Genomic DNA, 52,329 nt, shown 5'->3' on the forward strand with positions numbered 1-52,329 from the left:
TCCTAACTCTCCTGCTCCTGGCCGCAGCCCTTTAGTGCCTCCAGGGACCAGCATTGACTGGCATGAAAAGCAAACCCAGGGGGTAAATAAAGCTATATTTAACAAGTCTCAGCTCCTGATTCAGCATGCTGCACAGCTCAGCACTGCTGGGGCACCTGCTGCTCCCTGTGTCCTGCCACACCAACAGCAGTGCAGGATTCCAGGTACCAGATGTACCAAAACTCCCCACCATCATCTCCCCCGTTCCTCCTACCCAAATCCTCTCTGCTGCTGCTCCCTAAACCCAACACTAAGTGCAAACAAACTCTGGAATGTGAATTTATTTGGCAGTCCAGGGGCAGGAATGTGTTGCACAGGACTGTTGGGGATAACCAGAGAGAAGCCCCTAGGGGCAAACTGCGAGGTGGAACTACACAGTCACTCCATTATTCTGCTCCACTCAGGAAAAACAAAAGTAGTGAAGGCAAAGCTAATGAAAAGAAACTCATGCTCTTAGTATGGGCCTCCTGCTGATTTCCCACTTGCAGATGTAAGACATGACTGACAGACCCACTGTTGCAATAGGTAGCAAAAAGCAGCTGGGGTTGAAGTCTCTGCACGCTGTGAGCACACACATAACTTCTTGAAGCCCTGGTCAGAGCAGCCTGAGCCTCCTGCTCCACCAGGACACGTGGTTCACACAGAGAAATCAGGAGGTACTTTCGTAGCTATAAAGAGATTTATTTGGGGGTGGGACTCTGCACTACTCGAAGCCAGGCTCTAAGCTGGCTCTCGGGATCTAGGGCGCACTCTTCTTTGGACAATAAAGTTCAAGTCGCACTCACTGCCCTATTCTTCAAAAGGAATGATGATGATGATGACAAAAGAACCACTATGACCTAAACGCATTAGTTTCAGCTGAGGCCGTCTTCCATCAGAAACCATAGGATCTGATACACCACAGTCCTCCCTGGGGCTGGTCGGGAGTAGCTCAGTGCTCTGTATAACTGGAACTGCTGGGTTTGGTTTTGTATCAAAAAAGCAGAACAAAAAGAAGAGAGTTGAGCTGCAGCTCTCACCCACTGCAGCAGCGGCGGCTCCGCTCACCCAGAGTCTGCCTCTTCCCTTGGGAAACATGGAATACAAAATGAACCCCCAGCCCAACACATCCCCAGTGCCACGCTGGTTCAGAGGAGACGTTCCTCCTGAGGGCTGGGGGTCACTCCTTGGTGTCCTGCTCCTCTCCCTCCTGGGCACCGTCCTCGCTGGTCTCCTTCTCCTCTTTGCTGCGCTTGTTCTTTTTGTGCTTGTGGCGCCGGTGACTCTCGCCCTCCTCGCTCTCGTGTTGCTTCCTGGGGTGGGAAGAAAGGGGAGAGGGAGGTCGCAGCAGAGCCTGCAGTGGCCAGAGACACCCACGCTGACTGCTGCTGTAATGTAGAACTGGAGATACGAGAGGTGCCCAGGGCATTGCGGTGCCACTGCAGGGGTTACGTGGCTGGAGTGAGGGCAGGTGATGCAAACACTGGAGCTGGGTGCTCTACACCACACAGGGTGGGCAGCACAGACAGGCTGCTGCCAAGATTCAGTCTGGGGTGGTTTTTATAAGGAGCTTCTGTGTCCTTACAGCTCCTGAGGGAGCTCAAACAACTCTGGCACATTTAAAGCTTCAATGTGAAGCACTGAGACTGCTGAGAGAAAGAAGAGTCCTAAATCTGAGGTGTTTGAAACTTCTGCTCCTCTGAACATCTTGGGTAATTCCAACTGGTTTGTGTTGGAAGGGACCTTAAAGCTCATCCAGCTCCAACCCCTGCCACGGGCAGAGACACCTTCCACTAGAGCAGCTTGCTCCAAGCCCCTGTGTCCAACCTGGCCTTGAACACTGCCAGGGATGGGGCAACCACAGCTTCTCTGGGCACCCTGTGCCAGCGCCTCAGCACCCTCACAGGGCAGAACTTCTGCCTAAGAGCTCATCTCAGTCTCCCCTCTGGCAGGTTAAAGCCATTCCCCTTGTCCTGTCCCTATAGGCCCTTGCCCAAAGCCCCTCTCCAGGTTTCCTGCAGCCCCTTTAGGCACTGGAGCTGCTCTAAGGTCTCCCCTTAAGGAGCCTTCTTGTCCCCAGGCTGACCCAGCCCAGCTCTCTCAGCCTGGCTCCAGAGCAGAGCTGCTCCAGCCCCTGCAGCGTCTCCATGGTCTCCTCTGGACTTGCTAAATCCCTGGACTAGAGGCAAGAGAAGGGTCAATGCAGGTAGACAGAGGTTTCCTAATGGGAAGTAGATCCTGTGTCTACCTCTGCTTACTCATAAATGACCTGGCACTTCACTGTCTTCATGCTTTAGAACTCCTCTGTTCTTCACGCAGAGCTACTGCCTGACAACATCCCCACACTGAGATCAGCCTCCAGCTCCCCTCAGGAAGCAGGAAGTGGGAGCTCTGGTTTTGCTCACTCTGGTTCTTGGCACCTCCTGAGAGAAGATTTTCTGCTGCTTGCCTCTCACAGATGCGCTGTTTCTCCTCACAGCCTGCAAACCACATGAGCTCTCCTGAGCTGACCATGGCATGGAGGGGCAGGATGAAAACGCAGCACAGAGTACAGGAAAAGCAGATAAATGTATCACAGGGTAAGTGACCACAGGACAGACGGTGCCGCACGAGTGGGGACACCATCAGGTGTAGACCAGTTCTTGTCACAGCTGGAATACCAGTTCAGCAGCAGACACGTAACTGGCGGAGCCACTGTAGCCCTGCCTGGAAAGCTCCTGCCTGAAGTGATTTTCTGCCTTGTTTAATGAATGGCTTCAGAGCCATTAAAGGGAAGAAAAAAGTACCACAAAAGGCTGGTGCCTCTCCCCAGCACATCCTCAGCCACCAGTGGACAGTGGTTTATGCCTGAGCAATGAAACTGTCCATTAATACTGGAACAAGTGTCAGGGATTTCCTTCAGGCAAACTGCAACAAAACCCTTTCATCTTCCTGCCAGTGCCTTCCCCAGGCTCAGATCTCAAAGCACTTCAAGCAGGGATCCAATACACACTCCAAGTGGCCATAAACAAATATTCATCCATTTGCTGTAGCTACAAACGCTTCCCATCCTATCCCTTTGAACAAGATAGGGAGCATCTGTGTGTGGTCTGAGGAGCCCAGGCAGTCGCCTCACTCCCACCTTAGGCAGTGGCCCAGTCCTGTAAATGGATCTCTCGAGCAGATTCTGACCCCACTTTGTGAGCTCCATCCTGCTCATGCAGTCAGGTATCTAAGCTCGACTTCAGTTCTGAGTGGAGGAAGTGGAGAAATAACCCTTCAAGCTATTGGCTTGTTAGTCTGGTATCAGCTCAGCTTCCACTTGTTTTCTATTCAACTTTGATCATGGGCCTGGCCTTTCTTCCCATCCCTTTGTTTCCAGCCCTTCAGCAATCAATCCTTTCTTGAAATCTTATTCATCTCCTTCAGGGCGAGAGCAGCCTTTTACCTCCAGCCATTATGTAGGAGTTTTTCTGATACCCATTTCAAAACAAGGGTAATTACCTACAGAGCTGACAGAATTTCATCTAGAAGGAAGTAAGCTGAAGCACAAAAAACCAAAGAGCAAGTCAGCTCAAGTCACCACCAGGATGTAAACTGACACAGCAGCAGCATCGCCATAGGCCAGGGGCCAGGCCTGCTACTTTGCTAGAACAACACTCACAGGAAGAGCACCTGGAGCAAATACATTCACTCAAGGAAAGCTGGGATTTTAGGACATCCTGCTCTGCTCCAAGTGATCTTTGTCCAGATCATCACTATTGGAAGCACTGGGCACAGAGCTCTGACAGTGCAGAGCTCAGCCTCCTGCTCCAAGAGGACACTTCAGATTCCAGGCTGAAGCAAGCTCTTCTTTTCTGCACAAGAACACATTGACACCTACAGCTGATGCTTCTGTTACGGTTTTACATTTACTTTGTGTGTACTCTCTTAACAGCAGGCACTAAGCTGCTCTGATGTGATGCTCAGCACAGGTTAACCTCTCCTCTGCCCACCAGTGCTGCAATTTTGCTGGCAGTGACTCAACACCCTGCCAGCTGCCTTAGTGAAGCACCAAGGACCCCTCTCCCTGTACAGACAGCCCTGTCACCCGCCCAAGAGCACTTCCTCCTGCCTGGGCACCACGTCTCAGGAAGCCAGCGAGACGCAGGGTGACAGATCACCCCAGATCCCCAAGCTTCCTGCCCGCAGCCCCGGCGTGCTCCCGTCAGCAGCACAGTCCAACCCTAAGCCAAGTTCTTACCGTCTCGAGGACTTATGCTTGCTGCTCTCGTCCTTGTCGCGGTGCCGGCGCTCCCGGTGCCGGTCCTCCCGCTCCCTGCTGCGGTCTCGGCTCCGGCGGTAGTCGCGCTCAAAGTCGTAGCTGCGCTCCCGGCTGTAGTAGCGGTACCGCTCGTCGTCGCTTGGGGAGAGAGGGGAGAAGTGAGGTGGGGAACAGAGCCCTCGTGCAACTGAGCATCAGGAGCCGTGTCCCCAGCACTGCAGAGCCCACCCTCAGCAACTACCGTCACCGCTCACTCCTGTCACCTCTTACTCCATCGAGAGGCTGAGGTGTTCGTGAGGCTCCTGAATAAACCTGTGATAATGATCATCTGCTGCTGCTGCTGCTTGAATCCAAGCTGCAGTCCCAGCCCTGCCTCTAACCACAGTGAAGTAACGTTCCCCATCTGCCTATTACACAGCTCTTAAGCCCCAACAATAACTATTATCACAGCTTTCCCCCAGCCTCTCAAGGCAAAGGGTTTACAAAATCTCTCCTCTGGATTTGCCAAGAGGGTACCTCAGCAGCACCTGGCCAATCCCTCAGGCATTCTGCCCTCACAATCCTTCTGGAATACGCCCAAGACCTCCAGCTACCTTGCTCCAAACCAACAGCAAGATGCTCTTCTTCCCACCCTGCCTCCCCTGGTGCTGGATTTTACCTCACAACACTGCTGTCCCAGATAACCTGCAGCTCTTTTGTGTCAAAGGGATGATTTTCTTCCCCATGAGTTCAAAAACTTCAATTGTGAGTGCAGCTGACATATCTTTCTGCCTGTATCTGCTCAAAGCACCTCACTTGTTCAATCCATGTACACAGGGGCATGATGTACCCTAAACTCAGGTTTACACTCACTACACCTCACAGTCCCTATTCAGCTTCTGAAAGCCAAAATCTAAAGGGTTAAGTCCCACTACAGGAAGCAACATTCAGACTCTGAGAGAAAGGAAGCAGACTCCCTAACGCTCCTGGAAACAAAGAAATTCCAGCATCATCCAAGAGAGCTCCAAAGGACTCTGGGGAGGATGGCTGCTCACCCTGCCCTGGCAGGCATGAGCTAAGAGGTCAGCGTGCTGGAAACCACCCAGCAATGCTAACAATGTGCTCAGGGGTGCTCATCACAGGGGGAGCCTGTGCAGGAAGTGTGGGGCTCGGAGCAATTCAAACTGCAGCAGGTTTGTCTCCTGTCCTGTTCTGTTCTCCCCCTTCCACACACAAGTTTGTGAGTTAAAACAAACGGGCTTTAGGTGAAGGTTGTCCTATTTGCTCACCCCCGGGGCTGAGAAGCTCCAGGCAGGCAGCACCCCTCTGCTAGGAATGCACATTCTGATCATGTTTTGAATGACTACAGGTATTCCTGAGCCTGAAGCCTGCAAAACACTGACTCTGCCTGTGACAGAACAGGAAAGCGATGGGTTTAGAAAGCATCTTTTCAGGGTACCCTTCACTTTAGCTTCTCCAGATCAACACTGGGAGACTGAAAGCCAGCAGGGTGGCTGTCTCCAACACTGCTTGCAGAAAGGCCTGGGTGAAGATTCAGGTTTCACAGCTCACTCCTGGGGGATGGCACTCCTTGCCCTGAAAGCCTCTCTAGGAGAGTCCAGCAAAGCCCGGGTGCCTTGTCCTTTCATTGACAGGTACACTTAGGAGACAAGAAGCAGCAGCTTCTATGGCCGATGGTTCACACTGAGCTGTGAAACACCCAGTGCACAGAGAAGGGCTATTTCATTTACTGGCCTCACATTACAGGTGCGGAAGCAAGTGTAACTGGTTCTGCTGGATTCAAACAAAAACAGCCACAGGAAATCAGCCAGGGCCACCGGCTCCCAGTTTGTCCTGTGGTTATTGATCCAACATATCGCTTCCCAACTTAAACTGCTACAGCCATAACCCCATCCCTTGACCAAGCACCGTGTGCTCGAGGGCAAGGCCAGAGCTCCCTGCTGGGACCTGTGAGGAGAAGCTGCTGGATTACAGCACTCACTTGTTGTATTCACTCGTGGTCGGGGTGCGGTCTCGGTCTCTCTCCCGTTCCCGTTCCCTTTCCCGTTCTCGCTCCCGCTCCCTCTCGCGCCTTGAGCCTGAGTATTCCCAATGGCTGCTGCTGGAACTGCTTGTGCCCTTGTCCACCGTTGTCACCCAGGGCGTGTGGGATGTGGAGATGGGTGGGTAGCTGATGAAACCTGAATCTGCACCAAGAGAGCAGAATCCTTATTTCAGCATCCTCCCTATCCCTCCCATTCCAGAGACACCCTCTGGAGATACAGCTGAATCCAAGGAGACAACAACCCAGCTCCCTCTTGTCCTCACTCCCCTTTTTACTTCCAGCAGTTTACCCAGGATGTGTGAACACCCATTCCCTGAGGAAGATACAAGCAAGACCTGCAAAACCTCCTCAGCCCCTTACCCTGCACATTCCTGCAAGGGCTGTGCGCTCCCCTAGCTCCTGCCCAACAGAGTCCTGCTACAGAGGACACGCTATAAAGCCTCCATGGAGGAGAGCTTAAATCCAGCCCTCCCAGACATCCTGGCTTGGCAGCAGAGGTGCCTCTCCCACTGCTGAGCCGGCCGATTCCGTCACCCTTGGCTCCTGGCCATCCTTGCAAGGCCTCACTTCTCACCCGGCACCTTCTTGCCTGAGGGGGCACCTGGGGAGGGCTGGGACACCATCTGCTAATGAAGGATGAAGCCCGATGAGCCCACAGCCACCAGCACTGGTGCAAAGGAGACAGCCTGGTGCTGCCTGTGACTCCTCAGCACAGCGAGGAGGTGCTGCTCCAAGCGGTGGTCACTAAGGAAGTGGGAGAGAGCATGGGCATTCCCGACAGCGCTGCAACAGGGGAGGAAATCTGCTGGAATTCTGGCACTGCCTCTTCCATTACAAAAGGTGACAGAAGCCTGCCTGCGCCTGCAGACAAGGAAGAGGATACAGAGGGGGAGGAGGGCATTCAAAGCTCAGAGAGGAGATGCAGAGGTGATGGCTGTGCTTGTGGTGAGGGAAGAGGCAGAGAGCGTGAGCAAGTACCTGTGCAAACAAGCACAAGAGCACATTGCTGAGGCACATGGGGAAGCTCTTCTTGTATCTACAGTGAAGAGTGATCCGAGGCTCAGCACTCAACCACAAAACTGCATTCAGCATTGCTGCAGAGCATGCAGCTTTCCAAACACTTCATGCTGTGGTCACACTCAGGGTGTGCTTCTGGTGAGGGGGATAGTCTGGGGCACAAGTCCTAAGGTTAAAGCATCCATGATGTCCACCAGCTTAAGACAAGCCTGAACTACCGAACACCAGAGAACAGAGGTATTTTCAGTGCTCACCTGCAGAGTTGTAGCCAAACGGAGGTGGCTGCCTGTTGTTGTAGCTGGCTGGCTGGCTTTGGAGAGAGAAAAAGATGTGAGTAACTAACACCAGTGACCCACTGCAGGTGTGTCTGTGCTGCAAGTGTACCCCATGTTTTCCTGAAGGTCTGTGGGACACCCTCAGGGGAAACCCACGGTGTCATTCTGCACTGCAACCATTAAAAATACAGAGGTGCAGCTGCTTTGCCACAGCTTCTAACTCAGTTGCTTGATGGGCTTTACCCATCCCTTGTCAATCAGGCAGCCCTTCAGCAAATAACAGTGCTTACAAGGTACCTGAGGAATCTTCAGGGAGAACATCTACCACCCACTCTGCACTAGACCTAAGCTCACACCTAGATTTTATTGCTTCCTTTCCATGTCACGAGCATGACAAATGAAGGTGAACGCACAGAGAATTCGCTACGGACTCTGCTCTCACCTCTGCCCCAATCCAAGACTCGACTGAGAATCCCCAGGCCTGATTTTAGACCTGCCCACCTCCCTTTCTCCCTGTGGAGGAGCTGTGCCCATGGCTCAGCCCAGGTGTGGTCTTACCCATCCAAGGTTGGAATGAGGAGAGCTGGTGGTGGTGCCAGAGGAGGTGGGAACAACCCTAGACAGAGAAGCAGAAGTCATCACAGAGACCTCACAGCTTGCCGTGAGGAACAAGAGACCTCATTGCCAGTTACAGTTAAAAGCAGTTTAAAGCACCCTTTTACTCTAAACAAAGCTTTTTGAAGTGAAATAGTTTTCCTTCAGGGTTGTATCTCCTACCAACATTAAAACCCTACAGCTATGTTGGCTCTGTGGGGGTATGGAGAGAAAAGTAAAAGAAGAATTACCCTCTGTTTTGGCTTACTCATCTTAAGCACAAGATTCATGAAAGAGTAAAGATTAACCCTGACAGCCCTGGGCAAGACAGAGACTTCTGGTTCTTGGGATGGAGACACTGCAACTACAGCAGAAGTTTTATTGCTCCATTGGCTAAAATGGGTAGCTTTGTCTCTCACAAGGCAAGTAACAGAGTTCACCTGGGTTGGGCTGGTTTTGAAGAAAGCCAATTTTCTGAACACACATACACACACACACACACGCACTCACAGACCCTGAGAAGACACAGCCCCAGTGATGTAGAGGTGTCTGCAAGGGCTGGCACTTTAAAAACAGGCCCAATGTCACACACATGAAGAGCTGTTCATCACAAGGCAGTATCTTCAAGAAAGCACAATTAAGCATAAGCTTATGAAGGCCACTTCCAGAAGTGGCTTAAGCCTTGGAAGCCCAAGTCCTCAACCTTGGGCAGTCTGGAATTGAGAAGCATTTGCTGACTGCTCCTAAACTTCTAAAACTTGTACCTGTCACTATAAGCAACCATCACTTCTATAGGCAGTTACCAATGCCAGCAAGAACAGACCAACCAACCACCCACTGGCCTGGCTTTGCATAAGAATTCCTCTGTTTATTATTAAACAAGAAAAGAAGAGGAAATTGTACTGCTACAAAGGACAGGAGCCATTTACTGAGGGCAGTCACTGAAGCCAGAAGCTCCAGGTTCTTTTTCAAGTCAATGGAGCCTGAGCTAGCACTGTCAATGAAACCATGTCAACGAAATTCATCACCTCTTACTGTGAACACTAAAATGGGTCAGGAGAACCCCTTCCTACAAGGGTCTCACTGCAAAAAGAAGTGACCTCTAGCCCAGTTACAGCTGGAAACAAGGTGGGGGACATGTCTCACTCTTAGATGCTTCAGTTTTTCCCCTCCTTTTCCCAAGATCTTCTGATAAAATGCAATGCCTGAAGCATTTCTAACCCATCTGCTCACCAAGCATAAGCACTTCAAAGTGCTACTGTTAGAACACCTAATTCTAATGGAGGTGGATCATCCTCATAACCATAATTAGCAGGTATCCTCCCTCAACTCCCTTTCCAAGCCCTCACCTCAAGTGGAAGTTCCCTGCCACAGCCTGGTCATTCTGTCCACCTCACCCCTCCCAAACAACTTTACTCTAAATGCACTTGACTAGCAACATCTAGACCAGTTTGCATCCAGTTTCACTACAATACAGTTCCTCTAAATCCAATCTTACTATGAGCAGGTTCCTTCTAGTACAGCAATGAAAACCAGCTCTGCAATGTCACTGTACACTGAGAGGAGTCTGGAAAGTGATGATTTAACAAACAGGAATTTTCTGAGGGACAGCACAGCCCGTGTAGGTTTTCCATATTTCCATTTGGGAAGCCCAGGGCAGAACATGAATACAAAAGCATGGACACAAAAGCTGTGAATCAAGCCCAACGTGTCTGACACACAGTGAGGACGAGCACAGCAGGTCCAAAGTGCTTTGGGTGCAGACCTTTTGCAAATACATGAATCAAGTAAAGAAGGGAGACTGAGATGAGCTCTTAGGCAGAAGTTCTTCTGTGTGAGGGTGCTGAGGCGCTGGCACAGGGTGCCCAGAGAAGCTGTGGCTGACCCATCCCTGGCAGTGTTCAAGGCCAGGTTGGACACAGGGGCTTGGAGCAAGCTGCTCTAGTGGAAGGTGTCCCTGCCTGTGGCAGGAGGCTGGAACTGGGTGAGCTTTAAGGTCCCTTCGAGCCCAAACCATTCTCTGGTTCTATGATAAGCACACAGTACACCAAGGCAGTGCCCTGATAACATATCCAACAGTCACCATCAGCCTTGGATTTTCAGATCTATGGCATCTGCTCAGAACCATCACTCTGAAGGTGTGCTACACAAACAGCTAAATTTGTTTTCCCGGGAGTAGGCAAAACTTCCAGTTGAAAGAAATTACAGCCAGAGGAAACTCAGTTTGACAGCAGCTCCGAATTAGTGGGAACCTTTACTTATGCACAAGACTGGCTGTTACATTTCTCTATTAGTATTCACCATCTCTGCTGCACAGCAGGGAGCAAAGGCTCTGATGGAAATAACATTTATTCTGCTCAGTCTCACGCTCCAAATTCCTCCACAAAAGCACCAATCTGTCACTCAAACTTTTGCTGTGCAAATGTCATAACAAGAACTAAACCATTTCAGATCTCAGTAAGTGGCTTCAGTGCCATCTGAAGTTCTCCATTTCACTTTCTAGATTGGTCTTCAGAGACACACTGAGCAAGTGTTAAGAAGTCCTACAGATCATTATTTAGTTACAGAATACAAGATAAGCTGCTCAAGTTCAATTCTGCACTGGAGTTTATTAGCCTTAAACTAACTGTGCTCTAAAATGAGTCTTGGTGTCATCCCAGCTCGTGTTTCTTAATCTAATGCTCAGAGCCATCTGGGTGCTCAACATCACTGCTGTTATCAAGAGCAAATCAGCACCTACCTGGAATAGGCCCCGGTGGTGGAAGACCTATGGAAACAAAGAAGCAAAACCAATGAGAACCGCAGGTAAAGCATGTCATCACTCTCCCTCAAACTAAACTTAAAAGCACTCTTTGGAATAAAATTCACATATCTGAGCAAACAGACCAGCAGAAAAAAGGGTGCTATTAAGCAGTAATTGGCCATTAGCTGCCACTTTTTAAGTATTTAAAGGCAAATGTTAAGATAGGTTGACAGAGACACTGAACAAAGACTGGACAGGTCTAAGGACCTGTTACTTGACTGCTCAACTGTCCTATAGCATTTAACAATTAACCCTTTGCTTTGCTCCAAGCCTGGGATGCAGCCTCAGACTGCCGTATGAACATGTACCTGGAGGATGCAGGGGAGGTGGAACAGAAGTAACTGGTGGAGGAGGGTGGAGGAAGTGTGGTGGAGGTGGCCCAGCCAGTGGAGGAGGTGGTGGGCCTGCTGGTGGTGCAAACGGCTGCTGCTGAGGCGGCTGTTGGGGCTGTGATGGCTGCTGGGGCTGCTGGGGGGGTTGTGGCTTACTCCCGTGGTCTCCAAGCACCTGAGAAGGCAAAGGAATGAGCAGAGAGCGTTTAATCTTGCTCCTAGCTAGGACCTTGCTGTGCTGGCATAAAGAGAGTGTACCACCAAAACCAGCAGCACTGTGATAACCTGGGAAGACCAGGCTGTGCTATACCCAGCAGATAACATCTTTGGGGAGGAAGAAAGGTTGATCAAGGCAATCAACATGCTTAGTAAGGGATCTTCTCCTACACAGAACAGCAGAGACTAGAGTCTAGGTCAACACACAACTGTGCAAAAGACAGCTGACAGGTATGAATGCCTTTTGTTCAGAGGAACTGCCACTGATACAGGCTTCGGATTGAGAGCTGCCTTATTTGAGGGTTTTATCCCTCCTGAGGGCAGCAAGAACAGAATGGTTTGGGTGAAGCCAAATTCTGCTCTACACTGGAAGCCAGCCAAAGACTGGATTCACATCTGTCTGACAAAAGGTCACAGATGGAATGATCAATACACAGAGATACCAGAATGACCTGGAACGGGTATCCCTGCTTGCAAGTGGGAAGAACAACAACCTTTTCCCAGCAAATTCTCTCTTAAGCAAACTCTTTTTGGAGCCATTGCTGGCAAAATTCAGAGAACTGACTATGAAACAGACACAAATCCACTGTAAAAACAAAACCAGGAATCGTGTCTAGACAGGGGAGAAGTTCCACATGTGGAGCTTTTGGTGAGTTAGGAGTGGTAGGAGGAAGGTGGTTAAGAGAAGTGGCAGGAGGAAGGTGGTTAAGAGGAGTAGCAGGAGGAAGGTGGTTAAGAGAAGAGTTCTCAATACATGGTCCTCAAATGATATACATAGCATCTTCCTACCTAGAAGCCAACCAGAACATTCTGGTCATACACTGGACATGCAAGATCAGAACTGAGTCCAGTTTTAAACCCCAGGTTTTTATTTCTTACAAAGGACAATATCCAGTAACACAGGCCCACCCTAAGTCTGAAGCATGGGCTGCATCTAGTGATGCTTAGCCCATCAGTCTTAGTTACTTCAAAGTCAAAAGAAACACAAGCCCCAAGCAGAAGTTGTCCATTGCAGAACTAAAGATTCCAACCCAACAGTGAAAGGGAGTAATCTATATAAGAGCCTCCCAGCTATGGACCCCAAGAAATAATTTGGGAGAGCTGATGGGAAAAGGAATTACCATGGGATGGGAAAAGGAATTACTCTGGCATTACCATTCAGACAGGCAGGTGACTCTTAAAGAACAATCCCTAGCTCCTAGTAAGATAAAGCTTTTAACATGAAGTTAATTCAATCTGCATGCATATGCCATGATATGGTTCATATACTACCTCCTACTTTGCAGATGGCAACAGCAACAAAGGAGGTCAGGCACACACAGACATTTGTTCAGTGTTGACTAGAAGTGCAATAAAGCCAAGACATTTACCTGGATTGGGTTTTCCTCAGAGGCATGTTTATCACGGCGCCTTCCTTCTACTCTCCTGATTGTGCCAGCCTGGCCACCGATCACATCAATCGTCCCACCCAGCTTCCTGGTACAAAGCAGATGCATCTTTTTAGGCTCAAGGGCATTAGAAGGAGCAATTTTCCCTACTACTGGACAGATTCATCTTCTACTTTCTTTTCCACCAGGGAAAAATGTGCAAAAGGAGCATTCAAATTTCACAAGTCCTTGTTCACTCTTAGGGGAAGAACATTTTTGTAGGAGCTCTTTGTAAGGTCATCACAAGTTTCTGAGAGAGAGGAGCACCTGCACCTTAAGTTTAAATATCCTTCATCCTATATTTATTTGATTTGTCCAAGTACAACCTTAAGGCATTTTCCTGTAGTCAGGATAGAAAAATATCAGCACTTTTCCAAGTTAGCAGAATTTTTTGTATCACTAAGAAATTCAGCCAAAGTGGATATAAGAATTCTGGCTGGTTGGAGAGAGGGAATTTTCTCACTGAAATCTACTCACTTTGAGGGAAAAAAACCTGAATCAAACAACTCATTGCTAATCCCATGGTTCTGATTCTGCTGTGGTTTACAAAGATAATTGACCTGATCCTGACCAAAAGGTCTGCCACAGGAGCAGAATCTTGTGTGTCAGTACTTTTAAAACCAGACTGCAAGTTAAAATGACAGAAACATTGTACAGTTGCAACAGCAACAGCTTGCTCTGCAGTGGTCTTTTCCAAAACTTCATGATATATACGTAACAGCTATAAAGAAATGTGACTGATTTTATGGCACTGTGAAGCGGGAAGAAATACCAAAGTGCTTAGATGCAGAAACTAAGTACAGATTTAAAGCTTATACTTGAAACATAGAGTTGTTTTCCTTCTCAGTCAAACTGGGATGTTGGAATACAAAATCATTTCCGCCAGACAGGTGTGCAAAAGATGTAATGTGAATAAAGCAACAGATGTAATGAAAATAAAGCAATAGCAACACCCAGACCTACTAAAGCTTTGCCTCTTCTGGTTTCACACAGCTTTGTTTTAACAAAGCTTTTGATAAAACCCTACCAACCTCACCAGGTCAAAGAGGCTTCCCAGAAGAGGCTGCCAGTCAAGTGACCCAAATTGTTTTGCTTTGTCCAGCCTTGTGGCTCCTCTCTCTCATTGGAGAACATAACTAATCAGCATGCACCAAGCAGCATAGCACACAGGTTAGAAACCAATAGCTCCTCTCAACAGCTGCCAAACACGTAATCCACTTCCACTTAAGGAGGCAAAGATTAACACTGTGGGAGTAAGAATAAGCCAAGTAAGCACAAGCAGCAGCAACGTGAGCCCTCAAAGCTGAGGGACTTCCCTTGGCTTTTTGACTCCCAGAGATGTCCCTTCAGATGGGAAACAGGTTTCCCTCCCTGTGCAGCAGTACACTGAGGATATCATCAAGAAGAAGTAAATGGATAGGTAGGAGCTGTACAACCGTCAGGAGAGCACTGCTCAAGACCATAGTTAATGAGTGACCGCTGTAGATTCCTGTAGAGTTTAAAAGCTTGTTTCAGGCTTGAAGAAATTCAGATATGGCCCAGGTAGATCCCAGCTACCCCTATGAAGAGCATAGTGCACCCAGGCTTTAGGTCTGCACCATCTCTTACCTATTAGGAGGAGGCCCAGCCTTCATGCGTCCTCCCACCAGAGCCAAGAAGTCTGTTTTGAATTCTGTTTTGATGATGTTGTTTTCCACTTCTTTTTCAGCATTTCCTGTTCTTCCTTGCTGAACCTGTGGAAGGCAATAGGTAACACAGGTTTAATGCCCCTACTTTCAACTAAATGTAGCATCAGAGATTAATCTACAGCAAAAGAAAAGGGCTCCCCCAGGGAATAATTACAGGGCTCTTGTGAACAAGCAGCCCATTCTGCAGTCAAGGTCGCAGATATTGCTGTAAACTGGCTGACCACTCCAGCCTCAGCCTGCTGTCCACTGTCTCCCATTGTAAGTCCAAAAGTTTAATAAGCTCACAGCCCTTTCCATTTAGTCCTTAATTCAAAACTGGAAACAGTAATATTCACTGTATGGAACAGCAAGTATGAACTCCTTGGCTGAAGTTCTGATTAACAGCTGCTGGACACCTGATGGACTCCTGCAAAGGTTGATGGCCAAAGCAGTCCCCAAACACAAAAGGCTGCCACACACCCACAACAAGTAAAACAGCCATGGATGCCCAGCATCCCTCTCTACGCTTCCCACATCCACATCTGTCTTCCAACCAAACACCCCTATAGCAGGGTAGCCCTAAAGTCAACTGGAAATTCACTCAAGTCTTGCTCTTGCAGTGGTTCAAACCTGCCAAGCAGATGGAACTGTTTGCTCCATAGAGAAAAGATTTTTAGCAGAGAGATTTCAACTTTAAAGATATATTTTTGTATTTCTCATCAATGAAAAGGAACACAGAACAGTTGAGGTATTTTCTGTTCTTACACTCTCATCTCTGTGATTACAATAAAAAGCCCCAGTTTTATTGTAGCCATATGCAGGAGTAACATGTCACCTACCGTGATCTTGTTTTCAGTGCTGATGGGAGGAGCAGGATCCAGTCCAAGCTGAAGCCGCCGCTGCTTTTCACAATATGCTTTCCATGTTTCTTCATTGAATCCATAATTAAAGTAATCAGAAAGATCAGCACCTGGCAAAGGGAGCAGAGGTTAACACAGAGATTCCAGTAGAGCTACATTGTCAAATTGTCCTTCAGCTGCTTAAATTAAGCATTAAGAAAACAGAAATCTTCCAGAGAGAAGAGCTTACTCTCTGCTTCATCCTGTTAGAAAGCCTCTGTGTGCCACAGTGGAGATGGCTGCATCTGTCAGTGGGAGGGGGAACACAGCCTGAACAGTGGCAGGACCATCTGGGAGACACAACACAGCACCTCTTCATGCTAGTAACAGTGACGATGCTTGCAACAACTTATCCACCAACTGGATTTTTTAAGATTGGTTTCTTGCAATTGTTCAAATAATTGAGTGCTGGGGAAAGCACAGAAATGATGGTTCCAGCCATCACCACCAAAATGGGATGGTGCCACAGAACCTTTTCTTGGTAGAGCTAAGTCAACAAGTTCTGCTCCTGACTGTCACTGCCTGTGCTATTTTGAGAAGAGATTCTGGGACCCACCCATGTCGTGCTATTTTGAGAAGAGATTCTAGGACTCACCCATGCCATGACACAGGGCTGAAATGGAAGTTTTTTATGGATACCTCTCAAACTACAGAATTATAGAGCAGTCAGGATCCTGCCTCTAGCATCCCAGCACTGTTATCTTACTCCTTCTAAGATTGTTGTCTTTCCTTGACAGTTCTCTGTGAAATGTTCCAATTCAGCAGGAGCACTTCTGAGTAAGAGAGGTGGCCACAAACTGCTTGCCAGGAAAACACTGATGCAGAGGAAAAAATATAGCTGCAGTTTCCCCTGTAAGGCACATCTTACAACAAGAAGCATTACAACGCATCTCCTAACCCTGCTCAGATGTCCCTCAAACATCCCCCTCACAGAGGTATTCCCAGACAGACCAATCCTAAACCAAGGAGCTGTTAGGTAACGGCTAAGCAAAACGCTTTGCCCATGCTGAGCCTGGATCCGTACAGTGAGGTTTAAGTTTATATTCTAGGCAGGCTACTCTTCCTGTTGTACCACCCAAACATGCAAATTGCACGAACACAGACTCAGCAATGTGACGTTTACATATCTATTTTATCAGCCTATATTTCAACCCTGTATCAGTTCTTCCACACTTCTTCCTCTCCTCACTTTAAAGAGATACCAACTTACTGAACAATTAACTATGAAGGATATAAACCTGAAAGGCTGTTGAGTAACAAGCTACTTACCATCAAAAGTAAACTTACAAGCCATACACCTCTGCAGACATCTTCCCTCTATTTGGACTTACATTGTTTTAAGGCTAGCTGCCTTCAGTTTGGTCCAGGGATGTCAGCATGACCATAATGATTTCCTTCCTTCATCTCTGAAGTTCCCATCATTATTTTCCCTCTAACTTAGTTTCTTCCTAGCCCCCTCTTTCTCACTTCACTCTCCATGGGAAATCCCCTGCAGAAGAAAGGCTACATTTCCTATTATGTCTGTAGTAGCCAATAATCACCAGAGTGCTTCACTGCTGGTCTGATACCATGATATGTCAATGCAGTTATTAGCACTGTTTCACACTCCGATGCCCTTCATTTCAGGTAGTCAACAGATACCAAAACCACACCACAGCCTTACAAAAGCACTACTTAGTTAGCATAGCAATATTTCTGAATGACAAATAAAGAACAGGGGTTGGTTTGAAGAATTATTTCTGCAAAGGGGCAAGTGGAATTTTAGTTTCAGTTAACATTTTAGCATAGCACATTTTCGGAGTAGCACAGGAAAAATCTGGATCTCTTCGGTTCCTTCATTTACTTTTGTACCAAATTCAAATGACAACCAGAAGTTTACTTGTAACACCCTACAGCTGTCATGCAAGAGTCACTTCTGAGGAGGTATCTCCCTAACACTAATCAGGAAGACAAAAGAGACCCTGTACATATTAAAACCCACTGTGCAAAGCACTATTTGTCTGGACACAGTCTAAATAATACTGTCCAGAAGAAGTAAGTGGGAACTGCTCACTCACTCCTACGCACCTGGGGGCAGAATCTGGGAAGAATTAGGCAATGCCACTTTTCCAAAAGAAAAGTCCTAGCCTTTCATGTCAGAGCAGCACTTCCCTTCCTTTTATTCAACTGTTTGCAGCAGCAGAATTCAACACAGACAGACAGCTTTCCTATCATGACAGGTGCTCACTGAGCTTGGCCATAGTGAGACAGAATAACCAAGGTACTGCACATGAAAAGGAGACCACACATCATCAACAGTCAAATCCTGATCCTACTCAATTGACTTTTAGGCCCAACAAATGTTATCCTATCGCTATCAGTGCAATGTTTGCTGGAAGTAGGGAATTAATAAAACAGAACATTACAAAAAATAGTTCTTCCCTTTAGGGAAGTTAAATTAATAGAGCAAATAAAACCAATTTTCAGTAGAAGCATGGCTGGCTCAGTCAGTAAATGTCACTGATAGCCTCGACAGGCACCAGAGGCTAAGCAATGGTCATTGCTACAATTTCTTTATTTCCCGGCAGCAATAAATGGACAACAATTACATGTGAAATTCAACAGAGACCACTAAAACTGTAGAAAATATTTACCAACAGAAACTGTGAAGCCCCACCTGGTTTCCTCCATGGTTTGTCTTCAAATGAATCTAAATCCACTTCGATAACAGGCAATCCATTTATGTTCCCTGCAGCATCTAAGTCAATACCTTTGGGCTGCAACTTGGCTTTGGAAAGAGAGAGAAACTGTTACTATTTTTAATGCAATGCCTTTAATCCACTCATTTGTTGAGCAAATTATTCCAGTCAAAAATAAAGCACTACTGTGAATTCATTGCTGGCTTCATAGCACGGAGGTAACCACAAGCAACTCTTTAATAACAATTACTTCAGTCACTTTAGAAATAAAGAGCCAGGGTGTACAGCACTTGCAGCTGAGCAGCAGGGAAATAATTCAACCCAAATTGGTCCTACAGACAAATGCAGTGAATTATTAGAGCATCAAATGCACCAAATTTATCCCAAATGAAAATAAATTATTTTTCTCTTCCCAAGATTTTCTCCTAACAACAGACTTTTTCAGGATCAGTCTGAAATGGATCCTGTACTAACTGGAGTCAGTAGAAATGTCTTAGGTACACAGTCTTCAAGGAGAATTAGTTCTTATTTTCTCAATCAGAAGGTAAGTCATTTGCACGAAGAAATTAATGGAAGGCAGTATGTGAAGCCCATGGAAGGCCAGTCTGACATATGAGAAAGGATGGAATCCAAGTCTTGATATACAGTATAAACTTGAACAAATGGTGGGGAAGATTTCATTTGCAGGATTACATAGAGCTGATACTGAAGGCCAGAGTCTGTTTCTTTTAGTATCTTGCACTGCAAGTACCTCCATATACTGACCACAGAGTTAAAGCTCTCCAGGCCATTTAGAATGTTTGGCTCCAGTGCAACAATATAGTTCAGAAGCATTCTGTCTTTCTACTATAAAAGTAATAATCAATGTATTTTTTTTTCTAGTTTAAATAGAATTCCAATCAGCCTGTTCAGTGATTAAATCACTGTAATTAAAGTAATTAAATCATTCCAGTGCTCCCTGCACCCTCAGACTGTCCCAGAAGTGCTTATCTCTAGGAAAAGCACTTACTATTGCTAATTTAAATAAGATGCACTAATTCTATACCCTTCCAAACAGAGACCAAGACTTGCAGCTGCTCCAGCTGTCAGTGCCAGATAAGTGAAATATTGGAAGAGGTGAAGGATAAAAACAAGAGCAATACCTGAAGCAGATGCTCCATAGCCTCTACCCGTTTTTAAGTTTAGATTCATAGGAGTTCCCCTATACGGAAAAGAATCACTACATTGGTATTTGAATTGCTTGTTTTCATACAAAGTATATTCGAGCCCTAACAACCTTCAGAAGACACTTAGTTCACTTGGGTTTATCATGCATTTAGTACTAGGTCTCAACACGTTAAAAGTGAAATTTATTTTCCACTTAAGTTTCTCTAAGCCTACAGAAACCAGCAAATATATTTACTGACGGACCAGAAAACACAAGAGGATTGTCTTGAACGTGAAAGGGAAAGATTATTTCTAAGAGTTGCAGTTTCCATTCTGTCCAGGAATGTAGTTAGTGTTTAAGTGAACAGCACGGAAATCACAGCTGCACACAGATCACAGAATGAGGAGAGAAAGACAGAGGCAGCAGATTTCAAAAGGGATGTCTGCAAAATCTAGTGAACTGTTAAGAGATGGAGCACTGCTATTGACAGCAACCTATCAGGCTGAAACCACTGCTCCAAGAGAAGGAAATTATCAATAAAGTGGAAAAGTGAGAATATGCTGCAAAGCACATGTAAGCCATTCCCTCAAGAGGAAGGCTGCTAGCAGCAAGCAAAAGTGCTGTCCTATTATTTTTATTCAATGCAAGTGAGGTAGAATTTTAAGTCAGTGACATAATTTTACTGGTTCACAAATCCAGCCTCACCATTTCTGAAGTATGAAAAATCAGACAGCTGAAAACCAGTAACCTCACAGTTTATGCAAATTCTTATCAAGGCAGATTCGGGTTCTTGACCTTTTCACAGAGGAGGAGTTAATTGCAACATCCCACTTGTGATTTCGCCCAATAAAGCATAGTAATTTTTCAGTTAATTTTCCAACAGCAGACCCACGAATTATCATTCCTATTTTACAGCTGGATTCTCCAGCCAGCAGTTGCAGGACAGAGCTGTCCACCAGCTTCTAACCCCATTCTGTTGTCTTAGCAGTTACTCATATATATCCCTGGAGACAGATCAGGTCTCATCCCCACTTTCAATCCCAATCAATACACTAGAGCTACCTCAGATCAAACCCCAACACCATTATCAGCCACACGTACATGTATGATGGTGCTCCCGTTTTAATATTGCCAATAGTAACCTTCACGTCATCATCATCACTGTCACTATCGCTGTCATCTTCTTCATCTTCACCACTTGGAAGGGCCTAGCAACAATGAAAGCATACAGAAGCTCATCAAAACAGAATACTGATCAATTCCCTGGGACAGTAAAACAAATCTTGCAAAGCTCCTATGACGAAGGTCCCTTAGAAAGAATGATTCTGACATAAAGACATAAATTTCTATTGCACTCTGAGGTTATACAAAGTTGTCTCTGGAGGCAAAACCCAAAGAAAGAGGCAGTGGAAGAGCAAGCCTCTTCCTATCCTTTCAACTCAGAGCCACTAGAACGCATTTTGAAAGGTCTGAGCCTGAATCAAAACTGATTCCCAGCACTTTGGGCTTTCTATCCCAGTGTTTCCCATAGTTACTGACCCTCAAGAAGTCATACTGAATATTGAGCTGAAGGTAAAACCATATTCTGCTTTTCCGGCCAGCCTGCAGCACCTCATCTGCCTCTTCAGTGGACACAAGCAGTACTTGGATGAGGGTTCACTGCCCACTACATAAAGTAGGCTGAGAAGAGAAGCTTGTTGCCGTAGTTAGCATTGGGAACTATCAGTGCACTCCTACAGTACAAATGTAATGTATTAGGCAGTACCAACATCTTTACACTTACATCATTCTATCCACGGGCATTAAGAAGCACAAAAATAACTGTGTCTACCACTTGCAGTGGAACACTTACATGTTGTGAGATCTCTCGGTCTTCATTGCTGACAGGCCGGTTCTCCTGAGGAGCATCTTGCAATGGATGGGAAGACTCTGTGTGTCTGGTAAATGTGACAGACAGGAGAAAGTACGTAAGACCAATCTAGAGTTTCACCTACAAACATTTCTAAAGCATTCATCCAGATGACTTTATTCATGTAGTGTGTTTATTCTGCTGGCAGCCAGCTCAACTGTATGACAAAAAAATTAATCATCCTTGCTTGGCTTTGCGTTTTGTTGAAAAGAATCAGTTTAGTGCTTCCCAAAAGCCTGACAAACAGCATGGGCTGCCTAGCCAAACACCACTTTGTGGCTAATACATAAGTAGCAGCTGGAATAGCTTTCAGCTTTGGTTTGGCACAATCATAGAATGGTTTGGATTGGAAGAGACCTTGAAGCTCATCTAGTTCAACCTCCCTGCCATGGGCAGGAACACCCTCCACTAGATCACGTTGCTCCAAGCCCCGTCCAATCTGGCCTTGGGAACATAATAAGCAAAACTTCACCTTGTCCTTAATGATGCTAATAATTGTACATATATTTACTAAGCAGCAAAGGCATCTGTCCTGTAGAAATTAAGGAAAAAGCGGTTTTAGCGTTCTACAAATAGCTTACATTAATGAGTAGTTACGTTTCAAAGAAGACAGGTAATTATCCACCCAATCTTCCCACTCATTACAAATTAGTCCTAATGCAACAATGGTCAGGTTGAGATTTACGTCCAATTAAAGTCTGTATAAATGTTAACACTGTTTATTGCATTAGCCAAGCAAGAAAGTCAAACTGGTATTCCAGAAACGAGTATGCCATGTTAAAACACTGAAACACAAAGAGACATCATTTTTCTCTAATGTCATAAGTAAAACCTAGCAGAACGTCAATATAATTCCAGCTTTTCCAAAGAGACCATCAGAACAGCCCACGCCCAGGAAACCCAATTCCCCACCAGCACTTTCTGGAGACATTGCTATTGATTTAAAAACCCTATGTCACCTACTAAACATATAGAAGATTATCTTCAAAAAGAAACATATGTAACTCCTGACAGAATCTGAACACTGTTCAGATTAAAGCCATTTCAGAGGCGGCAGGGAAAGAGACACCAAACAAGTAAGCAGAAAGATCACACTGGTGCAACTCAGAAAGCAGTTACTGAGCATAAAAAGAACAAACAGTGTGAGCAGTTACTGAAGCGCCCCTATTAGAAAAGCCCCATATATAAAGAAATACAACAATCAAGCAAGGATCAGAAACAATGGGTGAAGGTTGGGCAGCTAACCAAGGAAGCACAGGTCCCAATGTCCCCAGGTTCCTGAGGTGATAACTGAAGACACACTAAGTTATTAACAGGAGCCAAGGTGTCTAAGGGAAAACCATCCTCTAAAAGTATTCCAAAGCTGCAGACATAAGCTATTACACAGGGGTCAGAAGATGTAGCACTGGAGAAAACTTCCCAGGTGGCTCCAAAACCCTTTGCATTTTGTTTGCCAAATCCAAGCAACCCATAACATTGACCTCCTCAACCCCAGGAATTTTCTTTAGAATCCCAGATGACTGAATTAAGGCAGAGTGACAAGAATTACCTTCAAGTCACATGAAGTATCTGTGGGTGTACATTAAAATGTATGAACTGGAGTTCAAATAAACATTTGCTAAGTCTTTCCCTAACCTGTTTGCTTCCCAGGAATGAGCAATCTGACACATCCACAGCCATCAGCTGCATGAAAAAAATGTCACAGCTATTTCATTTCCCCAGAACACCAACTTAACCCTGTACGCTGCTGACATAACAGCATCCTGCACAGGCTGCCCGTATTTAATGCATCCTTTAGGCTAAGGAATGTCAACGGAGAGAAACAAATACTCCAGGCACGCCAGCAACGTATCTCTGGAGCTGCAGCCATGGACAATATAGCAAACAAAGAGTCATTTTTCTTAAAACACCCCACAGCTCTTCATTTAGGAAGATTCTCATGCAACAAAGAAGGGGAAAAAAGAGGGAAAGAAAAAGAGCACTGGCACAAGCACTAACAGTTTTTCTTCACCCATCTTGCAGTTACTGGATATTCAATTTTTAATCCTGCCGATAAAGTAAAATTACATTCAGATAAAAGTGACAGCAATAGATCTATGCAAGCTAGCAGTAAATTTCTAAGCTAAAAGTCGTTCCTTCTCACAAAGCCCATTTGATGTTTTAGGTACCAATTTACTGTGTTTTTCGGTTTAGATACTTACACCAGAAGTAGGACATTATCCATTACAACCTCAGAAACTCCAGATACTGAATTCAAAATGACCTTAAATGACAATAAACAAACTGAACTTTTGAAGGTGCTGCGCACACAGAGATCCAGTGAAGACCAAGTCCTCTGAAAGCCATGTTACATTTAAAAATTGGAACGTTATATTCTTGCTGAGATAAAACTCTGCTGATGCAAAACACAGTTACAGCTATAGGGGAGTCTTGATCAACAACAAACAGCACTTTTCATATACAAAAAGCAAAATGGATCACTGAGTTCCCAACGCCTTGATCTGGAAGCCTGACCCAAACCACATAGTTCATAGATCCCATGTGGTGATTTGGTTGTGACAGGATTTTAACCTGGCTGAAGCATTTTAGCTTTGCCAAGCTAAAGTACAAGCCACAGTTTTACCAATGCCAGGCCAGCACAAAGGCCAAACCTCAAGGCACCATTTTTCCCAGAGAATTAACTGGAAATCAGATCTGATTTAAAACTAATAGGGGAGAGGGAGAAAAGGGGGTTAAAAGTCAGTTTTAAGTCAAATCCAGTTCACCTTCTAAATCCATAAATGCTGTGCCAGCCCAGGCTTGGCAGCTGGGGGTGACCCCATGGGATAAGAAACAACAGGGCTGCAGCTTCTGGCAACAGCATCAGTGTAAAGCATTCCCAAAGCTATGCTTAAACATGGCTTGATCTTCTCTGCAGCAAGGATCATTATAATGCACAAACAGCCTCCAGACTCACCCAGAAATTGGTCCATCTTCTTGCTTACCAGTGGTGTCATCTGCAAAAACAATAATGATAATAAAAAATAAACTGATTCAAGTGAAAGAAAAAAGCTAAATTTAAGCACGAAATGCATCACAGCAACAGAAATACCTAGTAGTGCCAAGGCACTATAACCCCAATGTTCTCTTTTCAACAAAGTTCAACTAGAAATGGAGCAACTAAAAAGCCGCAACAAAACCAACAACCAGAACCTACTGCAGAAGTGAAGTATCACACCACTGACACACAATGAAACTCAAAATACACATCCACAGTCTCAGAGAAGAAGGAATAAAGGCAAACATCACGTAAGGGACATCTGAGAAGGTCTTTATATAGCCATTTAACATGCCAGGGAAGAAACGTCAAAGCAGCCAGTTGGAAAAGTCTATGAGGGGACAAAGACGTGTAAAATCAGTCCTACGCTTCTCCCTAGACACACACACACGCATACACGAGCCCAGGGTAGCCCGGGGGTTCACCTGCATCAACCGGGCTAACAGCGTTTGGATGGTGAGGAAACCGCGCTTGTAACAAAGCGCCCCATCAACCTCTTTGCATCGCAGTGTTGTTAAAAGGACATTACCCCTCCCTCCCCCTCCAAAACCGCAGCCAACAACCCAGGGTAGCTCCGGCCCCGCCGGCACGCACCGCCCGGCCCCGCACACAGGCCAGGTGGGGCCTAGGCGGCTCCCGAGGCGGGGCCGGGCGCTTCGCGTTGCCCCCCCCACCCCCCCGGGCCGGGGCGCGGCCTGGCTGCGCGGCCGGGGGCGGCAGTACCTACCGCCGTAGAGCCAGTGCTCCTCGTCCTCCTCCGCCTCCAGCGGCGCCGCGCCCGGCACGGCGCCAGCCGCCGGCGGCTCCAGCTCGGTGGCCATGGCTGCGGGGCTGAGGGGAGCGGGGCGCCCGCAACAGCAGCAGCAGGAGGAGGAGGAGGAGGAGAAGCGGCGGCGGCCGCCGGGGCCCCGCTAGGCTCCCGCCGGGGCCTGAGGCGAGGCGCGCATCCGCTGCGGGGAGGTCCGCAGCCACCGGGCCGGCCGAGGACTTGGCTAGAGTGGCGCCATTGCTCTTTCTTTGGTCCTGAGGGCGGGAGAGGTGTGGGGGGGGGGGACGGAGGCGAGACCCCCCTGGCGCGGGAGCGGAGGCCGCCGCCGGGCCTTAGCGCCGCCCGCCCCGCCGCTACAAAAGGCGCCGAGCACCGGGCCCTGGGCGACGGCCCCGGCGCAGGCGGCGGCGCATGCGCGGGCTCAAGGCGCATGCGCCGAGGGAAGCGGCGGCGCCCGAGGGGCGCGGGAAGGGCGGGAGCGCGGCTCCCCTCAGCAGGACCCGCCATGGGGACCTCCAACTGCGCTGGGCAAGGAGGAGCGGAGCGGGAACACGGTGACCTCCCCATGGCTGCACCAGGCGCTGCTCGGCTGAAGAGGCAGGTTTCCATCTCCCGATCAAACTGAGCCTTGTCCCCAGAGCCCAGCCAGCGGCACGGCAGGGACTCACCGTCACCACCACCATCCTTACCCCATAAATCCGACAAGATCCGCAGCCACGGCGCGTACAGGACTCGACACACACCTCAGGCTCGAGCAAGAGCCTGCTTCCTGCAGAGCCAAGCCCCTGCACTTCACAACAGCACCATCGGGAAGTGTGGATGTCACACTTAGACTTCACAACGAATCTGGTACCACTGAGACTCCAGAGAGCTTCAGCTACTGAAATAAGCCCAACGCGGAGAGCAGAGGAGCACAAAGAGCCATTGTGGCTCATGGACATATCCTGGTAGGAGCTCCCCGAAGGGCACAAGGAATCCAGCACAATTCCCAAAGAGGTTTTAGGAAGTGCCTGTAGGCAAATACTGCTGTTTGTGTTCATTTCACAAGTCCCAACAGCTGCTCTGTCAATACAACAGTATTCACAAAAGAGCTGGTGACGCTACCAGAATTGAGAACTTTTGGTTTTGTTTTTTTGGGGGGGGATTTACACATCCCATTTCTGTCCTTCCAGCTCCAAAGTGAATTTCACACTTTACACTCTGAAGATGTAGCACCTTAACTCTGCAACTCAAAGCCATCTGGTAGCTTCTGCTTTAGAGCACCTGTACCAGTGACTTACCCTCTCAAAGCCATTAATGCCATCAGTAGTAAATGGAAACTTGGAGCAATGTGATTTTCAGCACTACTCTATGCTACTGAAAACTACGAAGAACCATAAAGCAAGTTACCTTTTCAATGCACTCAAAAAATACTGTATCAAAGTTACCTCTGAAACATCACTCCTCTGCCGTTCAAGTGTGGCTGATCCATTCCTCCTCAGTGCCCTCTGCTTTCTGCTCCCAGGGGAAAGAAGGGCTGAACAAATGCTCACTGAAGCAATTGGAATAGGAATTGGACAGCTGAGATCCCCTGGTTATACACTACTGATGATTTGAGATTAATTTAAAAAGAGGTGGAAAACTGCACTCATATGAAGAGCCTCAGCAGTGGCAAACAACAGGTTTGTGGGGTTTTGTGCTACATGGTCCCAAACCAGCACTTGAACTTTACAAACACTTGAGAATTATCTAGAAAAAAGTGAAACCCAATAGGAATTACATTAGTTTTGAAAGGAATTCAATTGCACTTGGGTCAAAACAGCAGTTAGGACAATTAGCTTCTTAGTTTTCAATTTACAACTTTGGGCTTCATCTCAGATTAAGATGTGCACTGTCCTTCTATGGCCATGGATTTCACTATCTAATAGAATGTCATTTTAAGGTGAAAATAAATTAGTCTTTGATAAAGGATTATATGTGTTGTAATATAATTAATACATACATACCTAATTCAGGTATGTAGGAAACTAGTGTGGAATGAGCTGCCCTGTGCTACTGAGCTGTACCATATCCCTGTGGTTCTCCCAGCCATCCCCATTATTATCTGGGCACTCTGAGTCATTTTATACATGCAGCCTTAGGGCTCTTTTTACAGAAAATCCTAATAGACCATATTCTGCAAGTCCAGCTTCGAAGTACATATTCTCCAAGTACAGCTTCAAAGCATCTCAGATCAAGCACCCATCACAACCAGTAGGCATGTTAGTGCACTGTCTACAATACTGCCAAAAGGAAAACTCCTTTTTACTTTTCCTGCCCTATTCAGACACTTCATTGTCATCAGCATCCAAGGATATCCCTGCAGCTATTGTCTGGAGAACCAGTAATTTTCAGTTACTCACATAATTTACACTAAAGATCCGTCATTACTTTTTGTTTAATATATGCCTTTTAATTTAAAATTCTTTTTAGTCTGACAGCTACTGCAATTCCTCCTCCCAATTTTATTACAAAGTTAGATATCCCATGTGATCCAGAGTGTTCTTAAAAGGATGGGTTTTTTTTCTAGCAGAAATCTCATTTGTTATCAGTGAACTCGGAGATACACTTCTGTTTCCTGCAGAAATTTTAACTTACTGTTCAGAAAGAAGGCTATTACAGATCATACAGTTTATATAAAGAATGTGAAATTAAATGTAAGTGTATTAAAAGTATAATTCTCTAAACAGATCCAGTGATTATAGAAAATTCAGTTTACCCCAGACCCAAATTAACAGAGTCCAAATGGGTTCCATCCACTAGATTAACTACAACAAGGAAATTACTAGTTCAGTTGGATAGAGAAATAGAAACAATTGTGTCAGGTAAGGGACTAAGCAGAAGGGTTTTTGAAAAGTAGAAGCAGAATTCAGCTGTCAATCTTGGAACTAATCATTTAGTAAAAGCATTTTTGTAAACTGCGAACTGAGTCAGTGACAAAGGTTTATTTTACAGGAGGAATGGGAACACATGTACAAGGAGTTGGAGGACGGAGAGGGCCACCATAATCTAAGTACTGAGACATTCTACAGTACAAAGCCAAATGATGAGTCTGGACTGATGAGATCAGATATGAGTGTGGGGAGCTCATACAAACTGAAATGACTGAAAAGTCCCCAGCTTATCACAGAAAGACTATGAATCAGAAATGCAATACAGCCATTGAGGAGACAGAGGTGATCCTTTAAATTTAATGGATCATACTATTTTCACCAAAAAGCAGGAACTATCTACATGGAAATACCTGGTGCCTTTGCCATGAGCCATCATCTGGAATATCCAGTTGTTTCTGGTCAATCCTATTCAAGGAACATTCATTCAAACTGGAATAAATTCAAGCAAATGTATGTAGGATTATCAGAAATAGAGAACTTTGCTTTTGAGAGGTGACTAACGTTTCATTTTGTCTAACAAATAAAGTCTAAAGGGTTTATGTCTCAAAGATGAACTAAAAAATTAAACTCAGCTGGAACACTTCAACTCTTTAAGCTGTAGAACAATAGTGAGATGACACAGCATTATAAATACACTGGCACTGACACAGTTAGCTTCACTACCACACAGTTCTAAAAGTGCTTTCCAATAGTGTAAGCCAGAGCCAAATCCCAAATATTCTTATAATGGCCCTTTGCTAGTAGTCTAGACAATTACAGCTCATAAACCCTGACAGGGCATTAACTTCATGACTCAGCCCAATGTTCCCTATGTTTGGCTCAACACTCACAGTAACATTCTCTGAATGTTTCTAACAATGCTCAGTAACAGTTAAATGCTTTAACAGCACAGTCCACCCAGATGCTCCTGTGTTTGTCCAAAGCAACTGACACACCAACTCTCAACAAAAACATAGCACGTGCCCATTTCAGGAATGCAGTTATGTTTTCCCCAGGGATGAGCTAAAGGCTTTCATTTTAAGACCTGCTGTCACAGCCACAAAGCCAGCCTGTTAACACACACAAAAGACCACATTGTCCTACCTTCACAATCCCCTATAAAAGCCTATAAAATGATTTATTTCACTCACACATGAGCCACACTCGGGTTAGGCTGCCTAGAGAAGAATCCTAGGAGAAGGCCTTGCAACACCAGCTCTGTAACCCAACCAAATGACCTGCAAGGTTAGATACGATGATCACTTTGCAGTTTCCCTTATGGAAAGCCTTCCTCAGCTTTCCAAGTGTTGTTCTTTAAGCCAGCCAATTCCTTAAAGTCCCAACACGAGCACTTGACCTGGTCCTGTCCAGGATGTGTCTCACTGAAAGAGAACCCAATCCTATTGCCATTCCAGTCACAGCTACAAGGAGACGCAGAAGATAACTCTTTCCATAAACACATTGCACTGTTCAAAGGTTTTCATCTTGAAATTTAATTAAAGAAAAACATCTCAAAGTGATTAAGCACATCTGACTTCCAGCTTCTTGTAATGGCACAGGCCAGTGCAGTGAGTTGTAGAAAGCGAGCTCAAGAGTTTTATTTTCATTTAAAAAAAGGGAAGAAAATGAGAAAACTCTCAAGATGTGGTCCGAGTGTGAGGTCCTATTACAAAAGTGGCTGTTTACTTGTAAACAAGATTAAAATGTAGTGAACAAAGTTTCATACAGCTTAAACAAAACCACTTTTTTGAAGCAGTACAAGTCATGTTTCAAGACCATAAGAACACCAAAAGCAGAAAACAAAAAAGGCAGAAGAATCACATAACATTACTTACTAAAATGATAAGTAATTTACATTGAATAGTAATAGCTTGACATTTTTATTGCTCCAACAGTAGCATTTTAACAAGTAAATGTAGTGAACTGTCATAGTGGGACAATCATAAACATACTTATGGGTTTGCATGTGGAGTTTTGTACCTATCAAGGAAAGCATAGAAACTTTAACTTATCAAGACCACATCAGTAAAAGTGTTCTCTGTTTTAAAGCCACCCATCTATTACCTGAACCCACTTCCTAGAACTTGTCTCTGCATGTCCTGAAACACTTTTTTTTTCCCTCCTGTGGTAAAACAAGTTCACAGATGCAGGTGGGCAATCAGCAGGTAGGAGCTTTGATGCTCTGCCAGTGTTCTTTAATAGTTCAGTACTCCTTAGATACAAAACTTACTAGATACAAACCCAAATATTTCCTAGATAAAATCCAGAAAGGAAAGTTAGTGTCAAAATGTTGATATGAAAAACTGAACATTGATTTGGTAGACAGTGACTGCTTTTAAAAATCCACTGCATACTCACACTACTGATAGTTACACTAGTTCCCTTTTCTCCTTACTCCCTGCACATTGTGTTTTCTTTTGCTAGAACCAGTCAAGGCACTTTCTTTACCATTTCCATTACACTTTGCTAATACTGATATCTTACGTTGCCACAGATTCTTTCCCCAATGAAAAAGCATCCTTCATAAAGACATTTACCAATTAATGCTGACTTCTTATGGTCAACAATGAGCTCTTCTGTCTTGTCAGATAGAATTACCTGCTGATTTTTCAAAGCTGAGGATAGCCCAGGCAAAAAGGAACCTGTAGGCAGAGCAGAAGTGCAGAGTTCACAGCAGTACTTACAGCTGCCTTCCTTTTTAAACGAGCTATGGAACGTGTGTCTTTCAGATGCAAATTTAATACTGTGTGCTGGATTTGCATTTTAATGCAAATTTATCTACTTACTAAAACATGGAGCTTACTGTAAATGGCAGTTTCAGCTTTCATACTCTTTACCAGCTGCTTTATGGCCACAGATTTATATGTCTATTAAAACACAAAGAAGAGACGCTTTCATTGTTTGAAGACTATGCAGTTAACAATTAAGAACAAGTACAACATACAGAATTTACATACTTGAAATGTAAACTTTAAAAACTAACATTCTGTGCTTAAGCACCTTGTGGTGCCCTGGAGAGACCCAAGGACAGACAACCTGCTGTGGGCAGAGCAGGACATGGCCAGGCCCATGGGACTGGGACAAAGGGATGCAGGTGGGAAAGCTGAGCCACCACCTTGTTCTGCCTTGACTCTCTGGTCATATCACAGCATTGAGTAGCCAGGGCAGAGCCCAGAGGGACCAGGGGCTCCTGTAGCTCAGGGTATTCCCTCAGCTTGGCACAACACTTCACAGAAACAAGACAAATCAGGCTGAGTAGTTTTGAATATGGTGAAGTCAGCACCGACTGAAGGGGATTCTGTTAGCAGCAAGACTGAAGACCACTCAGCATTCACCACTGGCAATTACTAGAGCTCTCATTGTGCTTGCCTGGTCCCTCAGTTGGAAAATAACATTTTGAAATAGAGTCACATAAAGAACCTGCTGAAAATTCGAGTTTCTTACACACAAAAGGCAAATAACGAAGTTCTGGCATAACAGTAAGAAACTTCCACTGTTCAGCTAATGAAGCTAAGCTCCTGTCACTTACTCCAGAAACTTTTGTAAGGGAAATACACAGAACTGGGTGTGCTGTTTCAGTTTTGGTTTACATGGCATTTTCCTGACATTAAGCTTCCAGTTAACAACTCATCCTAAAAAAAATAAATTGGAGAGAACGCTGCTTGGTTCTGAGATAGGAATCTGAGTTGTGAGGTGTAGCTAACGGTAAATTCAAACAACAGCTTTTCATTCATTATGTTACAAATGCAATTACACAGCTGTCACCAACCCGCCAGTCAAACGAAACCTCTGCAGCAAGTGTACACATTGCAGAATCTGAACCATCAGTCTGTGACTGGAAGCTACTGCAAGCGCTGGAGCCTGACACTCCTCAGCTGCACATAAGAACAGCACAGGATTTGATGTGAAGTAACAACTTGCATAAAACTGGGCTCTTGAAAACACTGTGTACAAGAAGTCTGCCCTATGACATTCATTAGAATGCACTGGTCTTACAAATACTGTATTTTAATACAGTATTGCATACCGGAAAGGTTGCAAATACATTCAGAGGAAATCCCAAGTAACCCTGAAACTAAAAAGCAATTTGGGATGATGTGGTGAGGAGTCAAGCTGCTGCAAAGAAATGCCTGGACAATTGTGAAGATACTCATCACAATGTGCAGATACTCAGTCATCTGCTGGGTTTTGTCTGATTTCTTATTTCAGTTTAGGACAGGGAGGGAACTTGCATCAATTTTCATTTCCTTACTATTACCAAGTGGTCTTGCTTAGGCCAACCATCACAGGAAGCTTTTCTACAATTACTTCCCAGCCTGAGATCAGGCAAACAGGGAAGAATCCTAAAATACTTACGAATTCCACAAGGCACTTGTGGCTCTTCAAACTGTGCCTGACTACCAAAACATATGCATGAACCCTCCCAACTGATCCGCTTCCTTCCATCAGCATATCTGATGGGCAACTACTTCTTTAGATAAAATATATTTCCACTGGAAAGGAAGCCATGTCACTCAAGTGCTGAAATACTATCAGGGCTACGAAAACACCAGAAGTGTTAATTCAGCTTTGATTTGGCTGCTCCAAATGTTTCTCCTTAGTAATGAAGGTCTCCAATTATGAAACTTCTTTTTTTTCCTCACATATAAACAAAATAAAACTTGACATCCATATATTCCTAAATTAAAGGGGCTTTAGGATATTTAGCAGCCACCATCTACCTCACAAATGCAGCTCTTCCAAAGGTGAACAATATGCAAGCTTCCTGTTTCAGGTGCTACAAACACCATCTGAAATCCTTTAAAATATGAAATAAAAGACATAAATGCTATGCATTTCTCATCCATTTACTAAACAAAGTGCAACTGAGCCCTACACATCTGATAGTATGTACAAACTCCTTATGGCTTTACCATAAAAAAAGCATGTGAGTGGGTCTATACAGTCAGAGGGATACGAGCAAGGGTAATGAGTAAAACCACACTGAACTGTTGGCAATAGAATAGGAACTATATTACATTCTGTAAACCTTGGCATACCACACTTTACATTATGCAAAGAGTAACTATTTACAAATCCATAGTGGGTAAAAGAATTAACCCCCTAATGTAGATGATGATTTTGCAAAGTGCAGGACAAAACCAGTGCTGTTGATTGCGAGTCCTATGCAAGCAGGTTATACTAAAATCATTACTACAGGATGCTTACCTGGACATTTCTACAGAGGGTTTCTAGGATTGCGACATTCAGAATGAAAGAAGAGTATGACACAGCATTAGGATGCATGTTTGAGGACAGCAAATACAGAAATTATAAGGCAGCATGCTCAGAACAAGTTTAAGCAGCACTGATATTAGATCCCTAGTGGCAACTCTATCAGTTATTGGTAATGTTAAAAATTCAGAGTGCAACATAGAAGCCTCATTTAACATAAAAAAAAAATGTGCAAATTTTTCTCTTCTTAACAAAAGAAAGTAACATAGCAAGGAAGATACTCTACTGAAGAACGTAAGTCACAGCAAAGTAGACCATCTTCTTTCCAAAATCATCTACAAGGCACTAAGGGTAGAAAATGACAGGTAACATGAAAGACCAAATGCTGTTCCTCAGTCAGGTCGAAATATGGGATATTTTGGTAAGAACTCTATTAATATTACCTGTTGAAGAAGGGAAAAAGACAAAAAGAGAACACAGTAACCAAAAAGTTCAAACCTTCAGCACAATTTCCATGCAACATCAGCTAGTACGTGAGACTAAATATATCTGAGATGCTCTGTAAGGAGGGGATGTTGCCCAGAGGAACAAAGAGATTTCAGTCTGTTTGACATACAGGGCTTCTGGACACCTGACTTTTCTGGGGTGACTCTCTTCTTCAAGCCTACAATCTTCATGGCTATACATGAAAGTGAATCGGGGAGAAGTAGGACTACCAAAATACTTCAAATGCTGCTTTCCTATATGGACTGTCTTGGTTAAAGCTTTATGGGATTCAGAGCTGGCAAAAAAAGGGAAAAATCCAGACAAAAACCATAGAGATGCAACATCTCTGCACAAATAATTTATATAATAATTTTGTATACCAGGGGAAAATGTGGGTAAGCATTAAAGAACCATGGAGTGGTGTGGGAGTCACACCAATGCAAACAGTCCCAGGTGATCTCCCTCATCACAAATCCAAACCCAAGTGTACTGCAGTGCAAACACACAGTTGTTATGAGGAGAAAACATGTTTAGTGGTGACAAGTTCTAAGTCTCGAGATCTGCCACAGCTCCTCCTGTTAAAAGTGGCCATCATGGGTGTACAAACACAACTGCAAGCTTTTCTGATACAGTATTTCAGATAAGGTGACATTGTAGTACATTAAGGATTTTCCTTTTCAAATCAGTTATGCTGAACACCAAGCAAGCAGCAGAAGTAACACTTACATATTCCATCATGTTGCTGGTTTCACATTTCCTTTTACTCAGCTTCCAGTGCAAACCCAGCTAAGAAAATAAATATCAAAGGATTAATGCATTAGCGCAGCTTGGTTTGATGAGTAACGTAACATGCACTACCAATACCGAAGTGTGAGGATCTGGAATACTTCAGACACAGGTTTAAGATCAGTAGAAAGTAAGGAATTATAACAAGACTGTAAAATTCCTACAGCATGCCAATTATGAAATTTACTGTTCTTAAAACTGAAGCCCCAAGCATTCTGGCTTTTCTTACCTTATGATATAGTCTGTTATTTTCCCATTCTAATAACTTCTGAATTGATCTTCTAGTCTAAAAAAAAAAATAAGTAAAAACTGTATTATAGATGGTTCAGAAGCCAGCTTCATCCAGAAGAATCTTCCTATTGCATCGCTGTTTTAAGATTAAGGTAAGTTAGTTTCATAAAAGTAGAACCAAGCAAAAGAGAAACTAGAAAAGGAAGTCCAAGCACTTCAACTCCCCACTCCTCAACATCACATCCTCAGGAAAAAAAGAACACCCAGTTTTTGTGTTAGCTTAAGACTCAACTTTCCCAGAATTCATTTACTTTGTAAGAGATCCTTTTGAATTGGTATTCCTGCCTACCATAGCCAAGGCAGTAGAACAGAATCTCCCACATCCTCTTGAATTGGTATTCCTGCCTACCATAGCCAAGGCAGTAGAACAGAATCTCCCACATCCTCTTGGCCAAATTCTGTACCCACTACAGTCTACTGACAACACAATTTACACACAGGTGGTTCCCAAATTTTGCTTATGTAATTGTTATCTGAATCCTGAACAAATCTCACCACCACAGACCTCCACCTCACAACAAATACTGCCTGTGTCTTCAGCTCCTGGATACTAAAGTGCATGTTCTGCTCTTTTCCACAGTTGTGGGAAGGGAGATGATTTTGGGAGTTTCAGTAATTTTTAAGGTCATAAAAAAAAGAAAGACCACTGTGATGATGTACTCTGATGCCTGCATGGCATGCCGCAGAATTCCATTCACCTATCTCTTTGCTAAAGCTAATAATAGGTGAGCTACAACATCTCATTTAAAAAAAGGCACAAAGACTTAGCAGTGGAGAACCCACCAATTCTTTGCAATTTTTTCCAGTGCCAAAACTATCCTTGGCATTAAAAAGTACCTGTTGTTTCCTGTGGCGACTGTCTTAGTTTCCTATTGCAGCCTTTGGATCTCAGTAGCACCTTTCATTGTGAGGTAAGTGTACAAAGACTGGCTGGGCTGGAGGTCATGTTCTTCACAGCAGCTTTATGGTGGTGTGGTTTAGATTAGGACTAAACCAGTGTTGATACTACATCAGTGTTTTAGCTATTGCAGAACAGCACTCATCAAAGGGATATTCTATGCCATGTAATGTCATGCTAACAATACGGGCTATTCTATCCAAAGTAGTCCACTGCCCAGAGACAGGTGGTCAAGTGATTTGCCTTTGCATCATTTGGGTTTTCTCCTTCACTTACTAAACTGTCTTCATCTCCATACATGAGTTTTTCTTACTTTTGCTTCTCTGATTCTCTCCCCAGTCCTGCCTTGGGGGATGAGGGTGAGTAATAGAGGGGCTGGTGGGTGTTTAGTTGCTTGCTGGGTGCAACTCACCACAACAGAAGATTAAGAACCATCTTGTTCTTGTGACAGTGATCAAATCACTCTATAAACACACACACATACCCACAGAAGTAACATGATCTTCCCTACTCCTACTTGGTACGTATTATTTGCAGCTTTGAGAATTAACACTACAGCATCACATGGGTATTTATTTATATTTTCAGTAGCACAAGAATATTAAATATGGCTTTAAAACTGCAAATATTCCATCTGTATCTCTCAAGCATCTTCCTCTGCAGTAAGAACGTTTATAAAGGCAGCTAAAATGAGCTAAAGTCTTGCAACCTTTTAGTGCTACAGGCTTCAGCAAGTAGCAGTTTCACAAGTTATCATATTCTGCCCTTTGTGTATTTAATTTCTGTTGTTTTTCTTAGCCAAATCTCAATGCCAGTCAATGCAACTGTTAATTCCTTAAGCATGAAAGTCTGACAAAATACTTTGTTTTCTCTGAAAAAGCAATGCCTAGTCCTCAGTTTTGCTCCGTTTTATTAAAGATAAAGCCAGATTACTTTTTAACAGATTTTTACTTAAGATCTTTTCCTACAATTGAATTGACAAGTGTGAGAGTTTATTTACCCAATCCACCTACATACTATTTACATTTGTGGATAATAAGATTTTATGGCTACAAGACTTACAAACTATGTAGCTGCAAAGAACAGCATTACACTATACCTGTTATGTACCTCTTAAACCTTTACTGCTGTGATAAATCAATTCTAGATGTAAAGCACAGAGATACTGAGATCAAATTTACTTCACAGTGCTTAAACACTTTCAGAATTATTCCTTTGGACCTGATCACAAGAGTTACCAACTTTCTGTTGGGGAAAAAAAGATAAATACAGAAATGAAAAGGGAAGGATTTAAATATGCCAAATAGAAAATGAATTTGTATTTGTTCTTTATAGAAACAGCAGAGTATAATACGTCAAATAAAGCATAGCTCTGAAATGTTCTGGCATCTAGTACATGTGAAAAAGGTGATTTTTAATTTTAAAACTATTTTTATTCTGGGCTGTGGCTCTGTGTGTGTGGGAAGAGGAAAAGTAACTTGCACTCCAGTCTGTGAGGGCCTGTGTCCAGTTCTGCACTCATTTAATGCAATTCTTACACCTTTAGGTATCCTGGGAAATGAGGGTATCATATACTCTATCCTGTTCTTCACATTGAGATGGGATTAGTTATTCCTAAAATTATTAATGGGTAACTTGGCATCATTTACTTCATTAACAAACATAGTTTTTCTATTTTCTAAGGAATGGAAAACAAAATCACCCTTTGAATGCGAGACAAAAAAGGGTTTGCAATGGAGATGACAATATTAAGTGTTATTTAATGTTATCAGCAACTGCAAAATAAATAGAATAAGAAGAATAAACACTTACTCTTTTGTTAAGACAAACTACAGGCCACAAGCTACAGCCCAGCGTGCAACAGCAGCACAGACAGCCACAAAGCAGCCATTTTACACTGATGGGGAGATTCTTTCTTAAACAGGCATTCACACGACTAATGCTGGTCTTGAATTCTTCTGGGGCAACCTGCAACAGAAATGCTGAACCTCAGTGGGAAGCCATTACACTTGTGTTTGCTCAATAATTGCCTCTACAGGATAAATAAAACATAACGCCATTATACAATATGACCCCATCCTCTAAAACCCTGGTCACCAATGAGCAGGAAAAGTCAGTTTTCTTAAAACAACTCCATTTATGGTGCATGCTTTGCAAAAATCTGAATTAAAACATTGCTTAGATGAACAGCCTCACCGTGACTTACTGCACCACTCATAAATCAATTGGCCTGATAGCAGTGGCCCCAAACAAAACCAGAAGCGGGACACAGCTTTGTAGTAAAAACACATCACATAGAAAAAAGGACAATATTGTCCAAATTAATTTCACACCAATGGAAGCTACACTGTGCCTGAATGAGGGTGGACCTCTGTCCATAAGTGAGTTCCTAAAGTGGTCTATACTGACACAAGGCCACAACTTCACTTCTGGCTGCTTCCTAAAATAGCCTAGAAAAACATATTCTGGGTTATATTCAAGGCAAAGAAATGCAGCTTGTGCAGGGTTATGAGTGAAGCCTAGCTGTTAAAAACAGCTTATTTAAATTAAGGAATATTCAGCAGAGCTTACTCAAAATATTTTCTATGTATTGCCACTGCAGGGCCACAGCAGAAACCCCCATTTTCTATCAGAAATAAGCTCTTTTCTCACAGCTTCATGTTACTTACAAAGGAGTGACAGCACTCACCTATCTACACACCCCAAATCCCTCATCTCTCCACAGAATCTAAATAACTTCTGACAAGTCCAATATGGATTTATGGTATTGGTTCTACAGCACTCTTAGTTGTAACACAATCCAGTGTTTTAATGCACAAAAGCAGAATAATCAGATCCAGCTTCAATATACTTCACCAGTCAGCCACAACTCCAAGAAATAAAGATTCTTCCCTAACTACTTGCCATGTTGAAGAACAAACCTCTGGAATTAGTGTCGATACAAAGCTGTGCAACTACTACATAATCCCTCCAACCAAGTAAGCCCAATTCTGTGCATTTGATTCTGCAAACAAGGGCAACAACAACCACAAAAAGCATTAATTCAATGACAAAGACTCCTTTCACCAAAGGAGCAAAACTATGCGACAGGAAATGGAGAGGACCTGATCCTGCTACTGCCACCTATTCACAAGCTGAATTCATTAAAACACTGCAGGAAAGGGAGTAAATAAATAAATACAACATCTGTTTCCTGGCCATTCAGCTCACCATGCACATAAGAGTCAGAGGTCACCTGCGTCTGTACACAAGCCAGGCCTACAGTTAGCTATATAACATCAGAATTTAACATTGTGATTATTTTATAGCAGGAATAAGCACACAGAAAGAATTTCTTTTGCAACTATCCAGGCTCCCCCCCAGTATTAATGAAATTGTCTTGTAAATCTTTTATCATATACAAATGGAGCAAGTGAAGATTTTCTTTAGACTGACTGGGATATCAACATTTAAACGTATTTTACAATTGACATCTTAGTTTAAAAAAGCAAGCAAGAAAGAAAATGGCAAAAAGAAACAGAGCTCCCATGTACTGGGCCTTTTACAGTGAACAGAGTGAAAACAAAATCACATTGTAATGTGGAAAACTAGCCTGTACTTCAGGTATCTGAAAGAGTTTTACAGATCTCTTTCCAATGCCAGCTCCTCTATTTAGGGTGTAACAGATGCACATGAGCAAGAACCATTTCCAGTGTGGGAGAGTGGTTTGCAGTAGCATACAAGTGGGTTTGTTGTACACCGTACAAGTGCACATTGAGATTACACACATGAACAAATGGGCATCCTCAGCTCTCCAGGCAGTTTACATGTCAAAGAAATGCCATTTGTACGTATCTAAATGTCAGGAACAAGTCTTCTGGAATTTGTACATGTATCATTCTATCTGTTTATTTCAAAGATAAAATAAGTAGTTTTTTCTTGACCTCATTAGTATTTTTGCAGTGAATCCCACTAAGAAAAGGGAATGTTTCCTTTTCTATTAGACACAAAGTTTACTGGACCTTGACAACAACACACCCCAGCCCCAAAATACAGCTGAGCAAACCTACCAAAGACAATGGATTGCAGAATCTAGAGTTTAACATGAAGAACTCTCATCAGTGAAAACATCCAACATGAAAAGAGATCACACAGGGCTAATAAAGCCTTGGGATGGTGAGACTTCCCTGTTTCCTACTTTTAAGGGAGTCGCTGGTCACATCAGGTTAACGGTTTGATGCTGCTTTACAAGAACAACGCTGAAGTGCTCTCCTCCTTATAGAGCACAGCACTGGAAATGGCTGCACTAGAAACCAACTTTGGATGCCAGAAAGAAATAAAGAAAAACTATTTCAGAACCTTTGGGATGATGCTTGCCTTAATTCAAGCAATATGAAATCACTGCCTCTACCTGCTAATGCAAAATTCAAACTGAAACGGGAAGTTTAGGTTGGATACAAGGAGGTTCTTCACCGTGAGGGTGGTGAGGCGCTGGCACAGGTTGTGCAGAAGAGCTGTGAATGCTCCATCCCTGGCAGTGTTTGAAGCCAGGCTGGATGAGTCTTGGGTGACATGGTTTAGTGTGTGGTGTCCCTGCCCATGGCAGGGGGTTGGAACGGGATGATCTTAAGGTCCTTTCCAACTCAAACTGTTCTGTGATTCTAATGCACCAAATACTATCATGTAAAGGTGAATCCCTTAGCTGCGACATAAGATGAAATTTCTCAAGATAGTTTTGGCTAACTCAAGCTATTGGATGCGTTTCTCCCTTCAGGAAGTGTAATTACAACAAATATTCAATAACACCTCTTCATTTGAAACTAAAGGAACTAGTGATCAAGTTAAGCCTCATTCTGTGATGAATAGAAGCAAAATACAGTTTTGTTGCTCTCAGTTTATAGCTCAGTAACAATTAAGTATTGTTACAAGTGACAAACAAACTATCTGTAAAAAAATAACTGTTCTAATTTAATAATAAAATGGGATCGAACTGAAACAGTCACCAAAGAATTCCAGTGGTTTTCTGGCATAATTCTAAACCTTGTCATTCTTGTGGGTACAGATACTGAAAGAGTAATGAAGTGACTAATGTATTTCAAACAGAGAATTAATAGCACCTCATGCACAAAGAAAGCTCCCTCAAAGTCTAGTTTTGAGTCATTTTGGAAAGTGTCTTGGAGAGTTTCTGTCTGGGTCTTGAAAAGAATGAGGTAAGTACATAGCTCCTGGCTGTGCAGTACATCTTGTAAAGAGACATTAGCTCCTTTCACGTCTTTAAGGGAAAGGGGAAAAAAAAAGCCAACCCAAAAACATAAAAGGAAAGGAGGGGGTGTCATAATATTTTACAACAGGATGCAAGAGAATCTACAAACACAGGAAGAGAGCAAGCAAAGCCCAGCAGGCCTGAGCCCTCTCCTGCAATCATGGTGATCACAAACCCTATCAATCACATGCTGCAATGGGATCACAATACCAAGAGCACATTTTATGGCCAGTGTTTCCCTGCACTGCACAGTAATCACTGTGTGGGACCCTCAGTGTTTGAAGAGCAGGGCAGGAAACTCCACTTTCTTCCTTAGGGTTCACCACCTCCAGCATTTTCTTGTCACCTGGAGCAGTGTGTGCTATTGTGTCATGTATCACGAGGAGTGTTTGCTGAAAGCATTTAAATGCTTCCTCTAAAAGAATTAATGAGCCTATAAAACTGTAGCACACACAATTTAAATTTAGGCCTAAGTTCAGTCATATTATTAAAAGTTCAATATTGCCTCTGCATTAAGTGCAGGCACATCTTTTCTTTCATTATGCAGTTGCAAAGAATGCTTTATTTGAAAGCCAAGCTCAGCATTCATCAACTAGCTGAAGCTTGTCCTCATCCTGCAAGATAAATATTAAGTCAATCCAGCTGAATTAGCAAGGCCCAACATCTGACCTACCTGATATTGCCCTTTATTGTCTACGTTATCCCCCAATATACAAATTCACCTCTCCCCAAAAAAAGCCACAAACATGTCTCAGTTAAACATGTAAGATGTAATTATGGGCATCTGGACTTGAGGCTGATTTACAGTAACTATCCAGGCTCTATAAAATCTGAGAGAGGAGGAGGAAGGGGAAGGAGATGGGAGAAGATGGAATATTTCAGATTTAAAAGAAGAAAACCAGCAGGTTTACTGTCATCGTTATGTAGGTGGGCAAACTAAGGGTCAGGAAGCTTAACTAAATTCCTATAGCTACACAGTGGCATAAATCCAGAAAGTCGGTGCTTTTGGGATAAAAGTGTAGCCAGACAGTTTTATCTATTTAGGATTTTTATTGTGCATTGGATAGGTTTCCACTCGGTGTTTAAAACCCCAGATCTTCATCTGTATTTATTAAAGAGAAAAAGCATAGCATAGAGAACTCTGTCAACCCCACCTAATGGCCTCATCTTTTACACTCCATTAGCAGGTGGGTTATATTATTAATGTCCATTCACAGCAGACAACAAAGCCATTAAACTTAATGTTACTGAATAAAGTATGGCATTGCTTTATACTGAGTACTTATGTGAGCTCATAGTAAACGTTTTCATCACAAATTGTTAATAGAAATGGCCACTATGCTATTCAAAAGCTAAAATTTGTATTCTAAGAACAGTAAAGCTGTTAAAGTGGTGTTTTGACAGACTACAGTACTTGGTATTGAGGGTGTTCGAAGAAAACCTCCTAACTAGAAACACTGACTGAGTTTTCATTTCCAGTAGGGTGGAGGTGATTCACTGCCACAACCAGAGGAAGCAGCAGATTATTTCTTGCAATTCAGGAAAGTATTAAAACCCAGAAAATCGGCAACTGTGGTTTTTAATGTCATTCATGGCAGCATGTAGGAGGCAGCAAGAAAAAGCAAGAAAGTGTTTACTGCCTCATTTGATTGACGTTTTCCCCTGACAAATGGGAACTAATTTATTCCCAAGGTCTCCTTAGAAAGCTCCTCAAATCCAATATGAGAAAAAGATAAGTGGATATCAAGAGCCTTAACAGAAGAAGAATACCTATACACAGAAAATCCCTGCTCATGTGATTCATGTTGCCACTGATTACATCTATAGAACAAGAAGGGTAAATGCCAAGAGCTTCCTCTTTCCTCTCTCTGCCAAATGAAGTCCAAGCAGTCAACTGAGCTATAAATTAAACTTTTGTTCACTGTCTATTTAACAAGAGGAGGACAATCAAGTGGAAAATGGGACAGGCATTGATGTTCCTATTAAAAAGTGTAGGTTTGGGGGGTTGGGTTTGTTTTGGGTTTTTAATACACATGAACATATTTTAGAGAGACAGAAAGAGATGAAATGATATCAGATTAAGTTTTAACATTTCCTGCCAGGCTTATTTATAGTGAACTACAACTTGCTATTTCCAAAATGTCTTCTGTGTGTTTTCAATGATCAGAAAGAGCTTTGAAAGAAAGAATGAAACTCTGATATGCAAGGTAGGAAAATGCAATAGGTGTTATCGCCAGCCCTCACATTAGATGCTGTGGAATCAGTAAGATTTTTCCTCTTGAGCTCAGTGAGATTCTGAAGCAAGGCCAGAGTTCTCTTACCAACCAAAACCTCCAAACAGCACCTACTTTTCAAGTGTCCTGATATCAAAAAAAGCTGGACAAATTGAACCCAAGGATTTTATTTACAATACTCTGGGGTGAAAGGAAGGCAAAGAACCCCAGATGGGTTTGGAAGAAGCAGGAAACACCATCCAGCTGTATTTTAGTCTACTGTTACCATGACTCAACAGCTCCTGTAAGAGGCAGCGGAGGCAGTAGCTCTATGCTGTGACAGAGAAATCAAAGAGCCAAATAAACTTGTTCCTCACAAATTCTGGAAAAGATATACAAGATAGAAAACAGCAAAAGAAAAGCACTGGAGTGAAAGAGCAGAAAGAAAAATCCTAGAGAAAAAGAATTCAAAATTTAAGTCCAAAAAACCCCAAGCACATTTATGAAACTAATGTAAATACCATGATCAAAAACCTGGTTAAAAGACTTCATTAACAGCTACAAATTAATACTTATTAAACTTGCATTTATGACAGGACTCCAGGGACAGCAAGAGACTTGTCACCACCCCTTTTCAGAACTAAATTATTGTATTTCTGAAAAGGTACCAAAACCCCTACATTGTTTGTAGATTTAACACTGTTTTGTTCCTTACAGCTTCGATAAGGATTCTCTTCCAGAGATCTGTCTAAATACACACTCAAGGCTTGACAGACATGTTAAGGAGCTAGTCTGGTATTTGGAATAATTTAATTCACAGAGGAAGCAGCACGAACTCCAGATATCCATAAAGCAAGGTGAGATGAGCCTTGCTTGCATGTTGATTGCCTGCATGAAACCAGCATGATGTTCTGTTGAGCTTTGCTGTGTTTAGAATAACAATGACAGCAATCCCTGCGAATCATTTTCCTTGTTTCAAAGCACACTATGGGCACTGGGCATCAACGAGTGGGTTCACACAGGGCAGTTCATTCAGTCTTCAGAGCTGTGCTGGCCTGTGCTGCACTGCACAGTCAGGAGCATGTATCTGCAACACACAAACCACTGAATGTACTGGATCTTCCCATTGAAAAGAACAGTTTAATCTCACACTTACCTTCCCTGTCAGAACAGAAGGAAATTCTGTATCAAACTTGTTGCTCAAGCCAAACCTTGAAAACAAAAGAGACAAACAAAATATATTCCACCTAACTTACTTTGTTTCCCTTAATTTAAAAAAGTCATAGATTTTGTACTTTAAAAAAATCTATTCATTTCTTTTGCCCTTAAATTTACATTATTTCATGAGCTTTCAATCTAAGTTTGTATAAGGTCTTGCTTATCATTCATAAGGTCATTTACAAGACAGAGAAATGCAGCTCATTGCCTCACTTCAATACCTTCAGGTCACTGAAAGTGAAAAAATGCTTTTACAACTGGATAGCAGCAAGTTCCAATCTTTAAGAAAAACTCCTCCATCTATTAAATTCCAGTTTTACAGGGTTCAGTAATCCTTTTCCTGCTATTTTTTGTACTCATGCAATTTATTCACATGCAGCAGATAAAGCCAGTTATAAGGAACCCATTCGTCACCAACTTGGCATTTTATAAACATATAGTTGTAAAAAATCACCTTGGGCTGAGTTAAACTATCTCATGCAAAACATGTAATAGCCTAGACAGAGAACAGTCTTAAAACAACTGTGAGCTTCAAGAAAATTAGGACTTGGGTATCACTGTGACTATTTTCCATTGAAGTATTCATAGTTACGAGCAAGAGCTTCATTACAAACAGCGCAACCTGCAGGGAGCTACACTTGCTTGTAAACCTGTGTCACCACTAGCTCCCAAACTACTGAATCAACAGCAATTTCCAAAGCTAGTGTGGTGGACCAGCAGGACACCAACAGTGCAGGTGACTGGGCTTTATTTTCTTTAAAGAATGTAAGTAGGCAGGAAGTTAACCAAGAAAATTAACTGCTGCTAAACCTGCCAGCTCCTGCAAGACACAAACTACCTTTCATTCCCTCTGCTAACTGCAATCTTTAACCTTTGCAATTCAGCTGTTCAATACAACAGCAGCAGCTGGCCTCTCAGCTACAACCTTTATGTCTGAACAGAGCTTCAAGTTTGTAAAGTTAAATATATTGTACATCAAGTTCACTGCCAGCTCTGCTCAACCCTCTCCTGACTATATTTGTTCAAAAAAAAGTCCCAAAAGGATCCCAGACCAAAAGGGGAACACAAATACAGGTGGGTTTGTAATATTTACTGTAGAAGCAAACCTTCTGGAGACAGAGTATTTGCTTTGAGCAAACTGACACGTACATACTCCTTCCTGCTCACCTGCACATGTGTTGCTGACATGCCATCAGTCCCCTATCACTATACAATACATACAAACAGTGTGGTAAGTCAGATATCCACATTTGGCAATGAACTTCTTTGGAATTACACAAAAATGTAAAATAAACCTCAGAAAGGAGCATATTAACTTGTGCTGTCTTCTGAAATCCAGTGAGCAAATTGGAATGTTGATTATCAATACTGGTGAAGTGCAGCCAAGTTCTTCAATGGCTAATTAAAGAAGAGCCTTGGAGCACCAGTCGTGTAAAACATTAAAAACATACCCTGAGAGTAGATCTTGACTGAAGTGTTTCTCAGCCTTTATCTTTTAAGTTACTCTAAGCACTGTAACCAACTGCCACCTATTTGCATTTGTTTCATTCAACACACTTTCATAGAGAAGTTTCTAGAAGTGAATGAGTGACACGAACATCAGCACAGTGTGGGCTGCTAAGTGTTCGAGTGCACTGCAAAGCCAGCACGTTAAATTGGTACTACAAAAAACAACAGTAAAACCAGTGAGGTTTTAGGCAAACACCAAGGTTACTGATACAAGCACACTTTGCAGGGGTTACATCCTCCCTCTCTGCGAATGTAACCTGGCAAATCAGCCTCCACTTTTTGTGGCTTTCGTTTTTAAGCTGAAATCTTCCAAGTTTTGTTATACTATGTATTTCTTTTTAAGAAAGCTTCAAGAGCAATAAAGTAGCCTTTCCAGTCTTTCAAAAATCCAGAGAAGACCAACGATGTGAAGCATATACACAAGCTTGTTCTGAGGAATATGGACTTTCTGTCTAATAGCAATGATCACAAAGTTGTAGCAATTAGACAACATAATAAATGAACTACTAGAACATTCAGAACTGCAGAATTACTTACTCTACTCATATAACAGACTAATTCCACTTAAGTCATTCCAAAGGTCCACCTAGCCCAGAACAGACTCTTAGAGTGTCCAGAAGCAGACGCCCAGGAAACAGCAAAAGGAAAAAAGAGAAATAGAAAGGCAAATGTGTACAGGCATTTCCCCAGAATGCTCTTCTGACCATCAACAATTCATAGTTCAAAAACTTCCAAAGCCACAGGTTGGGTCTTTTATCTCACTGGTCACATATCCTCCTTGAAATTCCCACTGCATCACCAATTCCCATAAAGAACTGAAATCATTGCTTTCTGATTTTGATCTATTAAGAATACAAGACCACAACATATTTTATCACATTAGATTTGAAGGCTGTTAATGTCATGAAACACATTTAAAATCCAAAACTTTTATCAATTGTCAAGACATCCTAGTTGGTTATAACACATCCAAGGGACCTCAGTTACAGAAATGCCTCTTTTACACTGCCCTGCAAATGGCTAAAAGAATATAAAAGGTTTTGGCTACATCAAAACCAGGACCATGCTACATTATACTACTACATGCTGTCAGCATCACTGATGGCTTCAGCTCAATTTTATTACAGTGTCTCTAGAAGTTTTACAGACTCTCCTTGTGATTACCACCCAAGTCAAGGGGCATTTAATTTCTCTTAGGGCACAGGGGGCAATTCAAGAACCAAATAAAAAGATTTATTTAGTTCTTTTTAGTGATGTTAAAGCAGAACGTTCTGTAGTTCTCCAGCTTTGCAAAACTCTGTACAAGTGCTGAAGTATTAGAATATTTAATGTAAAAAAGTTAAAGTCCTAAAGTCTTGGTTAAGAGATAAGTAGCTTCATGATACTTCGATTGCAGTTTTCTTGCTGGATGACAGTTATCTCCAAAAGCCAGGCACAGGTTCCAATAGGCAGCAGAATGACCAGGAAGACCTCACTTTCTCGTTTTTCTTTCTCTCCTTCCCTGTTTTAAGGTATGGCATCAGCAAGTCCCATCATCTCATTCTCCCCCATTAGTGAAATGGAGAGAATGCAACTTCTCATAGGAGTTGTAATAATCAACAATCCATCTTCAAATCAAAGACTGAAATGAACACCCTGAACCACTGCAGACCCCACCTGCAACAGGTATCATACTGAAAACGGAATAGTTTTATAAAGCCATGGAAAGAAGGTTTCCTCTCCCCAGAACTGAAAAGGGGAAGACTTTATAAAACACCTTCTTCTATCCAGAACATACAGGTGCTTTACCTTCTTTTTTTTTTTACTTAAGTAGCACTTCATTCTCATCTATCCCACTACTGTATCTATAGATAGTAATCACTCTTACTAGCCTACACAAGCTAAACCTGTTCAGTCACCTCTCATACAATAGGTTCTCCAACCTCCTCTCAGCACAGCTTCTTTCCCGCACCTCAGTCAGGTTATGTTTAACAGATGAGCTCAGATCCTACAGAATTCTTTATGAGGTATCATCTAAGCTTTGTCCAACATTTGAGAATAAAGGAGACACTCATGAAGAGCCCTGAGCTGCAATCTCCTTGCACACTTCTCTTCCCAGCCTAGGGCCTTTTCTTATGAAGAGTCAGTAGAACAACTGATGAGCATCCTTACGTATGGATGACTCTTTGGAAAACTAAGGTTTTGGTAACCAGCAGGAGGCTGAGGTAACTTGCTATTTTAAATACGTGGAATTTTAAATACAGGGAAGATGGAGTGATATCAGACAATAATCAAATACCACCTTATCACAACTGAGAGCACCTGGCTCTTCCCCCGCCTCCCTTCGTTGACAATCCTTTCATAGCACCTGGATTGTGGATCCCTGGGGGGGTACTCCTACAGAAAATACAGTAACAAAAATTCACTTGTATCCAAACCAAGGAGGTTTGCAGACTTAAGCAGGAATCACAACCTCCATACTAAGGGCAAAAATATGCTTAATGGCTGTTTCACTGCCTCATTACCATCCATCCACACAGACTTAATGATATGGAAAAAATTCATCAGCTAAGTAAAATCTTATAACCAAGTTAGAGTCTGTTTACTGCTCTGGCTTTGAATGAAAGTTATTGCCACTGCTTTGGTAGGCATATGACTCAGTCTTCACTAAAACTGTTTATGTTGAGATGTTTGGATTCACCAACCAGTCATACTGACCGTGCAAGAAAGAGCAAACAGTGAGTTTATAGCTCCTTAAACCAGACTCTCAGAAGTAAATAAAAGGCATTTACTAGATCCTAGCAATTTCTCTGTGCTAAAATACAAAAGTTTTCAGAAAATAGTGACTGTTAGTTGACTTTTTCACAGTGAGGATTTTCCAAAGTGTTGAACAAGATGAGCATAGATTTTAGTAACTGCTTTCACATCCTCTCTCTGTGAGTAAAATAAAGCAAGTACACTTTGCATGATAACTCTCACCATCCACAGGGTTAGCTAAACAATCAGTGGACAAAGCAAGATTCTGCTAAAACCCCTAGGAAGATTCTTGGAACTTATATTTAGTACTGATGGATACTGCAGAACTCAGGGTCAGGAGCTCACTGACAAGGTCATAAGACTAAAAACTCTCATGAAAGAAGCTAACACATAGTTTGAACCTACTAACTTTTTACAAAAGGACTGTACATGACAAGCTGGAGCAGAAGATAACCCTGGAATTAGGGAATTATCCCTTCTCTATACACCAGAAGTATCCAAGAAAGCCACTGTCAGATGAGGAACAGAAGGCATCTGAAACAAAAATCCAAGGAAAACAATGGCTTTTAAAAAAAATAACTTTTTCTTCTTCCTTATTTCCTCCTTTTTTCTTAATAGTGTCTGACTCATTAGGGCAGAAATTTTTATCAGACTGGTTCAGAAAACAAACACAAGTTTTACTCAATGATATATCTTATTTCAGTAACTAGAGCAGGCTCCTGCTGAAGCCAACTGATTTCAAAAGCAGCAGCATCTCTGTGATCAAGAAGTGACAGAATTTCAGAGCTGATACAAACCACAAACTCTTTAGGAAGCAAAATACTTCCCATTTAACAGTGAGGTTGGGATTACATACTGTGGTGTCCAGGGTTTATTTGCACTTTACTGCTAACGTCCATTATCTGTTTTCATTAATATAAAGAGATTTAAGAATACATCATGAAGCTGCTTTCTACTATTGACGCAGGTATACTTGTTACAGGAGGAAGGCAGGGAAGAGTGGAAGAAAGGGAAAACAAGGTGGATGGGAGTTCAGTTCAGGCAGTTACAAAGGCACATACGCTAGCTCCTGGTTTCCTCACCACTTACAAGTACTGTTTTCTTTTGATGCAGACATCACTAATTGACAGAATTCTTAGAGATGCTTCTTCCCATCCTCAAAGGATGCTGAAACCAAGAAGGATCTTTGAGGAACATCACTAATACACAAAAAGCATCACAGCAGACAAAGCAAATGAGTATTGTAACATTTTTTCACTTTAATGCTTAAAACCACTTAACTAATAAAAAGGGTATGTGGCGTCCTGATCATTCTGCTCGTGTTAGACCCATCGTTTAGTCAGGCTACATGTTATCTGGGATCAGGGCAGAAGAAAATTCCATCAACACAAGCAAATACACTGTGGAGCAGCAGCGCAACTACCCACTGACAACTGCTCAAGGCAAACCTGGCTCAGACTTACATGATGGACACAGTATCAAATCCAACATAAGTTCTCTAGGATGAGAGCCTTCCCCACCCAAAGTTTTTGCTGCAGCCAGCTAGATCGCACTGTACCTATTTACAGAGAGAAATATGGTTTATGCAATCCAAAGACCCAAGGCAACACAAGCTTGATGGATCCCTGCAATACAAAAACTTCAGTACCTCCCTCCCTGCTTGAAAATGAACGTTAACAACCAACAACTTGTTATGGAGGTGCTTTGATACATTAATTCCTTTACTTGCAAGGGTAGGAATACTAAGAGAATCCCTATGTGTAAACATTACACGTAAGGTCACACAGTTTGCTCATCTTCTGTCTCAACTGTTTAACCAAGCAGCAAACATTTTCCCTCCTGTTGTGTTCTGATGACAAGAACCCTTCACCTAAACCAAACTCACAACCAAGTTTGGAGTAGGTCAACTACCCATGGCCATGTGCATCTGCTGCAGCGCAGTGCAGAGGCTCCGTGGCTCCGCTCAAGCAGAGGAGGATCACAGGAAAATTTGCTCACAGGCTGCTCATCCTCATAGGCTGCTCATCCTCAGCCTCACAAGCGGCTCATCCTCACGTCATGTGGCCGTTAGTTTTTATCTAACGGGTTATTTGGAAAGAGAAGCACATCCAGCACTGCCAAGGCTCATTAGCGGCTGTTCTTGCACTCACCAGCTAACCAAACTTCGGTTGCTCATCTCTGACTTTGGGTTGCCTCGAGCTACTACGGAAAACAGTCAGTTTCCCGTTTTAACACGTTGAAAGCAAAACTCCCCTCACACAGCAGGCGATGGGAGCGGGCAGGGAGCAGGGCTATAGGTCACGGCAACGCGGGCAGCCCCCGGCCACGGCGGAAGGGAGGCTCGGGGCAAACAGGGACGGGGCACAAGTCCTCCCCCCTCCCGGCAGCTCGGGGCTCCCCCACTACAGCACAGCACACCGGCCTGTCACGCTGCCCCGTGCCCGCCGCCAGCCCCCGCTCCTTACACGGTGATGTGCCCGGCGCCCCGTACCGCTACGGGATCCGGCGCATCGCGGGGCCGGGGCAACTCCTGGCTCCGCACCACCGGCTCGGACTCCTCCTGCTCCTCTTCTTCCTCCTCCTCCTCCTCCAGCTCATAGATAGTGTCAAAGTCCGCCATGTTGGGCAGTAGTACGCTCATCTCAAGCCCTCCCCCGGCGCGGGCTGAGCCGCGCGCCTGCGCACCGCGCGCTGGGGGCGGAGCCACATGCGCCGGCGGTGGCAGCGGGAGCCTGGACGCGCAAGCGCAGTGGAGTGGAGTGCGAGGCGGCGTGTCCGCTGAGGCGGGGCGGGGGTGCACGTTCCGCGGGGTACCTCGACGGCTCCTCCCTTCTGTTGCGAGCCGGGGCCGAGCACCGGGCCGCCCTCCGGGCAGGCGGTATCACCTGCACCCGCCGCGGTGTCCCGGGAGGTGCTGTCCGCAGCGGCGGGCAGGCGAGCTGTGGTGGGTCCCGCTCATAGGAGGCCGTCGTCGTGCGTCGGGTGCGCGCGCCCTTCCCGCCTCACCACAAGGCGCAGCGAGGTCCTGAGGGGGCTGCTGAGGGAAGACGATGGCGGCGGCTGCTCAGTTGGCTGTGGGCACGGCGGACGGTGCTCCTCATGGAGTAAGCCCCTTCATAGGTGTACTAATGAGGCGGTTTTAATAAAAACAGCCGGTAGATGTTTTTTCCCTCTTCCCTTCTCGCTTTTCACCGCCTGCTTGTGTAGTTTCTACTGCCAGTGTGGCCGAGGTGAAGGTGGGCGAAAAGGGCATGGTTTTCACGATGAGGCACGTTGAGTTTCCCCTAATTTTGGAGACGGTTGGTTGGGGTTTGTTGGTCCGTTTGGGAATTGGGTTCTGTGCAGGGTAATGGAGTGGTGAGAGGGAAGAAAATCTATGTAGGAATACCAAATTAGGGACAAAAAGTGTCTTGGAATAGTTGAGAGGGGAAGAATGTCCCTAGCACACAGGTGTGAATTATTACTGAGGTAAGATCAGTCAGATTAGCACTTCATTAGTCACCTGCTGCAAGTGGAAAGTAAGCCATGAAAGCGTTGGTGTTTGTAGTTGCAATATAGGAATCAGAAATGAGATTCAGAGAGGGTTTGTGGGTTCTTTGGTTTTGGGCTTTTTAAACGTAGCTACCATAAAGTAATGGATTTGGTTTGTGGCCATATATGAATTCCTGACCCACAGCTACCACAAGGAAGGAAGCTCAGCTCATCTCATCCTAAAAGAAGGAGAATGGGTCTCTATCTCTTTCTGCTGGGTTTAGGAGAAGACTTCCCTC

The 52,329-nt window shown here is 43.8% G+C and overlaps 2 protein-coding genes across 5 annotated transcripts; both read right to left on the minus strand.

The window, feature by feature from the left end:
* Positions 1-699: 699 nt before the first annotated feature.
* LOC133265361 (pre-mRNA 3'-end-processing factor FIP1-like) lies at positions 700-25,317 on the minus strand. 2 transcript variants are annotated; one of them, XM_061445800.1, is made up of 16 exons: positions 25,034-25,317; positions 24,226-24,265; positions 21,213-21,297; positions 20,462-20,568; positions 19,356-19,414; positions 18,192-18,302; positions 15,476-15,606; positions 14,578-14,702; positions 12,913-13,018; positions 11,303-11,501; positions 10,932-10,958; positions 8,156-8,213; positions 7,577-7,632; positions 6,243-6,447; positions 4,241-4,399; positions 700-1,331 (listed from the first exon to the last, which is right to left on the minus strand). In XM_061445800.1, the coding sequence occupies exons 1-16, from the start codon at positions 25,125-25,127 to the stop codon at positions 1,199-1,201; spliced, it is 1,695 nt and encodes a 564-aa protein (XP_061301784.1). In that variant the 5' UTR covers positions 25,128-25,317; the 3' UTR covers positions 700-1,198. The 2 variants fall into 2 exon arrangements, with proteins under 2 accessions (XP_061301784.1, XP_061301785.1); XM_061445801.1 differs by lacking the exons at positions 24,226-24,265; positions 25,034-25,317 and adding an exon at positions 23,471-23,508.
* A 2,771-nt stretch (positions 25,318-28,088) lies between these two features.
* CHIC1 (cysteine rich hydrophobic domain 1) lies at positions 28,089-51,262 on the minus strand. Of its 3 annotated transcripts, none has more exons than XM_061445804.1 (6): positions 51,025-51,262; positions 44,253-44,307; positions 37,454-37,609; positions 34,682-34,738; positions 34,393-34,452; positions 28,089-28,416 (listed from the first exon to the last, which is right to left on the minus strand). In XM_061445804.1, the coding sequence occupies exons 1-6, from the start codon at positions 51,198-51,200 to the stop codon at positions 28,408-28,410; spliced, it is 513 nt and encodes a 170-aa protein (XP_061301788.1). In that variant the 5' UTR covers positions 51,201-51,262; the 3' UTR covers positions 28,089-28,407. The 3 variants fall into 3 exon arrangements, with proteins under 3 accessions (XP_061301788.1, XP_061301787.1, XP_061301786.1); XM_061445803.1 differs by lacking the exon at positions 28,089-28,416 and adding an exon at positions 29,436-30,608; XM_061445802.1 differs by lacking the exon at positions 28,089-28,416 and adding an exon at positions 29,436-33,623 and having other exon boundaries at positions 51,025-51,259.
* Between the last annotated feature and the right edge of the window lie 1,067 nt (positions 51,263-52,329).

This window comes from Pezoporus flaviventris, unplaced genomic scaffold (genome assembly GCF_033815535.1).
Source record: "Pezoporus flaviventris isolate CSIRO_AGI_PZ_B2104156 unplaced genomic scaffold, CSIRO_AGI_Pfla_v1 ptg000005l, whole genome shotgun sequence".
In the NCBI taxonomy this organism is placed as follows: Eukaryota; Metazoa; Chordata; class Aves; order Psittaciformes; family Psittacidae; genus Pezoporus; species Pezoporus flaviventris.

What these genes read in the sequence shown, in the direction of transcription:
- LOC133265361 (XM_061445800.1), bottom strand. Translation starts at nt 25,127, where the DNA reads ATGGCCACCGAGCTGGAGCCGCCGGCGGCTGGCGCCGTGCCGGGCGCG. An exon ending in ACGGGAGCACCATCATACAT is followed by an intron (nt 19,415 to 20,461) that starts GTACGTGTGGCT and finishes TTTTCCGTATAG; the next exon opens with GGGAACTCCTATGAATCTAA. An exon ending in CAAACCATGGAGGAAACCAG is followed by an intron (nt 15,607 to 18,191) that starts GTGGGGCTTCAC and finishes TCCCTTTGCCAG; the next exon opens with GTGCTGATCTTTCTGATTAC.
- CHIC1 (XM_061445802.1), bottom strand. Translation starts at nt 51,200, where the DNA reads ATGAGCGTACTACTGCCCAACATGGCGGACTTTGACACTATCTATGAG. An exon ending in GGCGCCGGGCACATCACCGT is followed by an intron (nt 44,308 to 51,024) that starts GTAAGGAGCGGG and finishes TTTGTTTTCAAG; the next exon opens with GTTTGGCTTGAGCAACAAGT. An exon ending in TAGTTTGTCTTAACAAAAGA is followed by an intron (nt 34,739 to 37,453) that starts GTAAGTGTTTAT and finishes TTTTTTTTTTAG; the next exon opens with ACTAGAAGATCAATTCAGAA.